Genomic DNA, 72,089 nt, shown 5'->3' on the forward strand with positions numbered 1-72,089 from the left:
GCCCGTCACTACGAATGGGCTCTAAAACATAAGAAATCGTCTGGAGGTAGCAAGAAAGATGACATCCACGAGCGGAAGGGGTTAATTTGGGTCAGAGAACTTGAATGGCATGACCTGAGAAGTATGTCCCTGTAGACGGTCTGTGTGGCAAAATCTGGGTCACTTAAACTGGGTGGACTGGTCGGGCTGACACACTTGGATGATGTGGTGTAAATTAATCTGGACGTGAGAGGCAGGTGGTCGGGGTAGATCTCTAGAACATAAAAGATTATCATGGCCTCTTGGTCCACACCTTCAGTGGACGTGTGCTCGAGGGCTTAGGAGGCTCAGTACCGCCTCTTCCTTACCAGTATACATCCGCATAAGGCACGTTACCCTACTCTTGTATATGCTAGTTATGTCCATCGTAACTCTTCTTCATTGTTCTTTACGATAACTTTTGACTTATTTCACTACGATGGCGATTTTATTTCTCGTTAAGTCTGTCCAGACATATTTATCATTTTACTTTGCGCTGGGGAGAGACGTACTCGTGCTGAACGAATTTAAACTATCTCCACTGACCATTATTGATTAAAGTTTTAATTTCATTTTGTTCGCCTATAGACAAGTTTACCCGGGTATGGAGAGACGTGCCGGATTGAAGGGGTGAAAAAGATATCTAACACAGACTAAAAACAATATATGATGCAACAGGGAAAATAAACCACCAAGGCAGAGGTGCTTGTATGTTTTCTAAGCTTCACACGAGACTACTGTCATATGAGAAGTTATTCTCAGCAGAGCCCGAGGTGTGCCCCCCCTCCCCTCCTTTTCCCGCACACCCCTTACTCCCTCTCCAACCACCCACCCCAGCCATCCTCCCACCCTTCCCCGCCATCCTCTTTCTCCCCTTCTCACGTCGCCCCCTTTGTTCCCTCCTCTAATGCATTCCATACGTCCCCCTCTTCACCACATTTCTCTCCCCTCTTTCCCTGTCTCTCCCTGTCCTGCCGCGCTCCTCCCGTCACCCCTATCCTCTTCACCTCCATGCCTTTCTTTCCCCTTATCCCTCACCTCTTCTCGCCCCCCTTTCCTGTTTCCCTCCCCCTTGCCCTCCGCTCCATCGCCTCCTATCCCCTCCCCCCCCAGGCTATCCCCATGTCCTCCCGATCTCCTCCTAGCGCCTCTTTCCTTCTTCTCTCCCTCTGTCATACCATCTATTCTCATACTCTACCTCTTCTTCCCTCTCCCTTCTCCCCCCCCCCCGGTCCGTTTCCCCTGCCCGCTGACCCCCATTTTCCCCTGCCTTCTCTTCCCTCCTCCCTCGTGCCCAATCACCCCTTTCTTTTCTCCTGCCCTCTCTTCTTCTTTGCTCTCCTTCTCCTATTTGAAAGATGTAGTCAAACTCTTGTACAAGTTTCTAACACGGTCTAACTGATCTGCTGCAGTTAGCCTCTCTTCTTATGTTCGTTTGTATGTTTTCACTCTCTCACCTCTCTCCTCACCCCGATCCATCTTCCTCCACTCCCCCCCTCCGCCTCGAGTCAGTGGGGAGGTGGGGAGGAGGAAATGAGGTGATCAGTCCCAAGGCCATCGTTATTATTACCCCACCACTTTTTATCCGTCTGCAGAATCAATGTTCGTTTCAATCCGGCTTCTGTTCTGCCTGATATGCTTATTCTACTGATGGTGAACATGAATTATCTGAACTCTGGGTATCATATGTTACAAGTCTGAGGCGGCTGTTACAAAGATTTCTAATATCTTACATGGCATTCTGTACCTCAAAATAGCTTAAAATCTGAGCTACAAGGCAGGTCATTCAACACAGTACGACATTACTCCTCCCTCCCCACCAGCCACTCTCTCTAAAACAATTACACCCCCTGAGACTGACCCCTGTGGTGAGTCTTCTCCATCCTTATCTTTCCCTCCCTCTGTTACCTATCTCTTTTTCCTTCCTATATTTCTCCCTTCCTCCATGTTACCTATCTCTCCCTCAATCTGTCTCTATCTTGCGTCCCATCTCCCTCCCCTCTTCTAGCCCATCTTTCCTCTCTCTCACTTCCCACTTCAGTCTTTCCTTCCTTCCATTTCCTCTCGTATTTCCTTCTCTCCCCTCTCCTCCCCACTTTCTTCCTCCCTATATTACACCCCATCTCTCTCTTCTTTCCTCTCTCCTCCTCAGTCTCTCGCTCCCTCCGTTACCTCTCCCCCAACTATCAAAAACAATAATATACCCTGAGCTCACCCCGCGGCATTTCTCTCTCTCTCTCTCTCTCTCTCTCTCTCTCTCTCTCTCTCTCTCAAAACAATAACACCCCCTGACCCTCCCCCCCTGTCCAACCAGGGGGCACAAAGGGTGTAACCGCAACGATGAGAGTCATCGCCTTCCCTCCACTTCGTAATGACCGTGACTGGCCAATTGGGTGGTTAGATGGATGGTTGGGTAGGCTGAAGGATGGATGGCAAGATAAAATAGATGGACAGATGCATGGCTTGGGTAAGGCAGTTTGCTGAATGGAAAGAGAGAGAGAAAATGGATGTACGGATGGATGGCTAGTTGAATTTATCGATGGCCTGGTGGATGGGTGTTAGAAAGGAAGGATGGATGGATGGATGGTCTCCCCTATCTTTCATTCCACAACCCCCGTTCCCCTTCAGCTTTTTTTTCCCCATCTACTCTTTTCTTCTCTTCCCCACCACCATCAGACCATCTCTCTCTCTCTCTCTCTCTCTCTCTCTCTCTCTCTCTCTCAATAACCCCCAGCCCTATGTCCCTCTTAATTTCCCTCTTTCCTTCCTCGTTCTTTCTCTTGGTTTCTCCTATTCCTCTTCCTTTCTTTTTCTTGCTTTATCGCCTTCTTCCTCTTGGTTTCTCTCTTACCTCACTTAATTCCTCTTCGTTTCCCTCCTTTATCCCTCTTTCTCCCCTTAGGTTATGCTTTTCCTTCATTCCTTCTTCATTTCTTCCTTTCCTTCATTCTCCTCATCCTCGACAGTATATCTTCCTTCCTTTGTCTCTCCACTTCTGTATTAAAGCTTTTTTTTTTCATACAATTACCTATCATTCTCTTAATCTTATCCTCTCCTTTCAACTCCTTCATTTACTCCCTCTCCTTGCCCTCATTTCACCCCCACACCCGAAACTCTCCACCCTCTCATCTCCTCACATCTCCCCCCCCCCCATCCAATTACTCTCCCTTCTCCTATATGCAATCTTCTCCCTCTCTAATCTTCTCTTTCTTAAAAATCAATTTACTTCCTAAGTCATTTCCTTTCACCCATTTCATACCCCTCTCCCCTCTCTCACATTCGGTCCCCCCACTCCAAACTCCCCCCCCCCCCTTTCTCAAATCTCCCCACCTTCTTCCTGCTTCCTTTTTCCCTCTTCTACGCAATCATTTTTTTCCTCCTCTCACCCCCTTTACTACCCCAATCTCTACACTCTGATTCCATCCCAACCTCTCCCTGTCTCCTTCAAACCTCTTTACCCTCATTCTTCTCCTACTCTACACCTCCTTCATCTTCCTGTATTTGTTCCCCTGCCCTTCTCTGCTTTCATCGCCTTAATCCTCCCTCTCTCTTTGCCCTCATTCCATCCACAAAGCGTCCACTCTTTCCCTTCACCACCTCCCTCGAATCTTCCCCACCCTCCTCCGCCCCACCCTACATTCCCTCCCGTTCCCCAGCCCCGCCTTCGTTATCATCACTGTAATAACTCACGCTTGCTCCGGGGGGCGTACAGGTGAGTTATATCCCGTCCACCTGCTCTCTGCTCGCTCCGGGGCTTCTTGCTGCTTTCCTTGTCACTCCATCAACAGCAGTGTGAAGATGTCTGAGTTCCACGGTTTTTGTCATCCACGTTAAACTATTATTATCTTCTATGAGTATTTATTCACTGATCAACCAACCCTCCATCATCTTCCCCATCCTTGGTCCCGTATCTACAACACAATCTCAGACGTTACCATTATTATTTAAGTGTGTAGGTCCATGCAGGGGTAATTGTACCGCTTTTACTCAACTTGCCCTAAAATTGCCATCTCCCCAGTTTGAGCACTGACCTGCAACGCTAATATAACACTATAATACGAGGCTTGTTACGAAAAGGTGCTAAGGATAGACTATGGATCCATACCACTGTCTTTTGCCGTCAATGACCTACGTGACACAAGCAACAAATGGATGAAAACTGGGTCAAGTTAAAGTGAAATAACTATAGTATATGTTCTGACTTACATTTACTTTTTATATTTTTTACCTGCCTGCTCTGTAATTTAATGCCATACATTTCGGAAGTCTGTAGCAGTTGGACTTAATAGCAAACATACTTGGAGACTTGTATGTGGCACGTAACCGTAAGTGTACAATTAATGGCATTGATGGGGATTTGTATTGTGGAACTATACAGGCTCTAAAATCACGGAAAATGTGCCAGAAATCCTCCTACGGCACAAGAATGAACTTGAATGTCTCCAAAACACGCCAATTATGTGCTACAAATTCTCGCAATCTTTGAAAATCTGCCACAAGTCCTTCAAAGACAAAATAATAAACAAGAAACCTCCTAAGCCAATAAAAATGGGCTGTATATATCATTCTAAATCTATGGAATCGTGTTCGAAATTCTAGGCCAAAAGAATGTTACTAAAAATCCTCCTAAGCCAGTGAAAATACTCTTAAATACTTTCTAAGCCTAAGAGAGTGTGCTAGAAATCCTAGGCCAAATGAATGCACTAGAACCCCTTCGTAACTTCATAAAAAAGTGCTAAAAATACGTTATACGCTAACTAACCCACGAGAAAGCACTAGACAGTCTCCTAATACCATGAGACTCCATCCTCTTGTTGCAATAAACTGTGTGATTAATGTGCTTTTTATTACACTATTACCTGTGCTTAGGTGTACTTTATGTACTAATTACAAGGGTAGTTTATTTGAGTTCCCTCGATGTATTTTGATAAGATAAGATTCCTCTCTCTCTCTCTCTCTCTCTCTCTCTCTCTCCCGTTCCTTTGAAATCGGGCTTTGTAATACGCCATCTGTTGACTCAGTTGTTGAAAGTCACTGCTGTTTTTTTTTTTACTGGTTTCTTTTGCAGTGTGTGTGTGTGTGTGTGTGTGTGTGTGTGTGTGTGTGTGTGTGTGTGTGTGTGTGTGTGTGTGTGTTTCAATTACTATCAATCGATTATATTCAACATTTTTAATCAATTGCACTAGGGAAGGGATTACAAATGGCTAAATCTAACCCCTTCAGCTTAAAAAAGAAAATCCTCTTCCCTATGCTGAATAAAATCGTCTAGAGACAAGAAGAAACTAGATAAGACGTCACCATACCGAAGAGGTTAAGAAATATCCAACGCTTTCTCACACTCCATCTCACTCCAGACACTTAAGCCATTATCACCGAATAATCCCAGCTCTTATCCTGAAGGCAGACCGGTTTTCAGGGCGAATATTTTATACTGTGAGTTTGTCGCTAACTGAGACGCACGCGACGTCACTGTAGTAGGACTCGCGTAGATTTGCGGCTGTGGTGTGGCCCGCACCTGTGTACAATGGTGCCACGTTTCCCCAACTTGCGATGTGAAACGGAAGCTATTTATGTACAAGGCATCACAAATACGATAAATTCAGATGAATAAAACTTACACTTGTGTATTTAGATGGATGAATCAACAGTAATCTTATTTTTTTTTTTTTTTTTTTTATGTGTCCGACTCAGGGCATAGGCTCCACAGCCTGCTCTCAAGGCCCAGTAGTCCTCCTACATACCATACTCCTCTCTACATGTCACCACTTCGGCGCTAACACCCACCGTCCATATTGACTACATGCTAGGGCTGTCTCATACAGGACTGGTGTATTGGTCTTAGCGGGGGTACTTTTATGACATGTCGGCGGGTCATCTGGTAGATCAGGAAAGTCTGCTTTCATGAAATTCAAATCCTTAAACTGTTCCCTGCCCCAGCCGGGATTCGAACCTGGGTCCATATTATGCATAAAATATTTATACAGTAACACAGAAACATGGCATACATATTGTACAGTGCTGCTAAAAGAAATTGTAGTCACTTTTAATGGTTTTTAGCGTAGTTTTAGGGTGGGTAATAATATCACAGTTATGGATATAAGATAATGAGCCTGAAAAAAGAAGAAATATGCCAATATCCAAAGTAAAAGAAATAATTCATATAATTCTTATGAGTGGCAACACTGACACACCCAGTCTGGCCTAAGGTAAAGTACGTACCCCTCCATAGACCCAAGCATAGCTTGTACAGGTGTTGCTAGGGAAAAATGCTCACATTTACTGGCTTTTACCGTAATTTTAAGGCCGAGGAATAATCACATTTATAATCATAAGCTAATATATAGGACAAAATAGTAGGCATATGCCAATACCGAAGTAAAAAAAAAAAAAAACATTATTCACTCGCGAGCGGCAACACTTCCACACCCAGTCGGTGGCCTTGATCTCAGGGGTGGTGTGGAAATGATGTCAAATTTACAATATATACAATATTATGTAAAAGAAAATATCCAAAATGTAACTTGCAATAAAAGAGAGAGAGAGAGAGAGAGAGAGAGAGAGAGAGAGAGAGAGAGAGAGAGAGAGGCAGGCAGGAGAGGGGCAAGGTTGAATGCATTGTCGGCATGACGGGGGGTGGTGGTGGTGGAGGCATTGTCAGGCTGAGAGAGAGATGCAGGAAGGGGAAAGAGAATGAATGAATGAAAATCAATCATGGTACTGCAATAACGGGTCATCTGTTGCCGTATACAAAAAAATGATAAATATTACTAAATATAACTAAACCAAATTAACAAATGAAAGCACAATTATAAACAACTTATAAAAGAATCAAAAGTACTCAGGGTGGCTCACATCTCCCGCCAGGAGAGAGAGAGAGAGAGAGAGAGAGAGAGAGAGAGAGAGAGAGAGAGAGAACGGTATAGAAAACGTGGCAACACTGTACACAGGTGCAGGCCACACCACAGGCGCAAATTTACGCGAGTCCTACTATAAGTACCAATCCATGTTAAGAATTTTGGGTGAATTTTGAGAAATATTCAAGGCCTTCCCAAATTCCAGCTTATGGTATTCTGTCTATTGCCTGACGCCGCAACCTGTGAGAGTTGACTGACTACAAGACCTTCGGCTGCTTCTGTCCGTACTCAGCAACGATCCCTTTTCCCACAACACGCTATCGCTAATCCTACACAAGCACCGAGCTCGAGGATAAGTCAGCTCATAATGTCAGTCCCGAGTTTAGTGAAATCTGGCCTACATCGACGCCTTTCCAAATTTCCAGCTAATCAGGGATATAAACACATCCATATATTTTGCTTCAAGGTAAGAGTTAACAGAATTGGTGCCTCGACATCTGAGAACCTACGCGACTATAACCGGTTCGATTGGCAGATTCAGTTTCTTTCCACCTCGTCTCTGCTCACCCAGAAGTATAACTGGGGACCTGGATATAAGACGACTTCTACAGGTCGTCCTCGAAATTGACTGTCTGCCTAAATGACCCTTGTAGAGTTAATAAGCATAAGTATAAGCTTTCTCCTTCTCTTCCTCCTCCTCCTCTTCCTCTTCCTCATCATCATCATCATCATCATCAACAACAACATACCATCATCTTTTTCTTCTTCAACCATACTATGAGTTTGGTGAATTCGGGAATAGCACATACGCGTAGCTTCCCAAACTGGACCTTACATCATCCATCCTAATTATTATCACCGTAGAATCTCATCTCTTTTCCCGGGGGAAACTGGATTCATACTTCACTGATTTCGATTAAGTACGGGCTTCGCTATTTTAAGACTTCCTCGATTTTAACGAGACAGCAAGTTCAAATGCTATTATATGAGTGGGTGATTTCAATGCTGAGTTAGTACCTATCCAACGGTAGCAAAGATCGGTATTAGCACATCTACAAGAAGCCGTCTCATTTGTGGTGCACTGCAAGCAAGACGTATTAGCGATTAAAATACGATGGTTTTATGCATTTCCGAATATTTATTGCAGTTCAATAGGATTTCTTGGTGAAAACTCTGACCAATATTACTTTAATCCATTCACAGCGATATTATGTTCTAGTTTATTTCTGCTACCGTCAGTCCTTTCTTTTTTTTTTTTTTTTTTTTTTTTTTAGGAGAGCCCCCTTACAGTAAATGAGTTACTGAATTCCATAGTTAATCTTCCCGTTCGTAAAATCTCCCAAAAGCTGAATGAAATATAATAGTGATAGCAAGAATAAACAAAATAAGGCGTAGTCGCGATGGAGTTAAACAATATATACATATGTAGTTTGCGATCATCACTGAGCCTTATATATATATATATATATATATATATATATATATATATATATATATATATATATATATATATATATATATATATATATATATATGTGATAATAATGCCTAAGTGAATTATTACTCAGTACATAAGGTTTTGTGTGTGTGTGTGTGTGTGTGTGTGTGTGTGTGTGTGTGTGTGTGTGTGTGTGTGTGTGTGTGAGAGAGAGAGAGAGAGAGAGAGAGAGAGAGAGAGAGAGAGAGAGTACAAAGTACAAAGGATGTACAAAGGGAAACAAACAGCAAATGACCCAATGGTCCTTTCGAGGCTGTTTGTTACAGAGAAGGCTATCACTATGCTATCTAATACAAGTTAAAGGAAAGGATATTAAAGAAGGCTGCCCCCCACCCACCAAACCATCCAGTCGGAAGCTGGCAGGAAGAGAGTGAGAAGGACCACCATACAACATGGAAAAGCTGACATGGAAATTTCATAGGAAAGACTAAAAAGTGGTAAATTATATGGTGTCCTATATTTTTACTCTACAAGTGTCAATAAGCTACAGTATCAAAGAGAGAGAGAGAGAGAGAGAGAGAGAGAGAGAGAGAGAGAGAGAGCATTCGCCAAAGAGCACTGACTGAGAGGAGATTGAGAGGGTGTATTAAAAAAAAAAAAATTATGGCAGTCTCAAAGAGAGAGGAGGGGGTTGAGATGTCTCAGACTGGAGAAGAGAGGAAGGGGTTGAGATGTCTCAGACTGGAGAAGAGAGGAGACCTGAATTGAGGTGAGGAGAGGGAAGAGGAAGGGAGGGAGAGGGACGCCATTGTTTCGTGTGGGGTGGGGTGGGGTTGAGAAAGACAGAGAGGGGAAAGGCAGAGGGGTCAGCGTTTGAGAGGGGATTAATGACACCTGTGAAAGGGGTCCTAATAGGATTATCCGGCTCAAGGTGGTGGGCTATGTGGATGAGGGTGTGGTGTGAGGGGAGAGAGGTGTGGAGCTGATAGATTTGGATTTGTGGGAGGGTGATAGATGTGTAATTGTGAGGTGATAGGTGTGGAACTGCAAGGGTGAGAGATGTGGCTGTGAAGTGGAAAGTAAAACAGGTGTTGAGTTATGGGGATGGCAGGTGTAGAGATGAGAAGGAGATATGTATGAAACTGAGAAGGTGGCAGGCATAGAATTAAGGAGGGGACAGGCGTGCAGCTGTGGGGTGACGTGGAAATGTAGTGAGTGGGAAAACAGTGTGGAATTGTGTCAGCTGTGGTGATGAAAGTGGAGCTGAAGAGTGGAGACAGTTGTGGAGCTAAGGGAACAGGTGTGAAGCTCACGAAGGTAAAGGTGTGAAGCTTAAGTTAATGGTACGGAGCTGAGGAACATGTGTGGAATGAGAATTAGTGTATGGAAAAGCGTGGAATGGTAGGTGTGCAGATGACAGATGTGGAATTGATACACCTGGGAGTGACAGGTGCAGAGACGACTGGTATGGATATAACAGGTGTGTGGGTGACAGACTTTGAGAGTTTTTTGTGACAGTGATGAACTGTGAAGTATGGTGTGAACAGGGTAGATCTGGGAGTGTGCTCCTCTCTCTCTCTCTCTCTCTCTCTCTCTCTCTCTCTCTCTCTCTCTCTCAGGCTGAATAGTGCTCTCAGAGAGGGCATCATTAAAGTACCAAATACCTTATGGGACTGGAGGCCTTAAGCTCAAGAAAGTCAGTAAATATGAAACCTGGTGCTGGAGCTGATAAGATTTGTGGCAGGTGATAAGACAGGTGATAAAGCAGGTGATAAGACAGGTGGGTCCGTCATTACACCTTGCAGCATCCCCTACACGGCCAAGCACACCCACCGACCTAATACAGTTTCTGCTCGGCTGTGTACTACTTCAGGGGCGGAAATTATATACTTTTGTGTCAATCATACGGCTTAAGGGATCATGTGGACTTAAGAGGAAACTGGTCTGGGCCACGAGAATTTCAGTAAGACAGGAAACAGCCATAAACCTGACATTCATCCACCTGTGTAACTGTGCTGGCTTTGTTTATGATGAGAAATTCCCTGTATCACTGTCTGTTTATAAAGGGAGCACGAGGTGGGCTGACTGGCTTCTTCGCATATCCCTGGTTCTTCCTACAACTTTTATTTTTAGATACGAGAAGGTAATTGTTGTGATGCCCACTGAAAAATTATATTATTTTTCCTGAATCATGTAGGTTAGAAGATCATGTGGAATTTAGAACAGATTGGCATAGCTGTAAATATTTACTGTGCAAGGTTTCTACGATAATAATTTGCATGAGTAATCAGTTCCTTACAGTATTTATGGTTAGTATCAGAAGAAAGGACAATGGAAAAAAAAGTGCAGAATCATCTCAGACCTCTTTTCTTCCACCAACAATTCATCTTAACTTCGAAATAAAAAGTATCTCGTTTTATTATCCTTAAACCTTGGGATACGAAATGTGACGTTTGTATTTCTCTATTTTCTTTCGTGTAAGGTTATAAGATTTTATTCACCTTAGAGAAACCAATCATAGCAAAAAGATTAAAAAAAAAAATCATAGCAAAATGGAAAAAATAAATACAGTAACGTTTCAGTCAAGAATTTCGAAGCTTGTATTATATTCCAACGAAGATCAGACATTTTCTCTCTGTTAAAAAAAAAAAAAAAAAAGGCAGCCAAAGGGTTAAGCTCAAGGGGTGACCATATATATATTCCTGAATCATGTAGCTTGAAGGATCAGGAGGACTTGAGAAGTAACTGGTCTGAGTCCAAGGAAATTCACTGTAGCAAAAATCCAAGATATCAAATTACTAACCAACTTACCATCAATTTCCAGTCGTAACTAAGAATTGGCAGAAGGGATAATAATAATAAAGCTGAGTGCACAATCCTTCCATGAATCCTGCTCTTTCTGCAAAATTTATCTTAATTACGAGAGGCTAACTATCGAAAATCATATGAGTGAATCCCTACTGAGAAAACTATATACTGTACATTGTCCGAAATCATACAGCTTGTGAGAGGCGATTAAAAGAAGAATGGGATAAAAGTCTGGCTATGTGGTAGATCGAGAAATACGATGGTTTGAAGAACTGGTGTTTTATTATGGCCCATTTAAATAGAAACCTTGATTATAGTTTAAATATTGTGCTTTTTTACTATTATTCTGGATTATACCAAACTCATTTACTTGCAAGAAAATGGTTTTATGATAATGATAACGATGAAGATAATGGTGATGCTGATGCTGATGAAGGTGATGATAATGATAACATATATGAAAATGATAAGATGATGATGATGATGATAAATTTAATAATGATAAGATGATGATGATGATGATAACAATGATACAGCTCACACAATAGCACTAACCTCAGAAAACAAACTCGTAAAGGGATTCAAGAAATACACCACTGAGAGTCATCAGGAGATAAAAATTAAAATCCCTCTGGAGAGATAAAGATGAACTGGAGCAGGGAGCAGACATAGACAGATGAAGAGGGGAGGGGGACGTTTTCATATCACCACACACTGCCACAACACACCACACACCACCACAAAAGCACCATAATGCTGAAAGGAGAATGCATACACTTAGGTTTTATGACGAGGGAGGTGGTGTGTGTGTGTGTGTGTGTGTGTGTGTGTGTGTGTGTGTGTGTGTGTGTGTGTGTGTGTGTGTGTGTGTGTGTGTGTGTGAGAGAGAGAGAGAGAGAGAGAGAGAGAGAGAGAGAGAGAGAGAGAGATGGATTTAGGGACTGTGGAGGATGTTACAGTGTGGAGTGTGGGAGAATGTAAGCTTTGTAATGCTATGGAATGTGAAGAATGTGGAGTTAGTACGATGTGGAGAGTGGAGTGCTTTGGATTTGATGATGGTGTGGAGTATGAGAGATGTGGAGTAAGGAAGAATGTCAAGTGTGTGAGGTTATGGATACTACAATGTGAAAGGAGAGTGTGAGGGATGTGGAGTGTGTCAGTGGGGGATGTGGATGTGGAATACAGTGATGAACTGTGAAGTATGTCGAATAATGAAGGCTGTGGTTTTTTTTTTTTTTTTTTTTTTTTTTTTTTGATGAAGAGTACCCTCCCCATTTATGACAGTGGGAAATAGGATTTGATGATAATGATGACGACGATGATGAAAACGCAAATGATACCAATGCTGAAAACGACGATTATGACGATTTTATGATGATGATGATGATGATTGATAACGATGATGATGATACAACGACGAACGCGAAAACGATAAAAACGACGCAGACGACGATTATGATATGCCGTTTATGCTGCAATGAAGTACAAAGTACGTGCAAGATGCAACACTGTGGACTATGAAAAAGTGTAAGAGAAGAACATCAAACTTAATACCTCTCTCGTCTTCCTCCTGTTATGATCCCCCAGCCGTTTAAGATAATTGGCTCCATCACCATACCGGGTAGTGATGGAGAGAGAGAGAGAGACGAAATTCTCCCCCCCCCCCGCTCTCTCTCTCTCTCTCTCTCTCTCTCTCTCTCTCTCTCTCTCTCTTACGAGCTCAACACACTTAGCACTTTACGCCACGAAAGAGCTCAAGAAAGTGTTAATGGTGTTACTCCTCCTAAGGGCTCACCACGCCCCCTTCCCTTTCTCTCTCTCTCTCTCTCTCTCTCTCTCTCTCTCTCTCTCTCTTTCTCCGCTAAATTTATGGAGTGCGGAAAATAACGAAACAGTTCACAGGAAAACATTTTACGACGCGAAGAATGGTCAGCAAGATTTCAGCCTGTCTTTTTTTAAATTATTCTATTTTTTATCCGTATCTGAGCGAAAGCCACGTATCTCGCGCAACGTTTCGAATCCCCTAGAGGCGTCTTGGGGATTTTGTATCGTAAAATGCCAGGGAAGACAGCCAAATCGCTCGCTTAAATGATGTTAACTACGGCAGCCTACCTTGTGACCCCTTGCGTGTTGTTTTTTAATATCTTGATCGAGCTGGATTCCCAGGTTGGTTTTACAATTTTCTGTAAGTCATTGTTTATTTATTAATTAATTTATTTATCAGAGTTTCAGGCACTGTCGTATTGCCAGACTGCTTCTAAAATTTCTTTTTTCTCCCAATTTAAATCTTTAGGTGTAAATTACTGTCCGATTTCGCGCTGCTTTCTAGATGTCCTGTTTCTCGGAGGAGAGTTTAAGTGTTTAGGACTTGTAACGTGTCTTCGTCTGAAATTTTTCCTCTTCCTTGATGTGTGTGTGTGTGTGTGTGTGTGTGTGTGTGTGTGTGTGTGTGTGTGTGTGTGTGTTTAGGTATTCAGGTGTAAACTGATGTCGGTTTTTCGCACTCTTTCCAAAATTTCCTTCTTCTTTGTTGCCTTCATATCTGTTCATCTATTCTATTGTTCGATTTTGACACTGGTTGAAAAATTCTCATGTCCTTTTCTGTTTATTCTTACTGTCTCGAGATTGGAATATTTTGATATTTAAGAAAAACTCTAGAAGTAAGTGAATTAAAAACAATCTCGGCACCCTCCCTCTCTGTTTATCTACCTTATATGGTAGGTGGGGGCGCTCACCATCCACTCACTCAATGTAGTGCTGCTCTCAGGTGTCTGCCCTTCCTCTTCTCCATCCCTGTTTCCTTCCATCCTCTTCTGTCTTTCCTTCATTCATTCCTCTTCCTTCTGCCTGTGGGTGACTTTACACTCCCTCTTCTGTTTTTCTTTCCTTCATTCTTTCCTCTTCCTTCTGCCTGTGGGTGACTCTACACTGAGTGACAAGCCAAATGGTTTCCTGTACACCAGGAAACCATTTACTACGCTGGGTGGTAACCATATAACCAAATTTTGGCGCCTGGTGGTTTTAGTGGGTAATTACGGCGCTCCAATCGGATTGAGCCGGTGTAGGTTTATATCCAAGGGATGGTTTGGGTTTATTGCTCATGTAATGCCACTCAGGGATGAGTGAGGCTGGTCACTCTCATCTTAAATGTTGTCACGAGTCGGCTCGTGACATTAAATTTATTGGGAAACCGCGAACTCTAGTAGAATCCCAATGTTTATCGTTCAGTTAACCGCTCACCCGGTCGGGAGTGTTTTTAAGGCAATTTTTCAATGTCATAAATGATCGTCTTTGTGCAAGACATTAGTGCTTCCGCTGAGTGATTTGTTGTGGGCATGTTTCGCTCTGTCTAGCCGTTGGTAATGCGGCCACAACACTTCCCTCTTTCCCATGCTTTGATCAGTCAAGATTTGTGCGCTGTGGAAGCAGGTTGTGTGTGGCAGTGTCCTTCCTCAGCAACGACACCCAGTTCCCGCCGCCGCCGTTGAATTCCATAGGCTCAGCGTGTGCAGTGTCCTTCCTCAGTAACGACACCCAGTCATCCGCTTTGTCCACTTTTCTGACCAGTATTTCTTTTCGTTTTCCTAGGCTTAAGAGTTAGCTTTTGAGTGAGTGCAATCTTATTTTGAATTCATTTTGAAATGTAACGTAAATTTATTTCTTTGTAATCAATAAATTTAACAGTTCTTTTTCTCGAGCTTAATGTAATGTAAACTCGTGTTTTATTTTCCATGTTAAACTTATTTCACTTATAGCTCCTATAGTAGGACTCGCGTAAATTTGCGGCTGTGGTGTGGCCCGCACCTGTGTAAAATGGTGCCACGTTTCCCCAACTTGCGATGTGAAACGGAAGCTATTTATGTACAAGGCATCACAAATACGATAAATTCAGATGAATAAAACTTACACTTGTGTATTTTGATGGATGAATCAACAGTAATCTTATTATGCATAAAATATTGATACAGTAACACAGAAACATGGCATACATATTGTACAGTGTTGCTAATGGGAATTGTAGTCACTTTTAATGGTTTTTAGCGTAGTTTTAGGGTGGGTAATAATATCACAGTTATGGATATAAGATTATGAGCCTGAAAAAAGAAGAAATATGTCAATATCCACAGTAAAAGAAATAATTCATATAATTCTTGTGAGTGGCAACACTGACACACCCAGTCTGGCCTAAGGTAAAGTACGTACTCCTCCATAGACCCAAGCATAGCTTGTACAGGTGTTGCTAGGGTTAAATGCTCACATTTACTGGCTTTTACCGTAATTTTAAGGGCGAGGAATAATCACATTTATAATCATAAGCTAATATGTAGGACAAAATAGTAAGCATATGCCAATACCGAAGTAAAAAAAAAAAAAACATCATTCACTCGCGAGCGGCAACACTTCCACACCCAGTCGGTGGCCTTGACCTCAAGGGTGGTGTGGAAATGATGTCAAATTTACAATATATACAATATGATGTAAAAGAAAATATCCAAAATGTCTCTTGCAATGAAAGAGAGAGAGAGAGAGAGAGAGAGAGAGAGAGAGAGAGAGAGAGAGAGAATGGTATAGAAAACCTAGCAACACTGTACACAGGTGCGGGCCACACCACAGCCGCAAATTTACGCGAGTCCTACTATAGTTTGTATGAACGCTTTACTATTCATAACTGGTATTTAGGCCAGTCCTTTCGTATTAAGCTTAAAATCCGTTGTGCCATCTAGGAGTTAAATCATCAGCAAGAATCGGTTATCATTAATAGCATTAGTTATTGATTGTCAGGGGTGGAGTCACTTTCTCCAGAGGCCAACAGTACTAATAAACAGCATTTGTGAGTAATTAGTCTCTGCTGTGTACTGTTGAGAAAGTTTATAAATTCTCGTTCTTAGAGAATCGGCGAAGCAAGCCAAAATAAAGTAATCATTGCTTGATTTTTAGCAAGACAATTCATTATCCTGCTATCAGTATTATTGAATAATTATCCTTTAATATTGCATTTATCTGAAAAACCCCATGACAATTGGCGACCTCATTCCAGGATATTAAATCTTAGCTCTAAAGTTATTCACGAGATAATACTCACTCGTTCATACTTAGGTATTTATCATTAAAGTCTATAGGCACTACCTTACTGGTGATTATTGATTCATTTTTATTAATTTACATAATAGTTTTGACAGTTGTTTGTTTAATTTTCTTTCTTTACCAGTTTAATTAGATAAAACTGGTCACCACTAACCTGTGCCTATATTCTTTATTCTCGATTATTGACATCTTTCTCTGAAAAAAATCGCAGTCAGTACTGAGTCGCTACTTATTTAGATTGAGTTAGCATCATGTCCACCAGCGGCTATGTATAGGAAGCCAAAGATATGGGTCTTACGGACCGAACTGAAATTAAGGAGTTTGTCCTCTCTCGGTTTAATTACGACAGCAGTGCGAGAATGATGCTCGTGAAGAGCATCAAATTCAGCGTGAGGAACGTGAAAAGGAGCGAGAATAATGGCGAGAACAGCGCGAACACGAGCGGAAACAACACGAACTCGAGTTAGAACAAGAGCGACAACAACGCAAATACGAGCAAAAACAACGCGAACTCGGAGTTAGAACAAGAGCGACAACAACGTCAACACGAGTTAGAACAACGCGAGAGAGAACGTCAACACGAGTTAGAACAACGTGAGAGAGAACGTGAATACGAGCGTGAACAACGAGAACATGACGTGCCGAGTGAGAAGCACGCGAAAAACACGATTTTGAAATGTTGAAGCTCAAGCAAGATTCCTTGGCTTCAGACACGTCTGGTGCAGCTGGTCCAAGCTCCACGAGCGTTCTCCCTGCACATGTTATGGCAACCCCACACATCAAGCTTCCCCCATACAAAGATGGCGAGCGAATCGAGCCATACATAGCTCGTTTTGAAGACATGGCTCAACTTTACCAGCTGGATGATACAGCTAAGCGGCTTCAGTTTCTCAGCCTGTTTGAGGGTCCTGCCCTCGATATTCTCCATAGAATTCGTGAAGACAGTCTCACGTATGAGTTGATGAAGGCCGCACTCGTCAAAGCGTACAGTCTCACAGTTGACGACGCCAAGAGTCAGTTCATGAGGGCGCGTTTACAGGATAAAGAGACTGCCGTTCAGTTTCTTGACCGGCTTACTGCTTACTTAGATGAGTGGATGGGGAAAGATGAAACTCCTTCCACACGTGAGGGGATAATTACTCCCCCACAGTTCTCTAGTCCCACAGCGACAGTGAACCCCCCTCTGCAGATGGCCAATGCTCCATCTCCCCAGGCAGTGAGTACGACCTCTCAAGTTTCTAGTTCTCAGGGCACAATGTTTGCTGCATCATTTATTCAGCAGCCTAATCAGTGGCTAGCTGCTTCCTCCACAGACCCTCCCACAGGCAACAGTGCCTTCCTTGTTCAGCCAGGGTTTGTGGGAGGCGTTCCTGTGAAGGTCCTGAGAGACAACAGGTCCTCAGGTTGCTCTGTCAAGCAGAGTTTAGTTCGGCCTGAGCAGTACACAGGTCGACAGATCCAAGCTAACCTTATTGATGGATTAGTGAGATTGTTCCCTGAGGCACGTATCCAAGTGGCATCTCCGTTTTACACTGGTACGACACTCGCAGTTGTCATGCCAGAACCTTTATTTGACCTAATCATAGGCAATATTCCTGGTGCCAAGTAGTAGCTGCACTGACGATGATGCTACTCAGACTTCGGCTTCAGTAACACGAGCCATGGCTGAGGCTGCTGACTGTGTCACCCCAGTGACCATTGAATCGCCACAAGATCTGATGTGTAGCCAAGTTGTTGTTCAAGAACAACATTCTGACCCGACACTTGCTGCCGTGCGAAAGAACAAAAGGGTAGAGTGATAAAGTATTTACGGGGAGGTCAAGCCAAGTTCCTTCGCAAACAAGGACGGCTCTACCGTGAGTCACGAACACCCGAGGGCGAGGATCGACTGCAGTTTGTCGTTCCCACCAAGTACAGCCAAGCAGTGTTAGAATGGGGTCATTGTTCAGCCGCAGGAGGTCACATGGGCAAAAGGAAGACCCGGGGCTGTATCCGAGCTGACTTTTTCTGGCCAGGGATGGGACGAGACATAGATAGTTTTGTGCGTTCCTGCAATGTGTGTCCACGTACCACTAATCAGGGACATGTCCTTCCTGTGCCGTTTGAAACCACACCCGTAATCTCTGAGTCAGTTGAGAGACAGGGCAGTGAAGTAGGTGTAGACCTGATGTCTCGGCTGCCAACTGCTAACTAACACGGGCAACTGTTGTATGCTGGGTTCCATAAGATAGGCGTTCTCAGAGATTTGAGTAATCCAAGGACCAGCCTGGTTCCCAGTTAAAAGTGTAGACCTGACGTCTCACCCGTTGGTCCCACAGGAAACAGTATGTCCAGGGCCAGTACATACATATGTACTGTAAGTTACGGGGGAAGTTTGAGAAGCCCGCAGAGACAGTCTGAGGCTGTGTATGAATTACCTTGTGGAACGTCTCGAGCTGTGGGCCTCTCTGAGGATTCCTGGAGAATGCACAATATCCACATGAGTGTTCACACCCACGGTGGGTGTTAAAACGTGACCTGCCCGAGATTGCGTAGCGATTCTCAGCTTCCTGTTATTAGTCGTAAGTGTAGAGTTAGGTTAACCAGTAAACTGCCCGTTCTAAGAGATTTGAGCAATTCAAGAATTGGCACCTTTCCTGGTTAATAATTTTAGGTTAACTAGTAAACTGCCCATTCTAAGAGATTTGAGCAATTCAAGAACTGGCACGTTTCCTAATTAATAAGCATTAACCAGTAAACTATAAGGGTTCTAAGCAATTTGTGAATTCAAGAATTACGTTTCCTGGTTAATAATGACATAAGTACTGATTGCTAGGCAGAGAGAGAGAGAAATAATATTTTTGATGTTCCACCTTAATTCCTTTCGCAGGTGCAGCTGGTTGGTGCAGCATTGCCGTGCAGATCAGCTGGTCATCCCTGTTACATGCTGCCGCCCCTTCTCTTTTGCCCCGTCATCATTATTTACTATAAATTTGTATTACATGATTTTACACGTAGGTACAGTTACACCACAACTGTCACACCTACACCGTGTATTACATACATTACGCTACATAACAATTAGTTGTTAATGTAAATGTAGCAAACTTTTCACTCAGTTTGACCTGAGTACAGGATTTTTCACCGTCGTCATGGAGTTTTTCCCTCAAGCTTGCTTCCATTAACGTAAATATGATGTTTTTTCGCTCACTGGCGACTGTGACTTTCTCCTGTAGCAGGATAGCACACACACATCACAGTGTGAATCTTGTGTGACTGAGTTAGGATTTATATGTATGTATATTAAAAATTTTTTCCTGGAAAAAAATTTCAACTTTTGATGGGGCGTAATGTCACGAGTCTGCTCGTGACATTAAATTTAGTGGGAAACTGCGAACTCTAGTAGAATCCCAGTGTTTATCGTTCAGTTAACCGCTCACCCAGTCGGGAGTGTTTTTAAGGCAATTTTTCAATGTCATAAATGATCGTCTTTGTGCAAGACATTAGTGCTTCCGCTGAGTGATTTGTTGTGGGCATGTTTCGCTCTTTCTAAATGCGGCCAACCTCTTCCCTCTTTCCCACGCTTTGGTCAGTCAAGATTTGTGTGCTGTGGAAGCAGGTTGTGTGTGGCAGTGTCCTTCCTCAGCAACGACACCCAGTTCCCGCCGCCGCCGTTGAATTCCATAGGCTCAGCGTGTGCAGTGTCCTTCCTCAGTAACGACACCCAATCATCCGCTTTGTCCACTTTTCTGACCAGTATTTCTTTTCATTTTCCTAGGCTTAAGAGTTAGCTTTTGAATGAGTGCGATCTTATTTTGAATTCATTTTGAAATGTAACGTAAATTTATTTCTTTGTAATCAATAAAAATAACAGTTCTTTTTCTCAAGCTTAATGTAATGTAAACTCGTGTTTTATTTTCCATATTAAACTTATTTCACTTATAGCTCCTAGTTTGCATAAACGCTTTACTATTCGTAACTGGTATTTAGGCCAGTCCTTTCAGATTAAGCTTAAAATCCGTTGTGCCATCTAGGAGTTAATGCATCAGCAAGAATCGGTTATCATTAATAGCATTAGTTATTGATTGTCAGGGGTTTGGAGTCACTTTCTCCAGAGGCCAACAGTACTAATAAACAGCATTTGTGAGTAATTAGTCTCTGCTGTGTACTGTTGAAAAAGTTTATAAATTCTCGTTCTTAGAGAATCGGCGAAGCAAGCTAGCATAAAGTAATCATTGCTTGATTTTTAGCAAGACAATTCATTGTCCCTGCTCTCTGCATTATTAATAAGTATCCTTTAATATTGTAACATTTTAAAAACCACGTGACAAATGTCAGGACCAACTTGCCTAGCCCCGGGCTCCTACGCTCCTCATGGGGCAACGTAGGATTGGATAATGAATGAATGAATGAATGAACTGTCTATCTATCTATCTATCTATCTATCTATCTATCTTCGAAACGGAGAATGGGGCGCTGTGGAGATCAATAAATCAGTGATTACAAGGACGATAGAAAAAAACAACATCACCATTCCAAGACATTTTTCTTCTTTGCTGTAATAATGTTCCCCTTTTAACCACTTCAACACAAGGACACCCATTTCTATTTCTGCCACCACAACTCACACTTACGATATTTTACTCTGTCAGACGCACCGTATAATAAAGACATTATTAACAATATCCAGTACCACTGTTACTCCTACCACCAGATAATGTTATATAGTTTTAGGGGAAGACGGGGAGACCTCTCGTAGTTAGGTGTGTGTTCCAAAATACCATTGCTTTATTTTTCCATTCATCTAGTACTATTACTTAGAGAAAATTGGAAAAATCAGCTTTAAAAGTATCAACGGAACTTTACTACACAGTTTTAAGAACCAGTCCCACACCATCCGATTAGTGCAGGAAGGCTCGAGGCTGGGGTACAGTAAACCAGATCATTTTAGCCACTGGAGATCACCGTTTGACCCTGGCAGCGGTTTGCACTATAGAGTAAAAAATGAGTCTTCAGGTGGATTACAACAAGGACTTCCCATATTTACAACAGCTCTATAATTTACACCCAGGGCTCTACGAAACATTACGGCTCCCAGGATGCTGTATTTACGTCTACCGTGGCCAGGGTGAACTACAAAAAGTGATGTAAAAATGCATAGTAATTTAGAGCAGCGTTTAGAAATTCAGGTTTTATGTTCGTGGTGCCTACCGCTGTTACGTCCTGATTTTTTTCCTCCTCTTCTTCCGTCTCTTTGCTGCTGTTCTTCTTCCTCCTCCACCTTTAATGATTCCGATTCCTTCGCTTGCTCCTCCTTTTCCTCTTTCCTTGTTTCTCCCATTCCCATTCCTTGCTTCCTCTGCTTCTTCTTCCCTGTTCACCTTCTCTCTTCGTTAATTTCTTCTGCTCTTAATCTTTTATTCCACTTCTCTCCTCATTCTCCTTCTTCTCCCGCATTTATTCCCCCTCTCCTTCTCCTCCTCCCCCACTTCCTTCCCCTCCTCCTCTTCTTTTATTCCCAACCCTCTTCCACCTCTTTCACAATTACCAATCCATCAAAATACATAACATTTCCCAGCCTCAATATATGCGGCTAGCAAGTAGTACCTGAGCGGTGGCTTGAAGTGGTGAGCAATAACTCAATTTATCGGCATATCGTGAACAGAAGAGTTAATGGACCTCAGGGATAGGAGAAGCTAGTCTACGCCCACAATAACATGAAAAAGGAAACACTCTTCATCCTTTTGCTTTCCTTCATCTTTTACTATTTCATTATACGATGCTGATTTATTCTTTTATTTTTTATTTATTTATTTTTTATAGGGTGAGAGGGTTAAAAATGCGATCTAATCTTGATGGGTGGGTGGGCGACGGGGTAAGATAGGTGCTTCTTCTTGTGCTCTCTCTCTCTCTCTCTCTCTCTCTCTCTCTCTCTCTCTCTCTCTCTCTCTCTCTTTCTCAATGCACCACAGAACGAGTCAAAAGCACCCGACTTGCTCCCACGTTCACTTCCGCAGGATTTATTATTCTTACAAATCTATAAACGCTGCCCGCCATGAGTCAGCATTAGTGACGTGTTTATTTTCTTGTCTTTACTTTTGTTCCTAGGATTTTGGGTCGCTGTCATTGTTTTTCGTGTTTTTTTTTTTTTCTTGTTGGGTCCTGGAGATTGTCGTTTTTTTTTGGGGGGGGGGTTTTCGTGTTTTTCTTTTTCTTCGGTCTGATTAACGGTTCATTGTGTGTGTGTGTGTGTGTGTGTGTGTGTGTGTGTGTGTGTGTGTGTGTGTGTGTGTGTGTGTGTGTGTGTGTGTAATTTCTTTTATCCTGACTTAAGATTCTTCAATGAGGTTATGTTTCTCTCTCTCTCTCTCTCTCTCTCTCTCTCTCTCTCTCTCTCTCTCTCTCTCTCTCTCTCCCCAGCATTAAGAAAAGGAAAACTGGATGAAACTGCACTAAATTTTGCATAAAGTCTGAGGACCACAAGAGGAACAGATCATTACACTGTGGGAGAAAAAGGTCACATATAAATTTCCAAAGGGGGAGGGGTGCTACCATGGCGGAGGTATCACTCTCTGTGTGCTCTAGTGTATCCCTGTTCTCTTTTTAGGCTAGTGGTGGAGCTTTTGTGCTTACTATTTTTTATTGTCTGGAGCTGGTTCAGGGTACGCCGCCTGGCCAGGGTGTTTTGTGCATGTTAAGGTCTGTTGATGATACTCCTCTGCATGTTCAATGGCCTTTTTAATTTCCCCGCATTGTGTTTAAGGTCTACTGATAATATTCCCCATTATATTCACTAGCGTTTTTAATTTCCCGGTATTGTGTTATCTCGTATGTAAATCGTCAGACGCACATATATGATTCGCGTATACATGTCCGACCATTATCAGTGCCTGTGAGTGAAGTGTAGGACTGGAGCAGATATATCCTTACTTCATTATATGCGCGTGTTATATAATTCGGGGATATACTACTGTCTATTGTAAGTCTATTTCGAGTATATATTATCCTGGTTTCTTTAAGAGAGTGCTCACATTCTTTTGGGATGTACGGCTGCCTTTATGAGCGTCCGTGTTTATATTTCAGGGATATATGCTTGTCCTTTAATATTTCCCTTGTGCGTGGTGAGTGAAGAGCTTGGAAATTAAGGTGACCCCTCTCTTTACCGTGTTCTGTTCTCCATCCGTCTTGCTTTCCTGTGTGTTGACCTGTGTACCTCATTCTTGGTTTAATTCGAAGGTGTGAATGTGCAGGTATGAGTTTACCTTTATTTCCCGTACCTGGCCTGATGAAGATTGTATCGCTTGAGTTTAATTCTTCTCTCTCTCTCTCTCTCTCTCTCTCTCTCTCTCTCTCTCTCTCTCTCTCTCTCTCTCTCTCTTTCTCAAGTACTACTGCATCTTTCACACTATGACATTCCATTCTGACATTACACTCCCGTCTGGCATTCCACTGACTGTTCATTCAAAAATTTACCTCTGACACATACCACTCAACTCTCACAGCCCATTCTTGACACTGACACCCTAATATGACATCCCACTCTGACACATCTCTCCACTTTGACAGATATCTTTGCCAGTACCTTTGCCTGAAACTCTACCATAGACGATACCAGCCAGAATGTCCCAGTACTGGAACTTGATTCTCCCGAAATTGCCCCACTTAAAATACAGACAAGATACGTAAAATCCATCCTAGACAATTTACCTACCAACAAAGCTCCAGGCCCAGATGGAATTCCGCCAAATGTTTTGAAAAAGTGTTCCCCTGAACTTGCCTCTGTCCTAGCTAAATTATTTAGACTATGCATACGTACTTCTTTATTCCCAAATTCATGGAAAGAAGCCAATATCCACCCAATTCCGAAGAAAGGAAGTTCGTCTGACCCCTCCGATTACAGACCAATAGCTGTCATATCTTCTCTTGGTAAGGTATTTGAAACTTTATTAATAAGCACATTGTTAAACATCTTGAATCCAACAACTTAATTAGTGATAGACAATATGGTTTTCGCCTCGAAAGATCCACCATTGACATACTCAATCTCTTAACTCATACCATCCATCAATCAATTGATCTTTTTTGGAGAAACTCATGCTGTAGCTCTTGATATCTCTAAAGCTTTCGATAGAGTATGGCACCTTTCCCTGCTGTCCAAACTCCCTTGCTATGGACTAACGTCTTTTGTTCCTTTGATTTCTTCATATCTTAGTGACAGGAAAATAAGAGTAAAAGTAGATGATGTATATTCCCATTTCCACTCAATTAACGCCAGCGTGCCGCAGGGATCAGTTCTGGCGCCAACCCTATTTCTGGTTCATATGAATGATCTCTTATCTGTCACCCACAATCCCATTCACTCATATGCAGATGACTCAACATTACATAGTTCATTCACACTCAGACACCCATTTACAAAGTCTAATATCTCTACTTCTCAACTCAGTACAGCCATCTCCATAAATCAAGATCTATCTACGATCTGTGAATGGGGACAAAACAACCTTGTCTCTTTTAATGCTAGTAAAACTAAATATATACAGTTTACTAATAGACAGATATTGCCAGATTCTTACATTACCTTCAGTGCTACTAATATTCCCATCTCCAAAAGTATTGAAATTCTTGGTGTCTCACTTTACAGTGCCCTCAGTTGGACCTCTCATGTCAGATCACTTGCTAAAACCGCCTCAAAGAAACTTGGGTTATTGTACAGAGTCCGTAACTTCTTCGCCGATGAGCAGTTAGCTATAATTTATAAGAGTCATGTGCACTCTCAGCTTGAATATTGCTCAACCTTGTGGAATGGTTGTGGAGAGGTTGCATTAAGACAACTATGGTCTGTCTATTTTATGAAGAGCGTTTGAGCGTTGTCCTTCTTGAGGAGTCCCCGTCCCACAGCGTTGCCATACTTTGTACTGGGCAACTTAATTGGATTAGAATAAAGGCGCTAATGACAACTGTCCCTCCCAGCACACTTTTCTCCTCTCTCTCTCTCTCTCTCTCTGCATATAGAAATTGCATTTTTTATAGATTTATTTCTATCAGAAGTCTATACACTTTTATGAATTTTTAGAATTTGAGGAAAAGCCTCCGGACTGACTGCCTTGTTGCGCTCTTATTCATTCCCTTTCTCCCTACTCTCTGTTTCAGTATGTCTGTCTGTCTGTCTGTCTAACATTATTTTTTATTATGGCTGATATTCTCCGTAAAGTGTGATGTTTATTTGTAGTTTATAATAGCTTTTGAGGGAACAATTATAGGTACTCTGTTTGCCTTCTCTTCTAAAAAATACTTATTTACGTTGTAAATAAGTTCTTTTTCTCTATTGTGGAGCACACGAGAGCGCGTAGCAGGAGTAAGAGCATCCATCTCAGGTGGCGGCCAGAGTGGAAATGACCTGGATTTACACGGTCACTCTACCCTTACAATCCTGGCAACGTTGGAAAGCAACGTTGCCAAGTGTTATGGTATTTATAAAAAGTAATTATTAAAAGAAAAAAAAGAGTCATTTATAACACTATATAGCCTTATCAAAGAATTACATATATATATATATATATATATATATATATATATATATATATATATATATATATATATATATATATATATATATATATACTGTAAATAAACTTCATTTAGAAGTAGTAAATAGCTGACATGAGACAGAAAGGTGTACACGTTTGGCGGAGAGGCGGCCTAGGAAATTCCCAAGAGGAACAACGCCCAAACGCTCTTCATAAAATAGACGGACCATAGACAAAATTCAGAACAAAGCTGTTAGAATCATTAACAACCCTGTCATTACATATAAACTACCTCCCCTGCATGTAAGAAGGAATGTTGCCTCCCTTGCATTATTTTACAGGTATTTTTTTGGCAAATGCTCAGGCGAAGTTGCGTCCATGGTGCCACCTCTCCATGCCTTCCCTCATGCTACACAGGCATCTGGTAGCGCTCATGACTGGAATGTCACTCAGCCATATTGCAGAACTTCTGCCTGTCAGAATTCTTTCATTCCCAGAACTCCATCTCTCTGGAATTCGCTTCCTCAGAGTTGTTTCCCTCCAAATTTCAACCAACAGCTGTTCAAGTCTAACTGTTACAGACATTTTATGAATGGAGGACGCCAGTAATCTGGTGTATGGATTGCTTTTTTTTTTTTTTTTTTTTTACTCATTTGTTTTTCCTTCCTGCGTTCTGTTATTTATATATATATATATATATATATATATATATATATATATATATATATATATATATATATATATATATATATATATATATATATATATATATATATATAAAGTAATTTGACACAGCACTCAGATCTGACACCTCTTTCAGACACCCGACTCCATTCACCCACCTCTCAATCGTAACACCTCACTCCAAGCACCCCCACTACACTCAAACATTCCTCCTCTTTTCTGACGCCCCCATGTGACACCCCCACTTTAATTCTGACACCACACCCCCCACTCTGACCCCCTCCATCCTCCACCTCAGTCGCCCGTGCATGACGAAAGACTCCCCCCTCAGCTCGCCCCCTCTGAACAACTCGCCTCCTGGCGCTGATGCCCTCGTCGCTACCTTATCTGTTCATTATCTCAGTATTATAGCAGCCATTTTACGAGGCCGTCTCGGGGCAGGCTTTCGGGTGTTCGGTATTTATAAACTTTCTGGCGTCTTACCAATTGGCCTCAAATGACCTACATCTGTATTTTAATTCCTCTGCGCCTTACGATTTTAGCCTTGTATGCTCACGTGTAACTTAGGGACACAGAATATCTAGAAAAAACTATAAACCTTTTTCGTAATTTGTTTGAACTTCTAACTGAAGGTTTTAATCACCTCAATGACACTCATCGCCAGAACGCGTGCCTAACAAGGAAAACACCCAGCAAACAGTCCTCCACACTCCGATACGCAACCGTCACTTTAGAAATCCGGGTTCCTATATTGGTTTTAGGTAAGAAATACTGGAAAAAAAATGTCTAAACGTTTCATGGTCGGCGCAGAAACAGAAGCCGGGTTTTCTGAGTTGCGGGCAGAAAGAAAATTCCCCCCAAACTACGATACACAACCGTCAATTTGCAGTTCCAGGTCCCTGTTTCAGTTCAAGATGCAAGAGGGTTACGAGCCTTTATACAATCCCTGAGGTTCTCCGGCTGGTAGGCTGAGGGTGCTGCTGCCAGCGTCATAAACCCGGCTTTACTCCACTTACTAGCCGCTTCACTGCCGGATAAGGGGGTCGTTGGTGGGGCGTCTATGTCAAAATATAGCCTGATTTATCCCAGAGTGAGGACAATACAGCACCTTTTTTTTTTTTTTTTTTTTTTCTTACGACGTGGATGGCTGGTTTCAAGGAGGCTCTTCAAGATGGCTCCAATATTTCATTCCTGGACAATGGACATATTCTTTTTTTTTTTTTTTACTTGTCATAATACAAGTAAGGCCGCGTTTCATTCCTGGACACATCCAAACTTTTATCTATTTCTTTTTTTTCTTTTTTTACTTGTAACAGGACCTCATTCTCGTTGGTTTAGGAGGATCTGTAGCATCTTCTCCTTACCAATTTGTTTTTTTTATATTACGCTTTGATATTCTCTTTTAAAATAATTACATCTTCTTAACTTCCACGTGCTTGGCCTATGTAAAATGCAGAATAAAAAGAAGCCATATCATAGGTATATAATCTGGTTGAAGGGAGAGGTGAAATATGATTTTTTTTTCTGTTTTAACTTTCACATTGCCACCTCCAAACGATGTAATTTTTCTCAAGAAGGACTCCTGTGACTAAAGGGATTAAAGAGAATACAGTAAGGCAGGAAGAGCGTTTTCTTAGGTATGAGCGGAGGAGCTGAAGGAGGGTTGTCAAGTGGCCTGCCAAGTATCTTAATCTTGGGTCATATTCAAGGGTTTCATTTGTCTTGGGAGAGTGTACAGTGTGAAGCAATTAAAAAAAAAGAACAACCATTCAAAACATGTCTTTTTTTTTTTCTTTTTTTTTCTTTATTCTTCCATGTTTGATTCTTTCTCCCAAGTGTTTTATTCCTGGACAAAGTCAAAGGTGTTACTCCTCATACTATAAATACTGAGGGGAGAATCGCTGCAGACTAACTTCGACATCATCACTCCTCTCCACAAAGCATGGAGACCGAGTAAGCACTGCGTATTATCGTCACTGATTAATTTTCCGATCCTTAGCCCAACACAATAACTTAAAAAAATCATCAGTAACATGGCTTCGAAACTGGAAGACTCAGTAAGCATAAGTCTGATTGTAGTCTTAGTCCAACATCCTCTAAGCATGAAGACTAATGAAGCACTCAGTATCATCAGGTTAATCTTAGCATCATTATCTAACAACACTAAAGGCAAAGGATAAATATAGTCCATTCCCTATTAAACTACATTGTCCCAAAACACGAAGACTAAAGACTGAGTATTATGGCCACAGATTAACTTCGTGATCATTAACCCAACACAGAAATTAAGAAGATATTAATTGCCCCTAAACAGGAAGACTGCTTAAGCACTCAGTATATAGACATAGATTAGCTTCGGCATCATAGTCTAACAAAGTGCCCCCAAACTAAGAAAACTGGGTACTGTCGCCATAGATTAAGTTCAATAATATAACCGACAACAAAATAAATAATATTTAAACACCATCACCACACACACACACACACACACACACACACACACACACACACACACACACACTGATTAACTTAGCCCGGGGACGTCATTTGCACTTTACTTTTGCGTCCTCCTGACTATTTTATTCGGCTTAAGATGGAGGTTTTCAAATATGGGTTAGATATATCTTTAATAAACTCCTAAGCACAACACACCTCTCTTAAGATGAATAAAACCGTTTCGTAGCAGCTAAAATAAACATTAAGGAGGCTGCCCGAAATCAAGGAGTTGTTTCATCCCAATATCATAATCCAGCAACACACAAGTCGGAAGTTATCATGCCATCAATCCCCTTTTAACATCATCAACCCAAAAGACGAAGATTAAGTAAACCTACAGTACTGTCGATCCAGATTAAGTCCAATAAAGTCAGCCAAAAACAAAAACGTCTGAAGTTAGAATTACCATCAACCCCCCTTTACCTTCATTGCCCTAAAACACGATGTTGAAATTAAAACTGAGTATTATCGATCCAGAGTAACTTCGACATCAGAAGCCACCACAGAAATGAAGACGATATGCTAACTACTGGCCACGAACTCCGCTTAAGCAAGAGTTTGATCATAATCTTAACCTAACTCCACAAAACAAGATGACTGAGCAGGCATTTAAGTATAAGCGCTGCAATTTAACCCTGATATCTTTAGCCAGCATAGAAGTCAGATGATATAAGGAGTCTAGTTCCCCTCCTTCATTGCCCCACTCCTTTTTTCTGCAACTGCCCCAAGACACGCAGATTGAGTCAGTATTAAGTATTACCGCTGCTGATTAAGTTTAGCATCATGACCCCAAAAACACAGGAATCAAACGAAAAAAATACGATCGCCCCAAACGGTGGAGACTGATAAAGCACGAATTTGATCGCAATCTTACTCTAACCCCCCCTTACCACGAAGACCGATTAGGCATTTATCTTCACCACGAATTAACCTCATCACATCATCAAAAATTAACCTGGACAAAATTATCAAACACAGAAATTAATATGTTAGTGTGATAGCTTCAAACGATTAAGTAACTATGAATCTGATCTCAACCCCTAAACACAAACACCAATTAAACATTATCATCAGCACAAATTACCCTCAACCTCATTATACAGCAAAGATAATTATGAAGATAAGAGGATTAAGTAAGTATTTAGTGTTATCCTCATTAACTCCGATGTCACTAACCCAACACAGAAGTCAGAAGGTATAAACAGACTCATCCCGAAAGAGGAAGACTGAGTAAGCACTGTGAATTATCGATGGAGATTATTAGATTATCTTCGCCATAACCCCCTCGCCCCAAACACGAAGACTGATTAAGAGGCACATAATCGACATGAGATAACCTCGCCGTCATGAACCAACACAGACGTCAAAAGTTATCAACAGCATCAATCCCTCTTTATCATCAACACGTAGTTTAAGATCAAACAGAGGGGAGGGGATGCCGAAATTTGTGTGCGCTGAGAAATTAAGATCGAATCCTCTCAACCCAGATAATCTACTAGGGATGATTAGCTTCTTATCAGTAGTAGATTGGGGTAGATATATTTTCCTGTTTCCGCGGCGGTAGTTTAATGATCAACTACTGGGGAATAAGTCTTCAAATAGCTCGCTCGTCCCTACTAAGAAGTCGGATGGTTGCCCTCTTCAGTGTCATAAGATGCTGCCAAGAGATAAGGAAGATGAGGTTGAAGATGCTGGGGATGGTAATAAATAAATGTGGGAGATGAGAGAACATAGTTGTGAGATGAGAAGAAGTATGTGAGATGAGAGAGAGAGAGAGAGAGAGAGAGAGAGAGAGAGAGAGAGAGAGAGAGGTGAGGGGGGGGGAATCTTTCTCATCTCAGCCCAACACCACAAACGAGCGAGCCAGAAGCCAGGGACGACCACTACTTATACAGGTACGACCACAGCCTCTGTCGTTACCCAGCCTCCAATCACCATCATCGCTACTACCATACCATAAACGTCATCACCATCACCTACAGTACACGCACCATAGCCATCACCACAACTATCATCATCAATCACCACTCAATCATCATAAACAGAACTATTAATATTACAAGTACCACCACGACTGTTACCGATATCCATGCGCTACCACAACTACCATCACCAAAACCATCGTCATCAGTCAACTATTATCACCACCGTCTATAGCACCAATACCACAACTACCAACACCACTATCACCAGACCCGTCATCTCCTATAGCAATCAACTATACTGATTCAAACGCAACCAACTTCCATTACTTTTCTTTTTTTTTTTTTTATGTGAGGAAGAAGGAACTGAGGTTGCTCCTATCATCGCCAACACTACCATCAATACCACAACTACCATCACAGCCACTACCATTACTGTCAGCATCCTCAAGCACTACCACAGCCCACACCATAACCAATACCATCAACAACACTAATACCAATACCACAACTACCACCACAACCATTACTACGACTATCATCACCAGTGCTCAGCGCTACCACAACCAGTACCATCAAAAACACTGCTACCAACACCACAACTACCACCTCAACCACAAACACAGTTCTTATCGTCAATCACACACCTGAATCACAATCAATACCACAAAATCACTCGCACAGCTCACCATTACAGATTTATTAGGAAAGGTCTTTATTTATTTCTCTTCTCTGCGATGACTTTATTTTCTTCTAACTTTCGATGATTCTATTCAGTAGAGAATCATAATTAACCCAGTCACCTTAAATCACCTGTCCTAAACTGAATGATATCCTCTAACCGTTAATAAAAAAGTAGAACGAAAAAGAAAATAAAAAGAAAGTGAGCCAGAAGGAAAAGACAAAGAAAGAGAGACAGAAAGAAAAGACAATGAAACAGAGACAGAAAGAAAAGACGTCATTCTACTAAAGAGATCATGACAAGCCTTAATAAAGATATCATGTTTCGCTCTATTGAACTTTTTCACGTCAGAGTTCGGTGGAGCAAAACGCTGTCTCCTAGCCCTTCCATCCAAGTTCGTCCTTTACTGTATATATTAGTCTTGGTATCCCCGTAAGATTTCATTCAGCTTAGGGGAAGCTTCTCGAACTGGAGAGGTTGAATAAAGCTTTCATTAACGTCCTTATTACTAGGGTGAGACGGTGAAAGAAAAATCGTCAGGTGGCAGAAAGAGATTTGCTTAGAAGAACTGTCGGACTTGAGAGATCCTTCCTGAGCTTAAGAAAATCGTCTGACAGTAGTACAAATAAAAAACAAGTCACAGGGATTGGTGGGGCTATTTTTTTTTTTTTTTTTTGCCATTCCAGCTCGAGGCCATTCTAAATCCCCTAACCAGTGCGACGTCTCTTTCCCTCTCTTTCACCCTCCAGACGCTTTTATTTAGCTTAGAGGCGACATTTGGAACTGCAGGGGTTAGATCTAGTCTCAGTAACTTTATAATCCTTTCCCTGCCAATTATCTATCTTTCATATTATTTAGGCTAATGACGGACGATTTTGCTATATTCAAGACGACCTCAGGGCACCAAAAATATTAAACCAATCAAAATTAACATTCAGCCAAAAATAAAAAATAAAATGCTATATTCCAGCTAGCACAGGACGATTTTATCCAGCGAATAGGAACTCACAGCAGACAGAGGGTTAAGCAACAGAGATTCTTCTAAAGGTGAATAAAATCGTCTGGAAGAGGAAAGAATAAAAGAGTAAGCCAAGACAGTTGCCCCAGGGCTGACTGAGTTAAGCTGAACTTTTCATCTCCATTACTGTCAAGAGAAACACGACGCTAACACCTTCACCACCACCACCACAATCACCTCTGACACCTTCACCACAACCATAACTACCACTACTAACACCTTCAGCACTACCACAACTATTATACTACTTCTGACACCTCCACCACCACCACCACAACTACCACTTCTGACACTTCAACCACCACCACAACTACCACTACTGACACCACCGCATCACAACTCCTTTCACCACACCCACTTGCACCACTGCTATGGCTTCCTCCACCTCCTCAGCTACAAAATCTACTATCACGACCACACCAACCACGACAACCACTCTACAAACTACCAGCATCATCACCACTACAATCTCCATCCTCACCATCAAACCTCCAGCTCCTCTACCACAACTACCACACCTACCACTGCAACACTCGATCTTCACCACAACCACCACTCGTTACCACCGTCTCACATCTCCAATCACCTCACCTCTCTTACCACTACACCACCACAACTCCCCATCACCACTACTACCACCCACACCACTTTAACCTCCACCACCTCAAATCCTAAGTCAGCCGCCGCAACCACCACCAACTCCTAAATTGCGGGCACCTTACCGTGAGATCCAGCCTTCCAAGATTACGCTTATCAGGAACTCAGGGCGATCCTTATCTCCCATGAAGAGACCTTAAAGATAGGAGGGAGATAACAGATTGGCTCATCCCGGCTCTCTACAGCTGCTGGATTCATAAAGCCTGATTGGTCTCGTCTTCGGAAATTAGAGGCGATCAGAAGGGCGTGTCAGATTATAAAGTTGCTTGTCTAAAAATTTCTGGATCTTAAGTTTCGGTCTTCTGAGTTAGCGTGTCTCAGCTGCTGTCAGAGAATGAAAACCAGGCAAGAGGAATGGTATTACATGAAACTCCATATTCAAGAACTTTGAGGGGCTCTCGAAGTGGGACATCTTGCCCCCTAAGCTGAACGACCAAAACTGCAGCACAGGACGCGTAGGTGGCAGCACTACACTTCAGGAGACCACATTCTGATACTGACAGCCACCTGTACCAACTGCTTTCTAATATAATCAACATCATGACCAGGGTGCCTATCTGGGTCATCTGATGAAGGAAATTATAGCTTGTGTGTGTGTGTGTGTGTGTGTGTGTGTGTGTGTGTGTGTGTGTGTGTGTGTGTGTGTGTGTGTGTGTGTGTGTGTGTGTGTGTGAAAGTTTTTCAGTTACACAAGTACTTGGCATGAAAACTTTTTTTTTTTTTTGCCATTAGACGGCAAATGTCCAGCATTATATATTTTTTCCTTTGCTTTCCTTTAGCTTTTAGGAGTTACCTTGATAAATGAGACTTTTAAAGTGATCAAAGGCGGATACTCTCTTAAAACCGCTGCTGCAGATGAGGAACTGGAAGAGAGAGAAAGAGAGAAAGGAGAGGAAAGAGGGGGAGTAGCTAGAACCTCACGAAGCCCTAGATCATGTCAACTCCTTATTTACCTTGGAGCTCCCAGGCGGTGGACCCTAGTCGAAGGTAATTGCTATATTCTTCACAGTCATTAATGGGGTGTAATTATTATTCTGCTCTGAGGCCCCGATTATCAGGCTGCTTAAGGTGGGTAATTGCCGGGTGGACATCCCTGCCGTATATAATCCTTCCTTTATAACCGATGCGATCATTAATTAAATGTAAGTATATATAGATGAGCGGTATCTCCTTCTGATTATCAATATTTGGCTTAAATGCTCGTCAGGATTAAAGAGTGTTAGGGAGCTAAGACTCCGCGCACGCACACACACACACACACCTTCAACCAAGCAGACCCCAAAGTATTCTAGTTGATATTTACCCAGAGATCCTCTTGCCTCGATTTCTGTATATATACTTTACACACACCGTACTTCCCCCTTTCCCTCCCACAAAACAAGTAATTTAGCTTCGATACTTTGCACATACACCTCTATACCTTTTCCACACTAATTTTTGACCGCATTATGATTTTAAACGTATGAGATTTAGAGTGTTTTATCATATTTTCCTTCCTTTTTTTTTTCTTTCTTTCTTTTTCAACAGGTGACTTTACAGGTATAGGTAAAGGCTGATTTCCCTTGCAAAGCTAAGGTAAGGAGACTAGAGGCATGCAGGGTGGGAGTGGGGGGTAGGGGGAAAAGGTAGGGAAGGAGAGAGGTGGATGGGACGAAAGGACCGGGTAGGAAGAGGTGGGGAGAAGGGAAGGAAAGAGGAAGGCTGGGAGGGAGTGGAGGAAGAAGGAAGGAAGGGGAGAGAAGATAGGGTTGGGTAGGCTAAGGAAGGGACCAGACAGGTAAGATTGGTGAAAGGAAGGGAAAGGGAGTGGAGGAATAAAGGAGAAGGGTGAGTGAGAAGATGAGAGGAAGAGCAGGGATTGTGTTAAAAGGGGGAGGGGGGAATGGAGAGACGGGAAGGGTAGGGGAGGGAGGAAGAGTAAGGTAGGGTAGAGATGAAAGAAGGAAAGGGGTGAAGAAGACAGGTAGGTACAGATAGGTATGGGAGAGAGGAAGAGTGGCGGGAGAGGTGGGGAGACAGTGGGAAGCCTACACCTGTATTGTAAGGATGTCAGAAGGGACCTCCAGGTGTTCCACTGTGATGCCTATACACCTGAACGTGGGAATATTGTCTCAACGTAACATCGTCATATACCTGGTCCTTTCTCCTCCCTCGCCGCCACTTCTCACCATTACATTCCTCGGACATCTTTCTCGTTTTACTCTTCCCACCACCTGACAGATTTAACTGGCTCTGGGGAGATATCACAGTGCAGGAGAGGAATGGAGATCGTCGCTAACCCCTCCACCGCAAGGGCTTTATCCTAAGGTTAAATACCATCGACTTGAGGTGAATACAGGGAATAATATACGTCACAAGGCCATCAGTCACTTGATTATTTCTCTATGTCGGATTTTTCTGTTTTCTTTCTTGCTACCTCCAGACGATTTTTACTCAGCTTATAAACATCTCTAGCAGTGGAAGGGTTAGTGAAAGTTTAATCTAACTCCCAATTTAAAGTCTCCCTTAATCCTAAAAAAATTAGTCTTAGTAAAACCGTATTTATCATCGTGGGTAAGATGTTAATGTTTTGTTTCTTATCCTCATCCCCTCCTATCTTTCTCCAACCTGCATTTCTTCACACATAACCACACTTTCCTCCCTTCTTCCATTACTCTGTCCATCAACCCATCACTTTGTAGACAATGTTTCTCTTCAAACATTCTCTCTCTCTCTCTCTCTCTCTCTCTCTCTCTCTCTCTCTCTCTCTCTCTCTCTCTCATCTCAGCTTCCTTTTCTTACTTAACTCCACCCCTAACAACCTATCCATTAGACTATTTCCTCCCCCTCTGTCCCAATCTCATCACCCCCTCCCCCTCCACTCCCCCTTCTCCTTCCCCTCTGGAGATGACAGCCTTCACCCCATCATTCATCACAGTCGTCATCTCCCCAACATCTCCATTACCGCTTTCCATAACCCTTTCATCTCACTTCATCTCTGCCCCCGAAATATAAGAAAATGACAAAGATTTTTATGATACTGGTTATTTCGCTACATTTTCCCAGCACACATTCACGCACATATGCACTTACACACACTCGCAAACACACAAGCACGCACACGCTCTCATGTTCGATCACTCACACAAACGTTTACGCATTATTTATCTACCTGTCTATCTGTCTCTCTGTATGCCTGTCTGTCTCTATTTATGTTTGTGTCTGTCTACTATTTAAGTACTTTCGTCTACAGAAGAGTAGATTTTATATTGAACTTTGTTTTTTATGAGCTGGGCAGTAGTGATAAAAGCGATCTCCTCTATCAGTTTCAAACCTGCTCTTAAAATGTTTATAGATGGGAGTTTTGGTTTTTAATAAGTGTTACCTACCATTTAACCAGTTTAGATTTGGGTACCATAAAGCCGTTACAAAGATACTGCACATCAGTAACCGGGAAAGTAATCACTGAGCTTGAAAAATGTAATTGCAGAGACTGAAATAATATGTTTATAGATAGGAGTACAAAGGAAAGCAAATAACAGGAGTCCAACTGGTTTTCTGAAGGCCGTTAGTTATATAGTACAGAAGATAATAACTACACTATAGGTAGATTAAAACTAACTATATTACGTGTCAGAGAAAGGATGATACTACCAAGCTGATGTACAATTATCGAATTTTTTTACCTTCGTGCATATGATATTGCAAGACATACCCGATCTTTCGTTCACTGCCTCTTGACGACACTGATGTTTGAGTTAAGATACTGGGTGTTCAGAATTGTGGGCCGAAGTTATGGTAAAAATTCTTTGCACATATTTGAGTCATAAAAAAAAAAAAAAAAAAAAAAAGCTTAAATTGAAAAACGCTTTATGAAGGACAATTTTCTCTCTCTCTCTCTCTCTCTCTCTCTCTCTCTCTCTACGTCTGACATTAATATCTCTCTTATCTCTCAGCCGCATCGTGGAAAAGCCGTAACTCTGTACCCAGCTCTTACCCTCGTGTCATCAAGTGCTAGTCGTGGAAGATTTAAAAGCCGTATTCTAGGAGACACAGGAAGCTTCGTAACACTTCTTTCGTACCGACTAGTTCTTCATAGTGCACGTTATAACTTTCTTGTATCCTATAAATCGTCTTAGTATCGACAGTTTGCACTAATACAGTAAAAGAGGCTTCGGAGATGTAATGTGAAGAAGAAATCGGCAAGAAACAGGTATAACGAAATCTTCAAAGCTCTATATGAAAAAGGTCTAGAATTTAGTGAGGTGAAGAGATCAAGTGGCTGAAAAATTATCCATTTTTTCTTTACTATGAAATAAAACACTTAAAAGCCAAACTGGGTCCCCCTTTAAGTATAAATATTGTGTCTTCAAAATAATAGCAATTTCAATATATATCTAAACTTTTTCATCTGGGTATAAGACTCATCCTAGACATTAAAACATCCAAGGCAGAATAATTACTTCTTTCACGTACCAGTATGTGTTTTCCTTTCGTTCTTTCTCATAAAATTTCCATGTTTTTTTTTAATGCATTTTTTTTTTTTTTTTTTTTTACTTTTTCCTACAAATGTCGGCTGGAGGGTTTGGTGAGAGGTAGGGGACTTTCTTTTTTTCCTATTTTTTTCCTACCCTTATCTTATTCCCGTTATGTAGTCGTTCCCTTAAACAGGATTTGCCTTGTATGGCCCAAGCGACATGCTGCAGTAATCCTCTTTACCTATGATCTTGCGTTCCCTCTCTCTCTCTCTCTCTCTCTCTCTCCGAACATAGAAATTTCTACTTCCCTTCCATCCCTCCCCCAATTTCTTCTCCCCGTCCCCATATTCGACTTAAATGAGCATGCTTCTCTCCTCGCCCTCTCTCCCTCCCCCCTTTTCTCCCTCATTCTCTATTCTCCCCTTTTTCTCCCGCATTCACTATTTAGCTTCCTTCTCCTCTTCCTCTCTCCTCTCCCCCTTTTCCTCTCTCTTTCTAGCTTCCATCTTTCCATCCTTTCCCTTTTTCCTCTCGCTTTCCCTCCCAAGCTTCCTTTTTTCTCCCCTCCTTCCTCCCGCTCCTCTTCCATTTCCCTGCCTCTGCTCAACCATTTATTTCTTTCACACCTGACTCCATACCTCAGCCCTCGTCACCTTCCACTCCGCTAATCACCATCATTTTCTCACTTAACAATACCCTGAAGCTTTTCGCTTCTTCCATCTGCCTACTTATTTCTTTCTTTCAGCTGTTTTATTTCTCTTTCCACTTCTGTTTCTCCATATCATTTTTTTCTTTTGACTATTCATCCCTTCCTGCCTGTCCTTTCACCAAGCCACATTTTATCTATCTTTCCCAATTCATACTTCTATGTTTATTTTTGTTTCACTTCCGTTTGTCTTTTTTCTTTTTTTTTTTTAGTCCACTGTCCACCCCATGTTTTCTTTCCTCTTTTTTTTTTTTTAATCTACGTTTACTCGTACTTTTTCCCTTTCATTTGTCCATCACTCTCTCTTCTATTCTTTTACCAACCTACTTTATTTTTTTTTAATTTCCTTATTCGACTTTGTCTTTACACTCCTTGCTTGTTCCTCCACCTTCTCACTTTTCTCTTTCCGAGTTTGTACCAAGTCACGCCTTTCTTCACGTCTTCAAATCATCTCCTTTCCTTTCCATCTCATTCCCCTTCTGTCTCTTCTCATGTCACCCCTTTCTTCATTCCTTCGAATCATCTCATTTCCTTTCCATCTCATTGCCCTTCTGCCTCTTCCTCTCAAACCATTCCACCTCTTTCTTCACTTTCCCCAATCATCTCATTTCTTTTCCACCCCATCACCCCTTTTCCTCTTCCTCTCACACCATCCCATCCTTCATTTTCCTCCATCTCATCACTATTTTACTTCTTTCTCACACAATTCCATCCCCTTCTCTCCCTCTTTAATCATTCAGTGTCTTGTGCCAACCACGCATCTGCATCCCTGTCACTCCTTTTTCCCCTGACCTCACAGTTATAGTCCTTATATTCCTCCGCCTCACAACCTGGGTGGAGTTTATGTTTTCGCCCCTGCCTGTCTGTCTGTCTATTCACATGGTTACAGAAAAATCAATGGGAGGATCATGATGAAAACTTATGAGGGCGTTCTTACCTACTGATCCATGAAAATTTGAAAAAAATACGAGGGAAAGTGGATAAGTACACAGTGGTATTTTGACCTGACTAAAGACACACAATGTTTCTCTTCTTTTCCATTCCGTTACCAATCCACCTCTTTCTTTCCTTCTATAACCACCCATCTTTAACAACCCCATTCCCTTCGTTTCAATTCCTATCTCAGTTTACTTGCTACCCATCCATCCCCACTCCAGCCTCCTGTTTCTCCTCGTCAATATAATTTTCCTTTCATCCTTCCTTTTACCAGAACATTCCCTTTTTCCCTGCCTAACCACTTGATTCCCCCTCTTCACCTGAGCCCACATTTTTTTTTTTTTTTCATCAAAACCCATCTCTTTCTCATCTTAATCACTATCATTCTCCATTTTCTTCCATTTCTTTATCAACCACCACCCTTTTATTTCTCAGCCTAACTACCCAGTATCCTCGACCCCACCCATCCCCACATCCCCCTTCGTGCTCACACCAGTCGGGCGAGTACTCACAGCTGACGAAAATGTACTGCCGTTTGCCCCAGCCCCTCGATGCTCACACTTAACCCAACCTAACCTAAAATAACCTAATCTAACTTACACCATAACTCTAACTTGCGCTAACAAAAACCAAAACCTATAACTCACCATAATCTAACCAGGCACAAACAAAATCTAAAATATTAACTTAATCTCCCACCAGCGGGGCGAGTATTGACTGCTGATGAAGACGTATCACCACTCTCCCCAGCCCAGCGACACGCACATCCGAGCCGTGAGGTCGAGGCCGGGGGAGGCTGACCTTTGACCCAGGGCTGGCGAGGGGTCATGGCTGGGGCCTTCCCTCACTCAGCACAGGTGTGACGGGTTTTGGTGTGCGGGGTGACAGGCTGGGGGGGGGGGATGACGGGTGAAGCTGTGTGTGGTTGGTTGGTGTGCGCACAAAGGTTTGAAGATGGTGTGTCTTGGCTGGTGTGTTGGTGTTACGGGTTTGGGTGTTTGTGTGATGCGTTTGGGTGTTGGTGTGTACTGACTGGGATGTTGGTGTGATGCGTTTGGGTGATGTTTTGGTGTTTGGGTGTGCTGGTGTGACATGTCTGGGTGTGCGGGGTGATAGGCTGGTGGGTGATGGGTGAAGGGGTGTGTGGTTGATTTGTGCACTAAGGTTTGGAGGTGTGTGGGTTGGTGTGTTGCTATTGTGTGAAGGGACAGGTTGGGGGTGATGGCTGATGCTCTGTATGAATAATGTGTGCATACAGATCTGTGGATGTTGTGTGGGGCTAAGGACTGCTTGTCTGAGACTGCTGGTGTGTGTGTGTGTGTGTGTGTTACAGATGTGGGGGTGTTGGTATAGGCTATTACAGGTGAAGGGGTGTGTATGCTTGGTGGGACAGGTGTAAGAAAGATGGGTGCGACCTGTATGTACACACGTAAGGGTATAGATCAAATTTCTGACTGTCACGATTTAGTTCTAAAGCTTACTTATCTCTCCAACAAAATTATAACTTAATTACGACTGCGAAATGCTTATGGGAAAATTCTGTATACCCCATATAAGTATTCATTCTTTTTTAATGCGCCCAACTCTGGCCCAGCTCCCGAGGTTCAGCATTCATCTAACAACACGGAAGTAGCCGACCGACGTACTTATCTTAAGAGTTTGTGACACCTGGAAATTACTTAGGAAATGAGTTGTTTGGTAGTCGACCGTATGTGGGACAGGGAAATGATGGTAAGTTCATAGATTTCAGAAAGGACTTACGAAAGAGCTTGCTGGGTACTCGGTTTTATATGACAACGGGAAAATTATTATGTTTGCAGAATTGATCACGGGAAGATTAATAGTAAGATTGTTTGTGAATCTGAGCAGGGTAAGATTCTACATTTTCCTTTCCTTGTCCTTGCTGCAGATAAAGTCTTAGTTACGACAGGAAAATTGTCTTAAGTCTGTAGGTAAAGGGAAAATCCTACGCTTTTCGTCCAGTGCCCTTCCCTCAAAACCAACTCTTACTTAAAAACAAATCATACTTACGAAAGGGGAAAGATCTTAAGTTTATCTCTGTACTTAGGGAAGGTCTTGCTGTGTCGACGATCGCATACGCTTTGTGGGAATAGGTGTGGAAAGGAGAATGTGGCAAGATTTATTGTCCATCAGCCTATTGTTTCCTCGTCGTTTATCGAGCTATACGTATACAAGGAGTCCCGGGAAATACATCGTGGGTTTATCTGCATACGTGGCATACAGAACGACTGCCTTTTTGTGTATGAAACTCTACCTTTTTGTGTGTGAAACTTGTTTACACTGAGGGAAGAGTGAGGGATGAACTGCACACCAGGTCCCTCGTCTCTCTCTCTCTCTCTCTCACACACACACACATACACACACCACCTGCCCCTCAAACACAAAACAAAATAGCCCCGTCACTCGCCACACCAATAACCGTAATTTTGCTTTCTAAGTAACCTCCCTCTCACCTTTTCCCTAATTTATTTTTACATGTAGTACGTTAATATCCTCTTGGCGGTTCCTCATCCAAGCTGAGTCACCATCAAACCATCACAGGGCAGTGAGTAACTTTGGTTTTTTATTCTGGATACCGGGAAATGATTTACTAGGTCGAGTCTTGTCTATTACCATCTCAAGAGTTCCACGTAAAATTAATCGCACAGGAGAAGGAACCTGGAAGACTCATTTATTGAAGAGAACATGGCCATAAAGCACTCTAAGCACCATTATTATAAACGTTTTTTTTTTTTTTTTACTTCAGTTTGTAAAGAAGACTGATTATTTACACCTTTATTTTCAACCTTTGTCTTAATACAATACCTTTTAGAGTAGCTACTTGAGCTATGAAGGGTTAAAGTGAAAAACAAAATAAAAAAGCCCTCTCTGTAAATAATTAACTGCTATGGAGACTTGTTTATCGGGAAAAAAAAAAAAAGGCTAATATCCTTCTATAAACTCTTCCCCAACACTTCATGAATACCCCCTCCCAGCACTTCATGGAGACTTCCCTCCCTCAACACTTTACTAAACACTTACACCAGCTGAGTTCGCCTCCTGTCTACACCTGGATGGGCACAAACATGGCACACACACACTTTCTCTCGCTATCTACTCGTACACGCCACATGCACGCACTCACTTTTTCACTTACCACCAATCACCACAAGACTCGCACGCACACAGTCACTCCGTCTCACCAACTCTAGCTACAGCACTCATCAAAAACTTTACATTTCTCTCTCTCTCTCTCTCTCTCTCTCTCTCTCTCTCTCTCTCTCTCTCTCACACACACACACACACACACACACACACACACACTCTTCCTCAATTTACAGTTTGCATCACGAGTCGTTTGGTGGTTCCTTCATGATGACAATTCGGCAAAATTATTGGCAATAATAGGCGATTTAGGAGAAAAATCTTTCCCCAAGGATGTCTATTTCTTTTCTCCTCTTCATCAAGTAACTTTGGGGGCCTTTTCACTATAATGGAGTATTTTTTGGGTGTATTTTCTTTAACTTCAGACGATTTTATTCAGCTGACGAGAGACTTTTCAATCTAACATGCCTAGATTTGTCCAATACCCCTGGGTTTCAAAGGACCTTTGCTAAGATTTATAAAAGTCTTGAGATAGCACCAAGAAGCGTAAAAACTCGTCATAAAAGTGAAGTGATTAATGATTTTTTTTTTTTTAGTCCCTCTGTTACGAAGTCTATCGCATGTAAAAAAAATATATATATCTTGAGAGTGACAGTCGTAAAAGAGCAATTTCATCATGGCAATAAAGGGGTTAATTGTTGCAGGTGTGATCCAAGGTGTTACAGGTGGGTTGTGGTGGAAGTGGCAAAGCAAACTCCATTCACTCCTTCAATGGAACACCGACTATTTCTGTTTTATTCCTTTCACCCCTTCAATACAGTACCGTCTATTTCTGTTTTATGCCTTCCACTCCTTCACAACAGTCCCGTCTATTTCTGTTTTTTTCTTGCTACCGCCGGATTGCCACTGTTCAGCTTTAGGAAGACCTTTCGTGATGGTGATATTAAGCAGTCAGAGGAAAAGTATACCCAGTTTGCAAATATTGTTCTTTCTGATGGTAAATAACTTCAGGTAAAGTTCACACCTGTACACGAACAACGAACTTTTCCATTTTATACCTGACGAAGCCAGACGATTTTCTTTCCACAGTGAAGGAGTAAAATAATTAAGATTCATGATGAAAGGCTTTGCTTGAGAGATAATATATGACTTTCGAACTACATTTTGACACATTGACTAAATTTCTGACACATTAACATCCTTTTAGCTTTGTTGTTGCTACTGAGGGACCATTTTCTCGGCCAAAAATAAAATATCTTGTAGTGGAGGGGGTTAAAAATTCACTTAAGGACAAAGGATAGTTCTTGAGGTAAACAGATGCAACTTTTATTTATCTCATGTTTTCTTTGTTACCACCAGACGATTTTTTTCAAGCTAAAGGAAATCTCTCGTAGTGTAAGAGAGAGAGAGAGAGAGAGAGTTCTATCTATTTAATGTACTGCATTCTTGTATGCACCAGACGATTTTACTACGCTTGGTGGGGGAAGACCTCCCGTAACGATCAGAAATACAGTTACTAGAAAATATCCAATAGAAATACAGTTAATACAAAAGGAACTGGCTTGATCGGTAGACAGAGATAGCTTTCAAATTAATTACAGTTGGTCTATTTATAGCTGCGCTTTTGCCAGCACCAGACGATTTAATTCAACTTGGTGAAAATCTCTCGGGATTTACGCAAAAAACAAGAAACAGAGACAAAATAAATGGAAAAAAAGGAGTGAACTTAGAGGTAAAAATGTATAGGTCAGTAAGTTTCCTCTCTTGTTGCTACCACCAGACGATTTCAGCAGGCTTGGTGCTGGAAGACGTATCGTAAGGCTAAAAATAGAGTTAAAATTGAAGGATCTTATCTAGGGGTGAAACAGACAGGGGGGACCGAATTAATTTCTGATACGCTGATGTGCATTATCATACGAGTGACGTTAATCGGGTTGTATCTGTCACGGAGGATGTGTTTATCATCGGTGGAATTATCGAATTATTCTGACAGGGAGGGTCCTGCAGCTCTATGCACATCATCCGCCAGACCTCTGCTTGACTCTTGGCTCCACCCATATCCTGACTGACCCTACTTTTATTTATCTACTTATTTATTCATTTATTTTTTACCCTACTACTGTTACTACTACTACTACTACTACTTCCTTTACTCCTTCTCCTTCTACTCCTCAGTACAGCTCTCTTAATAAATGATCCCACCCATTCCCCTACTATCCCACTTTTATTACATGCAATCCTCCCCTCCGCCAACATTTCCCCACCCACCACTGCCACTCCTCGTAACGCCTCTTCATTTTTTACCCCACCACTCTCTCCATTACCTAACTGCATTTCTGACCCCATCTCATTGACATTCTGATCCCAACCCTACTTCTTTCTTGACCCATTACTAATACTTCCTCGACACACACCCATCCTATTTTCTTCTCTCAGGACAACACCTTAATTATTTCTCACCACTCCCCCCTCAACTAATTGCATTTCTCACCCCACCTTCTCACTACCTTTAACTCGTACTTTCTGTTTGAGTCCACCTTTTTTTTTTTTCCCCTCCATCACAGCCATCACTCACAACACTTGATCTAATTTTCTACCTGGCATCATTCACCCTCATCCGTCCAGTGCCACTCACATTTCTTCTTAACCTCGCCAAGCTGACTCATCTTCCCCCTCCTCATTTCACTGTCTGACCCCACCTCCTCCCCACCACCTCACAGTCTTACCCCACCTCGTCTCCACCATCTTTCCGTATTACTCACCTTTCCCCCACCACCTCCCTGTCTGACCCCACCTCTTTTCCTCTTCTTTTCCTCCCTCATCTCCTTATTTATCCACGGTCCCGTCACATATTCCTTGATCTCTTTTCTATTCTTCCACTTTTCCTGACCCTTCATCACCGACCTTCTGACCTCGCCTCTGTCCAATGCTCTCCACTCCAACTTCGCACCTTACTCTCCTACCACCTCCCACGCCACCTCACGCTCCTACCCCACCTCCCACGCCACCTTCCCCTCCTATCCACCTCCCACTCCACCTTGCCCTTCTATCCACCTCCCATTCCATCTTACCCTCCAACCCATCTCCCACTCCATCTTCCCCTCCTACCCACCTCCCACTCCACGCGACCCTCCCATTCCATCTCACCCTACCCATCCCTCACCCCTCCACCCTCCTGTCTCCGTCTCCCCACCACCCCGACCCCACCTCTTAAACACCTTGACCTCAGCTTGACCCCATCTTTCCCCAAACCACTCACACTCTGACCTCATCATTCCCCACCCAAACCCACCTCTTGCTCACCTGGTCCAACCCTTTTCGTCTCAAACCCACCTTTCCCAACTCCTCCCTATGTTAAATTCTAAAAGATTACGTAGTGTGCAGTGACTATTTACTATTCTCAATCTACTCCGCCACACCTTGCCATCCCACTACCACTACTCTACTTTTCTCTCCCCTGTCTCCCCCCCTCCTCCTCACCATTATACATCCTCTTCCATACCCTGTTTCCACCTTCCTCTAGCCCTCTCCCTGTTTAATCCCGCGCTCCCCCATCATTCCAAGTATCTATCTAATCTTATCCTTCACTTCCTCCGTCCCCATCCTCCCCTCCACGTTTCTCAGTTCCCCCCCTACTTCCCCACCCCCCCTCCCAAACCCTAACATCCCCACCCTAACCTCACCAACAAACCACAATTACCCCACCCGTGCACACCTTTCCCTGACGCGAACTCCGCATATTCACCTCATAATTCCCACACCCTTGCCCTCACCCTCCACCACTTTCCCCAACCACACCAACCCCAACCCCACCATGCCACAACCTTTACCTCACTTTCCCCCCATCTCCCACCCCACCCAACCCCCACCCTGACCCCACCCTCACCTCACAAGCCTCTCATCATGATCCGTCTCCTCTCCCTACGTTCTTAACTCTCATGATCTTGTTTTTATCTCGACTAACATAACCTGGCTCCTCGGCTGTGTGGGGTGGTCTGTGTGTGTGTGTGTGTGTGTGTGTGTGTGTGTGTGTGTGTGTGTGTGTGTGTGAGAGAGAGAGAGAGAGAGAGAGAGAGAGAGAGAGAGAGGCAGGGTTATTGTAGCTTTTACTGACGCGTATATTTTTGTTTACAACCGTATAACGCAATTTTTAATCAATATATGTAAAATTATCTATAAATTTCCTTGAGTGTGACGTACAAGTGTATGTTTATGTCGTGTGTGTGTGTGTGTGTGTGTGTGTGTGTGTGTGTGTGAGAGAGAGAGAGAGAGAGAGAGAGAGAGAGAGAGAGAGAGAGAGAGGGTTATTGTAGCTTTTACTGACGCGTATATTTTTGTTTACAACCGTATGACGCAATTTTTAATCAATATATGTAAAACTATGTGTATATTTCCATGAGTGTGACGTACAAGTGTATGTTTATGTCGTGTGTGTGTGTGTGTGTGTGTGTGTGTGTGTGTGTGTGTGTGTGTGTGTGTGTGTGTGTGTGTGTGTGTGTGTGTGTGTGTGTGTGTGTGTGTGTGTTTAGCTCATGTGCATTACTCGCCCAAAATCCAAACAACACTGCAGTGAACAAGGGTCGGTAACTGTATTAAAGAGGGCAGAAGGGGATGGGCAGGGTGTGGGTGTCGGGGAAGGGCGAGAAGGGTGGAAGGGAATCAGAGGGAAGATGTGGGAGAGGAGGAGGGAATAAGGAGGAGTGAAGAGAGAAACCTGTTTTGTACACAGGAAAAATCATCCAATATATTACCAATATGCCGGGAATCGAACCCGGGACTCTCAGGTGAGAGCCAGGCAGCATACCACTACACCACGACCAGGTAAAAGTTATCTCACATTGTCACAATCTTGTAACCAATGTCCCTCTGCCCCCAGCTGTGGGCCTGAAGAGGATGAGATAACCCCCTGGCACTTGGGCAAGTAGATGCTTTTAATCTATCCCAAGCACTTGCGGCAAGTCAGAATGAAGAGAGAAACCTGTTTTGTGCACAGGATAGACCATCCAATATATTACCAATATGCCGAGAGAGAGAGAGAGAGAGAGAGAGAGAGAGAGAGTGGTTTAAGGATTAGGAGTGAGGGAAACTGTAGGAGAAGGTGGAGAAAAAGTGGGAAGGATGAGATGAAAAAGCAATGACAAAAGATAAACTGTGGAAGATGGGACTGGCATGCACTGATAGATCTGTCTTGTGATTTTTTGAAAGATGGGGTGGACACTATGGAAGAGAGTAAGGAGAGTAAAGAGGGTTAGAAAGAGAGTATAGAAGAGAGTAAAGAAGAAGAGAGTAAAGAAATAGTGAGATAGAGTGGGAGAGCCCCGGGGAGATAGGAGGGGAGGCGTGTGAAGGGTGAAGGGGAGGGGTGAGGACGAGGAAGGTTGTGTTAGGCAAGAAAAGAGGGCAGGCAAAGACATGTGTGCCGGGAAAGCAGAGATTTTGGTGGGCATAGGCAGGGTCTGGCAGTAAAAGGAGCATAAAAAGAAAAAAGGTTTGGGAAAGAGAAATGATAGGGGGAGGGAGGGAGGAAGAGAGGGAGAGAAAAAGAAATGTTTAGGAGAGAGAGAGAGAGAGAGAGAGAGAGAGAGAGAGAGAATGGTTGGGTAGGGATAAGGACTGAGGACTGGAAATTAAAATGGATAGGCAGGGGAGGAAGCGATAAGGGATAAAGGATAGGAACAGACAACAGGCACTGATAACTATAAGTAATTCCTCCACGAAATACTTATGTCTGTAAAGCTGAAGAAAACCCACTGAAGTAAGCAGTAATGACATGAAAATTACACCACTGTCCTGAAAAAAGAAAATGGAGAATGGTTCTGCACTTCCTACCGCGGACCATAAATTTCTCCTATAACCCATTCAGTTACACAGACTAGTTGGTGTCTTATTCTATGATTTTTTTTTCTTTCTGGCTGTCTGGACTCAGCTTTAAACACTTTTACCCCTTCCATCGATCTAGTACTCTTACACTCAACTTTCCCGTTATGCAAGACCATTTATATACAGCTTAGAAGAAATACCACTTAACTAGAAAGGTTAGAAACAATATTATTAACACTCTCCTTTAGAAACAATCTTAGATATAATAAACAATGTCCATTATAGATTTACTAACAATTATTAGTACCAACAATCACCATTAAAAACAATCGCTAATATAATAAACAATGTCCATTATTTTGTTTATTGATTAGTCTCCCGAGGCTTCGAGAGAGTGACGTAAATTATCTGACATCCTGCCATGCAAAGAGAGACCGCCAGCCGGAGAGGAAGGGGGAGGGATATGGGAAGGGGGAGAAGAGAGGAGGGGAGGGGAAGGGGGAGGGAGAGGGGAAGGGGGAGAAGAGGGAAGGGGAGAGAAAATATATGAACTGCGAAGGAAAGGAAAGGAACGACAGGGATGTGGGAAAAATTGAAAAGGACGAAGGGATGGGAAGGGAAGAGAATGAAGGAGGAAGGAAGGGAAAGAAAAGTAAAAAAAAAAAAAAAAGAAAAAGAAGAGATGAAGAGAATAGAGATAAGAAAGAGGAATAAAGGGAAAAAGAGAAGGAACGAGGGTAAGGGGGTGAAATGGAATTTTAGGAAAAAGAGGAGAGGAAAATGGAGAGGGGACAGAAAAAATGGGGAAACATGAACGCAAAAAGACAGTACAAAATAAATACCAGGAAGAAGTGAGGCTATCAAGGGAATGCCACGAAGATGAAACAGTGATCGGGGAAGCAATATCAACAAGAGAAAAGGTGTGCAATGAAAGACGAGGGAAGGGAGATGTGAGAGGGGCGCATGAAGAGAAAACGACGTGGAATGAAAGGGGAAGAAGAGAATGTGGTGGGAGAGACGCTTTAAAAGGGAAAAGAGAGGAGAAAAAAGAATAAAGACGAGGCGAGAATGAGAGAGGCGAGGAGAATGGGAGAATGATCTGGGGAGGAAGTTTCTTACGATCTGAAGGTGAGAGAGGGTGGAGGAGATGAAGGGAGAGAAGAGGGAGGTATGTAATGACAGCTGAAAACGAAAGGGATGAAGAAAAAAAAAATAGGCAAAAAAGGTTGAGGGAAGAGAAAAACCGAGGAAAGAGAGGAAGCTGTCGTTCGCATGACGAGAAGTTGACCTCAGAGATGGAGATCGAAGAAGAGGAGAGAGATACAAAGGAGACAAAAATGTGGAGATGAAAGGGAGAAATAGTTGCCTGGAGAGTTACAAGAAAGAAAAGAAGTGGAGAGAAGAGAAGAACGAATTGGAGGAAAGAGAAGAAAAATGAGGGAAAGAGGAGAAGTAGCTGTCCAGAGAGGAGAAAAGTAGAGAAAAGAGGAAACCGTGCTGGATTTGTGGAATGGGACTGGGAGAGGGATAGATAGATAGGTATGTAGATAGATAGATAGATAAATAGATAGATTAGTAAGAGAGAGAGAGAGAGAGAGAGAGAGAGAGAGAGAAAATCAAGAAACATAAAAAATAAGATAAGACCAAGGAAAATAGTGGGACAATAAAAGATAAAAAAGGAGGAAAATTGCGAGGGGAGACGAGGATAATGGGTCGTGGAAGAGGAGGGTCAGGGGAGAGGAAGGGAAGGAGACAGAAAGGCGGAGAGGAGAAGAGAAGAGAAGGTAAAAGAAGAAATTAAATGAAATGTGAAGAGATGAGGGAATGAATGAAAAGCGCAGGGAAAGGTAAAGGAAGATGGAGAAGAGAAAAGAGAAGAGAATGGAAGGGACCAGAACAGAAGGGAAGAAAAGGGAAGGGAAAGGAAGGGGAGAGGAGATAAGAGAAAAGAAGAAAAGAGAAGAGAAAGAGAGAAGAGGAGTAAAAAGAGGAGAAGAGCTCGTAAGAAACCCTATCAGACTGCACAAGGACCAGACACAACGCTTGCCCATCTAAACAATGACAATATGGAAGAAAGATGAATAGCAAGGACACTACACACGGGAAAGCAGGAGAAGACAAGAGCAGATATGGGTAAGGAATGTGTAAGAGATGTTAAGAATATGCAACGAACCACGTGTGAACTGCATATGTACGAAGAAGAAAAAAGAAGACAAAGATAGGCAATGAAACGCAGAAGCAATACAAGAGAAGATAACAGATGACATGGCAAGTGATAATAAGAGCAAATAACAAAAGAGAAGGGAAAGGATTGCACACTAAAAGTGCTGAACACCCAATCTAAAAATAACATGAGAATAAAGACGGCATGAGGAGACAAAAAAAGGGAATAATAGGGATGTTGAGTGAAAAATAAGAGAAGAGAGGAGAGAAAGGAAGAGTTAGAAGGAGGGAAATGAGAGTAATAGGGGTTGACGTGGCTCCATAATGACAGTAAAAATTGAACAGGAAAAGAGAGGAAAAGAAGAGGAGATAAGAGAATAAAATGTGGCTCGAATAGACAATGCAAGAGAAGACAAGAGGAGACAGGTGAAGAGGGGACAAAAAAGAAAAGACCAACGGCAATAAGAGATGGGACAAGATACCCAATGTAGGATGAATTTTTTTAAGGGAAGGACACGGGTACTAAACAGTAAGGCACGACTGACTGCCACCCAACCCTGATCCTGAGGTCGGGGCGGCGTGGGATAAATCGGAAGAGAGAGTCGGGTCGCGTGGGGGTCAAGCCAGTGTGGGGGTCAGAGGGTCACGGTGGAGGAGGGGTAGGGGAGAGTGGGGACTGGTGAAGGATGGAGAGATGACGAAGAGAATGGGAAGAAAGAGGAAAAGAGGAGAGGGAGAAGAAAAGGGAGATGAGGAAGAGGGAAATGGGAGAGGGGGTGGAAGGGGAAGAAGTTGAAGAAGAGAGAGAAAAGGGAGTGGAAAAGGGGAGATAAGAGAGGGAGAGGAGAATGGTAGAGCATTGAGGAAAGAAGGGAAGAGGAAAGGGGGATGGAAAAGAGGGGAGAGTAGAGTGGGGGAAGGGCAGGGGGGTGTCAACTGGGACAGGAAGCGATGGTGAGGGAAGAAGTATGGGGGATGAGAGGGAGGCGAGGAGAGGAAAGAGAGGGATGAAATGGGGGAGGGGTCAGAGGAAGGGCAAAGGAGAAGCAGGGTTGGGATGGGGATAGGGTGAGAAGAGAGTAAGGGATTGAGTAAGAGGTTGAGGAGAGGGAAGGGTAGAGGAGGCTGGGGGAAGGAGGAGAGGGAGGGGGTGGAGGACACTTGAGGAGGGGGTTGGGAGAGGAGGATGAATAAATTACCTCAGGTCGTTATCTCCCCCAGCCTTTACCGGGTGGGGGAAAAATGGCGCGGGGAAAGTACGAGTAATATCGAACACCGTCTTTGGAGAGGAACGGTGGACACAAAAATAATCACCACTCTCTCCTATGCTGTACAGTCTGGGACAAAAGATCGCGTACAGTTCCAATGTATCCTCTTCACATTTAAGGCATATCAGTCACTTTCCTCCCTGAAGTATCATATATAAAGACAGAAAAACACACCAAGCCTTTCTTAGTTTATGGAAATTAATAAGTAAAGAAATCTGGATACAAGAGGTGATATATTTGACGAACTTTTGTTTCTGACTCTACCTCCCGAACACAGGACGAAAATTCTGAAATACCAAGTTGGTCTATTCTCATCGGGTAAGGAGGCTCCTATGCAACTCTTCCTTAGCGATTTATTTTCCAAACTCCCCATTAACATCCTATTTTTTGCTCCTTATATCTTCTTGATGTCGACACAGATTGCATGAACAACACGCAAGAATATAGCAACGGAGCAGAATAAATAAACCGGTAGGGAAGAGGTGTTTGCACGAGAATACCGCCCAATGAACTGGTCTATATTAAGTACCTTTCTACAAACTTTTCTTATGTCGATCACTGAAGTCAGATAACGTGGCACGAGTTTGAGTTTTTAATTAACGTGCTTAAAATTACCAGATCCAATGAAACATATGGAAACACAACACCCATGTCCAGTTATCACAGAGCCTATATGGGTAATAGCACTTTATTATTTTATTATTATCATTATTATTATTAACTACTTCGAGCTGGTGAATGTAAATTATATGAAAATAATTTTTAGAAAGTCATATACCGTATAAGGGAAAAATCACTAAGGACCAGAAAAACAAAACCAGTATGAGTGAAAGTCCTATTTATTATTATTATCATTATTATTATTATTATTATTATTATTATTATTATTATTATTATTATGTGGTAGGTGGGGGCGCTCACCATCCACTCACTTGATGTAGTGCTGCTCTCTGGTGAATGCCTTTTCCTTTCTCTCTTCCTTCATTCCTTTTCTGTCTTTATTTCCTTCATTCGCTTCTCTTCCTTCTGCCTACGGGTGACTTTACACCCCCTATTCTGTTTTTCCTTACTTCATTCTTTCCTCTTCCTTCTGTCTATGGGTGACTCTACACTGAGTGACAAGCCAAATGCTTTCCTGTACACCAGGAGACCATTTACTAAGCCGGGTGGTAACCATATAACCAAAATATGGCACCTGGTGGTTTAGTGGGTAATTAAGGTGCTCCAATCAGATTGAGCCTCTGAAGGTTTATATCCAAGGGGTGGTTGGGGTTTATTGCTCACATAATGCCACTCAGGGATGAGCCAGGCTGGTCACTCTCATCTTAAATGTCAGGACAAACTTGCTTAGCCCCGGGCCCTAACACTTCTCGTCATGATGATGAAGATGATGATGATGACTATTACTGCAACAACAACAACAACAACAACTACTACTACTACTACTGCTACTACTACTACTACTACTATTAATATTATATTATTATTATTATTATTATTATTATTATTATCATTATTATTATTATTGGTAGTATCCAAATTTGCCTAATATCAGTTAAAGCAAATATAGGTTACCAAGAGGGAAAATTTAATAATCATACATTGGAAACCATCATTATAAAAAAATTTGGCAACGACTCTTAATTATATTGATCATTTATGCCTAGTGTTAGTGAATATCCATCATAGCAAGCACTAATTATCTAAGAGAGACGAAACTATTAAACACAAATTATAAACAAAAGGAATAAAATTGTAAAAACCCAGTCAAAAATTATCCACATCTCTCAGGGCAATTAAGACGATCATTAGGCAAATATTTTGATCTCCGTCAAAAACGATAAGGCATATAATTTGGACATCGCTTATTCGGACAGCACTTACTCGGACACCCTGTATCTGGACATCATTTATTTGGACATCGTTTATTACATCGCTTATTTGGACATCGCTTATTTGGACATCGTTTATTTGGACATCGTTTATTTGGACATCGTTTATTTGGACATCGCATATTTGGATAGCGCTTATTTCGACACCGTTTATTTGGACATCGTTAATTTGGACATCGTTTATTTGGTCATCATTTATTTGGACATCGCTTATTTGGACATTGTTTATTTGGATATTATTTATTCTGACATCGTTTATTTGGACATCGTTTACTTGGACAACGTTTATTTGGACATCGTTTATTCAGATATCGTTTATTTGGACATCGTTTATTCGGACATCGTTTAGTTGGACGTCATTGATTTGGACATCGTTTATTAGGACACTGCTTATTCGGACATCGTTTAGTTGGACATCATTTATTCGGACATTGTTTAGTTGGACATCATTTATTCGGACATGGTTTAGTTGGATATCATTTATTTGGACCGCTTATTCAGACATCATTTCTTTGGACATCGCTTAGGACATCGTTTATTTGGACACAGCTTAGGACATCGTTTTTTTGGACATCATTTATTTGGACATCATTTATTTGGACATCGTTCATTTGGACATCGTTTATTCGGACATCGTTTCTTCGGCAACAAGCAGCCTCGCCATCGGGAAAGCAAGCGGCAGACATTAATCAGCATTATGCGGATGTGCAATTGCGTTTCCATGAATAATATATCTTCTTGAAGGCGGGGAGCAGAGGGGAGGGGAGAATGGATGAGGGGAGAGGGAGAGAGAGGGGAGGGGAGAATGCGTGAGGGGAGAGGGAGAGAGAGAGAGGGGAAGGGAGAATGAAGAGAGGAAGAGGGAGAGGGAGAAAGAGAGGGAGACAAGCTGTGTGTGAGGAAGGGAAATGGCAGTGTTGTGTCGTGTGTGTGTGTGTGTGTGTGTGTGTGTGTGTGTGTGTGTGTGTGTGTGTGTGTGTGTGAGAGAGAGAGAGAGAGAGAGAGAGAAAGAGAGAGAGAGAGAGACCATAAGCCACCATCAGCAACCATACACCCTCTTCAGCGCAATGACACCTTATTTAATTTTATTCCTGATGACGTCAGACGATTTTACTCAGACTAGGGGGAGACTCCCGTAAAAAATCGTCTGGAAAGAAACCGTATGTATGTAGGTAAAAGCAATATTAGCCTCAGGTCACAAGTACTCCTCCACACATGACAACACTTCCATTTTCCTGTGCACTCCTCTCACTACACCCACTCCATTTTAGTTCGTACTTGGCCGATTGGCATGGGTTAATTCTGGCAATTTTCCTCCCTCAGTGGAAAGGTCCGGAACTCCAAAGAATCTCACATTAGGACTGATACAGATACAGACACATAAACAGATGCAATATAGATCAATATATAAAAACGATGCAGGTGCTAAACGAATTCATTACAGCACATAGAGACTGTAACTTCAGTAAGTAACATGAGGGACATATAAATTGAAGGCAGGTGGTAGGATCAGTAGACCTCTAAACACGATGACATCTTTTAATAACACATCATTGTTACAAAAAAGGCAATTCCATTATACTTAAGATAAGTTGATTTGACGGGGTTAGAATTTATCTGTATTAACTCCTTGACTATGACTTTATGTGTCCGACTCTGGGCATCTTTCACAGTTCGTTCCAAGGCCCAGTAGCCTTCCTACTTACTACACACCTCCACATGTCACCACTTCGGCGCTAACACCCACCGTCCAAACTGAATGCATGTCAGGGTTCTCATACCTGACTGGCGCATTGCTATTAGCGGAGATATTTCTACAACATGTCGGTGGGTCTTCTGGTAGATCAGTAAAGTCTGCTTTAATGAAATTCAAATCCTAGAACTATTCCCTGCCCCAGCAGGGATTCGAACCTGGGTGTATTAGGACAGCAGGCCACACGTCTACCGATTCGACTGTTTTCTGTATCATTCTTCCTCCTACCAGACAATGTTATTCAGCTAATGGAAGAACTCCCAAACTGAACTGATTATGGCCTGAGAAACAGAATGGTGGAGGCTTGGATAACACAATGGGCTGCAGTTCGATAGGACGCTAAAGCGTTTCTATGCTGACCAAAAAAAAAAAAAAAAAACTATCATTTTATCAACCTTAAGACAGCCAAAACATGTATTCAGTATGAAAAGTGGGTATCGGTGCTTTAGAAACGATATGTGAAGGTGTATGACAAGTTGGAGGACTGCTGGGCCTCAAGGAGCGAATTATCTAGTCTGAGCACAGAGCATCAATCTTACATAATTACCTTCTCTTAATCACCTGGCTAATCTGCTGCCCTATCTCTACTCTCATTAACCCGCTGACAAGGTATCTTCATCGCACCACAGCTCTAGATTACCACACATTAATACTCTGATTAAGACAGATTAACAACCCTACTGAGACCTTCATTACACGAATGAGCACGCATATTAGTGCCATGAGAGGACAGAGATTGCAACACATTCATATATCATTAAGCACACTAATGCTGTAATTGGATATCATCAAGGCACATATTAATGCCCCGCTTAGGGCGGATTAACATTAGTACTTATACCTTCAACACACGGATTAGCACCAATACTGATATTACCAGTTATCAGATTACCATACACACAGAATGTACACTCTGATGAACGAAATGTGTGATGTGGTAGTACAGATTTGGCAGTGTGTGATATGGTAGTGCAAGGTGTAACAATGTGAAGTATATATGAGGTATGACAGCGAGTAATACGGTACTGTGAGGTGTGTGTGAAGTGTGGCAGTGTGTGACGCAGCACCGTGAGATGTGCATGAGGAGTGCCAGCATAGAGTCTGAGGTTTGACAGTATGTGGTGTGATTGTGTGAGATGTGAGTGAGGTATGGCAGTGTAAGGTGTGTCAGGTGTGGTCGTGTGTGGTTACAGTGTGTGTTGCTGTAGTGTGAAGTGCATGTGTGTGTTGTGGCAGTGTGAAATGTGTCAGGATCTGCTACAACACAGCGACTTTTTCTGACTTTATCTGCCACCCTGCACAATCACTGACCTAGAAAATAAGCTTATCTTTCTTCAGAACTGTAATGTTCAGTCCAACACAAACATATATTCCTGTGTCAGCCTACGTCAGATAGGGATTACCAGACAAGCCAGTCATGTAACAGGAACACTGCAATGGTTGGCCTCCCAGGTGTCTGCAGAGATGTTATTCAGACATGGCATTTTCTTAGACTACTGTTTCCAGATGCCATGGGGCTGTGTTGTCTTAGATGGTTCAGATCAGGTAGTTTAATTTAGTTTCTCCTTCATCGACATTTCAGTGAATGTCAGACCACTACAACCATCAGCACCACCACCACCACCAACAACAACAACAACACTACTACCACCATCATCATCATCATAACTCTGCTTATTATTACATGTAGTAGGAAAATTGAAAAAAAAAAGTTCCCATATCTTTTTCATAACCTGGATCCATCTCCCCTCTCTGGTGGTGTGGAGGTCACGAGACACTTCATGCCACTGCAGCAATAGGTCAGGGAAGCTTCCAGTCCTCAGCTCCAGCTCATTTTAGGCTGGCTTCATAAGTGGAAAAAAAAAAATAAAGAAGAAGAAGCCAAAAGAATAGACTTTTTTTTTTTTTTTTACTGGGTACTTTGATAGTTTTCCCAGCCTCTGTGTTCATCTTTTCTTGTTTTCTAACCATGTCATTTATAAGAGGATAAAGTTTGACAGAAGACGATGACGACAACGATAAGGACGATGATGATGACTACAGCGATAACGAAGCTGTTGATGACGATGACGATTACAAAGCACATTCCTCTCTCAAGCCCATCAGTCATCACAATTCCCTCCTCTCTCTCTCTCTCTCTCTCTCTCTCTCTCTCTCTCTCTCTCTCTCTGCATGTTATATATTAGCTACAACCTTTCCGATCTTAGAAAGTATGTTAACATCGTAAGAATTTCAGTCATTCTCTCATGGTGTCATTGCACAACGAAAGGTCATTTAATGCTGAATGAAATCGTCTTGTGATGGCAATAATAAAAAATGTAACATAAATGTACTAAGTGGGTTTCTAAGCTGAATAAAAATCGTCTTGTAGTAGCACCTTCTTAATAAAACAGCCAGAAGAAATGAACAAGTAGAAATTAAACAGTCATTTTGGGGGAGGGGGGTAAAGCCGATTGTCGAAAGGCTAGGCCACTCAAAGCCATATTAGGAGAACTCTGGGAAGATATTGTCATTTACGCTTTGTGCCCAGTCATCCACATAATAATCTTTTTAAAGTCGTCAGACCATATTAAGACTCGCAATGACGCAGTTTCGAGCCCCCGTAAGGAAGAAGTATTAATGGAGATAAAATGTTGTACATAGTGTTAAAAATTCCCATAAGCCTACCAATAATCCAAAAAACCATCCTTACCATTGTCAGCATATTGGACTGAACGAGACTCCTCCACGTCCCGCACACGTCTCTCTCTCTCTCTCTCTCTCTCTCTCTCTCTCTCTCTCTCTCTCTCTCTCTCTCTCGGGCAAGCAGGACAGGCTGAGACAGGACAAGGTTAAGAAAAGAGTAGGGCAAGACAGGGCAAAAAAAGGCCGCAAAAGCTGAAGCAGGACGGTGAGGTAAGACTGGATGAAGCAGGACAGGGTGAGACAAGGCAGGGTACATATGGCAGGGTGAGACAGGGGACAGGGTAAGACAGGATAGGGCAGGCTAGGACATGGTAAGGCCGAAAAGGGTGAAGCATGAGAATGTAAGGAAGGGAAGGGGTGAGATAGAAAGGACAGAGTATGGCAGTAGTAATACTGGGGAAGGCAAGACAGGGCGAGGCAGGATAGGGTGGGGCATGACAGGGAGAGACAGGACTGAGCGAGCAGGACAGGGTAAGGCAGGTGTATGATGGGCCATGGAGAGCGAGTAAGATGTCCAGGCAGAAGAAAAATTTTTATAGGCTATAAATCGAGGGTTTATCTGTGTACATGTCTGACGGCTTTTGTTCATCTGCGTCCCTCCCTTCCCCCCTCCCTTATCACACACACCCTTGACATCCCTCTTATCACCTCCTCGTTACCCCTTCCCTCTTATCACCTCCTTGTTACCCCCTCCCTCTAATCACCCCTCCCCCCGTTCCCCCACATTTGCCATCCCACCCACGCCCTATCAGTCTTAAGTCATTCTGTCTAATTAGCCACCTCACACTTTCTCTAATCATTTCAATGTTGTGTTCTTTCCCTTCCCCTTCCCCTCCCTCCCTCATAGCCCCTACCCATCCCCCCCTTTTCACTCCCTTCTCCCCCTTACTGTCTCACCTCCTTGCCATAGTTGGGTCCAATTTGTCACCCCACATTTCATTTGATCATTATACGTTTGTTACTCCTCTTTCCTCCTCACTCATAACCCCCGAACTCCCTTCCCCCTTCTTGTTACCCTTCAACCCCTCACATTTGTCAGACTTGCTCGTCACACTTCAGTCAAATTTGTCATCCACACTTGATCTGACTGCTACATACGTATTTTTTATTCAGCCCCATTCCCTTTCCCCCATCCTCTCTGTCTCACCCGCCCCTACACACATGCTATTTGTCACCCCTTCCCCTACCACACTCTCTTGGCACATTTCCGTCCAGTCTGTCACGTCACACTTCTGTCCCTTTCCTCTCCTTCCCCTTCCCCCTTCCTCGCTGCCTTATTTTTCCCCTCACCCTCACCCCTACCTCCGTCATATAGTTGTCTGTCCACTTCCCGTCCCACATCTGTCCGATTTATCGCCTGATCGTCTTCATGTATATCAGATCAATACAAATCCTCACCTCCTCTCTCCTAATTTGCCTCCCTAACATAACAGCTCATATACTACCTCAAACACCTGCCACCACAATTCATCACTGTCCTTAATTTACCTATCTCCTCAGAACATCCTTACATACCTTAGCACATCTTCAGACCACACCCCATAATCTCACAACCTTTACGCCACGTCACACGCCTCCCATCACAGCACATCCTCTGCACATCATCATATCTTTCTCCCCCATCACATTAATACCCCACCAAATCCTTCCACTTCTCAAATCACCCCAAAAACCCATTTGCCACTTCACACCTTCCAATCACGCATCACACTTAAATAGTCACACCTTACACCCATCACCTTAACGTACGTCCATCACACCTTCCCGTAATACACCCCCACTTCCATCTTCCACTCCTCACAGCCCACATCTCTCCTCTCACAAATCACATCTAACACTTTCCTAGTCACACCCCAGCTCATCTTTATCACCTCAGAATCTTCTACGCACCCTCTCCCACCCCTTCCACTCCATCACTGCACATTACCCCAATCGCAACTCATAAATACATCATCTAAACACATTTTCATCACAGCTTCCACAACTCATCCTCTCCCCACCTACCCTCTCCCACATCCCACTTCACCTTCTCAGCCACACTTCAATCAGCAATCACCTAACCTCTGTCCCTTCACATCTCATTCTTATCACCTTTATACTACACCTGTTCCATGCCATCTCACCCTCTCACATTTCCCCTTCCACAAATTTAACCTTACACTTCTCTATTCACACCTCAGCTCAATTTCATCACAACGCTATCACCTTTGGACCTAACACCCTCTCCAACTCTCACCTCTCTCACACCTCACACCTCCCCGCCTCTCAGTCAGGTCTGTATTTGTGTGTGTGCTTGTAAGGTCTGGCAGTTTGTTTTGCCGATTGTCTCAAGACATACCGACAGACTGGGAAGCATGACATCATTCTTTTTCCTTCCTTCTCTTTTCTTTTGATGTTTATAAAAGTCTTCCCTGATGTTTTTTCTTTCCTAGGGTCTTCTCTGTTGTTTATTTGCTGTGTCTCGTGTTTCATTTTTTCTTTCACATTTTTTCGTCCCTTGTTCTTGCTCACAGTATCATTTCTTGGGTGTTCTTTACTACTGTATGTCTGTTTTGTGTGAATATTAAGTGATCTCTCTCTCTCTCTCTCTCTCTCTCTCTCTCCTATAAACCTGTCATTTCTGAGATTTTTTTTATTTCCCCGTATTGAGTGAGTGCCGCAAGCCCCCCCCCCTCTCTCTCTCTCTCAACTATAAATTCGTCTCTCTCAAAACGCCGTACACTTTGTCACATATCCACACACACACACACACACACACACACACACACACACACACACACACACACACACACACACACACACACTGACAATTCTGACATGAACGGCTGCTCAGATAAGCCCTACCACACACACACACACACACACACACACACACACACACACACACACACACACACACAATATGAGGAGAGAGAGAGAGAGAGAGAGAGAGAGAGTCCATAAGGGGTGACTAATAAGAGAGGCACTGAGTTCTCTTTTGTATATGTAATGGGGTGAGGTGTGACTTGCCCATCCCTAGTGGTGAGATCCGGTTCCTCATTACACTACAACACAAAATCTCTCTCCCTTTCTCTCTCTCTCTCTCTCTCTCTCTCTCTCTCTCTCTCTCTCACACACACACACACACACACACACACACACACACACACACACACACACACTCAAAGCCAAGGCACACACTCAAACACACAGCTCCAGTTAATCGAACCTGACACACACACACACACACACACACACACACACACACACACACACACGACAATGGAATGAAATACAAGCACACCAAGGCAAATACCCCCACCTTCACCCCTTCTCCCTCTCTCCACCTCTGACTATCCCCACACTTCCTTTCCCTCTTCCCCAGCCCCACCACCCCTCCCCTCATATCACAAGATTTATGGTCGTAATCTTAACCTCTTAAATCTGCAAGAGGCCTCTTCTAAGCTGATATAAATGTCTTCGGCAGCAAAAATAAGAAATAAAAGATGTTGTACTGAGAGGGTCAACTTCTTCAGCTTAAGGACGTCAGCTTATTTTTATGGGTAACGTTAGACGATTGACTTTAATATACGGAGATATTTCACAAGATTATGGGATAAGAAAATGGTAAGTATTTTTTCTAAAGTATTCATAGTGGAGAGGAAGCTATGGCCTCAAAATTTAGCCACAATTTTCTGAACACTCAAGGAAAATATTTTGTGATTAGCCTGTACTCAGCGTCACATATCACAATGGCGGTGAAGGAGCTGAGTACGTGGTTCTACAAATTTATCAATTCCAGACTCTCCCTGGGACTCGCTGGAGAAAGGGGAATACTTTACGTGAATAACCACACACTTGTAAATCGTCTGGCACCAAATATTGAAAGTGCATTTTCTTCAGAACTATTTTCCCTCACTATGTGTTCCATCAACGAACTAATAATCCCAGGGTCTTCCTTTCCCAACCACACCTCACTTAGAAGACCCGAGGAAGAGATTTTGACCCTAATATTCGGAACACTTATTGAAACTGAAACTGTATGAACTGGCAGATCTACTCTCTGCATTACATTTTAAAAACAGTATCAAAGTAGTGGAGACAAACATTTTTTCTCTCAGGCCTTGCGTTCCACCAATGACCCATAATCTCAGGGTCTTCCTTTATTACCCACATTCTCACTTTCAAGACCCCCGGTGTTTTTAGGCCTCACGCAGCCCCATCCCCACCCCTGGCGATGATCCACTGCGCCTCACCCACACAATGAGCCTCACGGTGTCAGTCTGTCTGTGTACATGCGTCTCGCCATTCTTCTGACCCCCCTATTGTTTCGCACCTACCGCCCGCCCTCTCCCTCCCCACTTCCCTTCCCCCCCCTACCCAACCCCCTCATGCCCCCGACCCCCTTTTCTCTCCTCCCTTTCCTGCGACCCCTTCTCTCTCTTTCTTCCCTCCTACTAAATTCCCTTTCTCTCTCATCCCTCTTTTCTATCAGTTCCCTTTACAGTGCCAACATCCTTTCATCTGCCCATCCTCCTCCTCCTACTTTACCCTTTTTACTCTCTCTTCCCTCCTCCTCCCCCAACCCCATTTCTCTCTCCTCCCTTCTCTGCCTTTTCATTACCTCGTCCCTCCATTTCTTCTTTTTCATCTGCCACACGTCTCTCAATTTCTTCCTCAAGCATCTCTTTTTTTTCTGTCTTCGTTTTCATGATCCACGCGTATCCCACTTTCTTCTCTTTCATCTTTCACACATTTCTAGATTTATTTATTTTTATCTGCCAAGTTTCTAATTATACCTTTTTACCTACCACACCTACCTCGATTTTTTGCCTTAAATACCTCTTGAATATTTTCCTTTTCTTCTTCCGCACGTTCCTTTATTCTGCCTTTTCATCCTCCACATACCGACTCACCTCCGCCCTTTCATCTGTCTTTTCTTGTACCAGGATTCCTTTCGCTTGACATTTTTTTTTTCTGTCATTTCCTCGTGTTAATGCCTCCCTCATCTATCTTCATTTCTCACGTGCTTTCTTCTTCGCTACGTAACTTCCCTGTTATACGGTATAATGATTTCTGGAGTTTCCTTCATTGTTTCAGTATTATGTGTGTGCTTCGTGGGTCTTTTCATTTCTCTCTCTCTCTCTCTCTCTCTCTCTCTCTCTCTCTCTCTCTCTCTCTGTGTCTTCCCTTCCTCCGCATCATACCTTCGCTCTAAAGATCATACCTACTGTATATCTAAAAACTAGAGGATATAATTTTTTCCATCTAAATTATCCACTGTTAAAGAAAAAGTCACATACCCTCTCTCTCCAGTCATTTCTTCCTCCTCCCATCCTGTCACAAGCCTCGGAGGGTTTGGAGGGTGGGGGAGAGCCGTAGTGCTGTTCTGCCTTCTTTTACACCTGTGAATAGAATGAGAGTGTCTATTAATATTAAACTCCTTCAGGCTGGTGACGTGTTTTATTAAGACGTTTTTACTCCCTCCAGACAATTTTATCAAGCTTTTGGGAGACCACTTGTAAATTATTATTATTATTATTATTATTTGTAATAGTAGTAGTAGTAGTAGTAGTGGTAGTAGCGGTAGTATTGGTAGGGCCGTATTCTACATGGCTTAAGCTTCGTATGACCTCTCTTTCAGTGATATATTTTGCACCTTACACACTCCATAATTTTTTTTCATGTTATTTATATCGACACAGTTTGCTTCACGACCACGACCTTTTCCTAATGACCGTATAGCTTGTGTGGTCTGTGTAACTGTGTAACTCCCCCCCCCCTCTCTCTCTCTCTCTCTCTCTCTCTCTCTCAGCCTCTCGATCTTTCACCCGGCTTTCATTGTAATCATCTTTTTTATTTATTTATTTTTTTTTACTTCCAACTTTTATTATTGTCTTTTATTCCTGCCCCGGGCTCTTGTCGATCAACTTCTTCCTCTCTTCATCGTCTTCTCTATTTTTTCTTTTCTTTTTTTCCTGCCGTCCGCCTGACAAATATAGCATACTTCATCCTTCCTCATACCCCATAAATCCTTCTTTCCTTTTTCTTGATTCCTATTCTCTCTCACCTCGTCACCCCTTCTTCTTGATCCTCTCTCTCTCTCTCTCTCTCTCTCTCTCTCTCTCTCTCTCTCTCTCTCTCTCTCTCTCTCTCTGACCTCGCTCGTGCCTCTCTCACATATATCAAGCAACATCTTCGTTTTTTTCCCACCTGAATCACGTATATAGCCTCCTTCCACTATGAGTAATGCAAATGCTCTTTTATTCACTGCAAAAATACTGAATATACATCTAATACTTCACTGCAAAAATACAGTATGATTTGGAGCTTCCTGTTTCAGTGCGATTTATATATTCGTAGACTTTCTTCTACGATTTTCTCCTCTTTTATTTTTACCAAAGAATACAAAAAAGCAGTTCTTGTCCCCCCAAAAAGAAACTTGACCAAAAAGGAAGATAATATTAAGACTGTTGATTCTGAGACGCCTGAAAAGAATTAAGGTCACGTGCAGTGGCAAGACAAATTAAGGAAGACAATGCTGATCAAGACAGATTAAGAAAAAGCTTGCCAAGTTGCCCAGCTGTATAAATCCTACACACATATTAGTGAGAAACAGGAATATGATGGCTGTGGTGGTGATGGTGGTGGTGGTGATGATGATGATGATTTTTCTTATTATTTTTATTCATTCGAAAGAGCAGTAGCACACACCACTACTGTCATCATCATCATCATCATCATCATCATCATCACCATCATCTTAACTAAGGGGTAAAAAAAATAAAGGAGGTAAGAAAGTACCAATTATCATTGGCATGTTGGAGAATTTTTCCAATATCTATTTTTCCTCAATTCCTCAAAATTACTTGTTTTAATTTTACTGAGTGTGTGTGTGTGTGTGTGTGTGTGTGTGTGTGTGTGTGTGTGTGTGTGTGTGTGTGTGTGTGTGTGTGTGTGTGTGTGTGTGTGTGTGTGTGTGTGTGTTTTGTCGCTTCCTAGGAATGACTGTCTCTAGGGGCACGCTTTCTCCCCTGACCCCTGTCAGCTTTCCCTCTATCCCTTCTTCCTTGTTTCAGATCTTCCTCCCTCCCTCTCATGTCAGCCCTTCCTTCCTCCCTGTCTTCCTTCCCTCAGTCCCTACCTTCGCTCCCTCCTTCCTCCTCATGTCAGACGTCCCTCCCTTCCTTCCCTTCCTCTGCGTCTAGTGTCAGTCTTCTCTCCTATCCTCCCTCCCTCCCTCCCTCCCTCCCTCCCTTGTCAGTCCTAAACATCCACTCTGTGCATTGCACATCCACACTGTGCACTGTGCAGTCCCCTTTTATCTAAGACACCCGTCCTATATACTTTTCAATCTCCCCAGCGCAAAGAAAGCAATATAAGCACAGATTAGGATCTGCACAGATAACCCTGAGTTAACGGTCACTACTCTTACTTGCGACCTGTGATGGGCTGTGGATCACTGAGGGTCCCTGTCAGTCAAGTGACCACCATCGGGATTTTTTTAATGTACCAGGGGTCACTGCTTCAGGATGAAACTTGTGTACTTGTCCCACATGGGAGAGTTCCTTGCCTCAGTGGAGCAAACGGAGCTAGGGCCTGATTGACTGCTGCCTACCTTAAAAGCGCCAGGCAAGGCTGCTGTACCACCCCTAAACATCCACACTGTGCAGTGTGTAGCTTCCACGTTTTGTCCACAGACTTCCCATTAACTCAATGTAACTGGTTTATAATGTCATGCCGTAACTATTATTTTATTTGTTTACTTTCTCTTTCAGGTTACTCTATCGGGTAGCTTATAGATAAAGTATTATAGAATGTGACTTTTCCTTTCCAGTGTTTCCTATAAAATTTCCATGTCAGTTTTTCCATGCTGCATGGTGTTTTTTTTCTCACTTTTTCCTGGAGGGTTTGGTGGTGGGGGGAGCCTTCTTGCTTTGCTATCCTTATCCTTCAACATGTAGAGTTAGATCTTGTAGTCATAGTTTTCTCTAACAAGCAGCCTCGAAAGGACCATAAGGTCTGTTGCTGTTTGCTTTCCTGTGTATTCCTGTGTATTCCTCCCTCCGTACCTCCTGCCCTCCCTCTGCGTCGGGTGTCAGTCTTCTCTCTCTCTCTCTCTCTCTCTCTCTCTCTCTCTCTCTCTCTCTCTCTCTCTCTCTCTCTCTCTCTCTCTCTCTCTCTCTCTCTCTCTCACGGAATGACAGCTGATCAAAGCCAAGTGAGTATAATTTAACGATTATTACCTGATAGCGCAATAAACATGTAAATGAGGAGGTTTATATTAACAGAGTAATTAACAGCCTATGAGTCACTGTCCTGTTTTCGTCCGCCTGTTGTTGGTGATGGACGCAAAGCCGACATTTAAGAAGTAAAATATATATATATATATATATATATATATATATATATATATATATATATATATATATATATATATATATATATATATATATATATATATATATATATATAAAACTCACACTTCAAATAATCTTCTCCCACTCATTCTACAATGCTTACTTGAGAATGTTTTTTTTTCTGTCTCTCCCACAAAAATTTCCACGTGATTTCTTCCATTTAGTTTTTTCTCTCAGATTTTTCCTCAGGCGGTGATGAGAGGAGGGTAGGAGAGGGAGGGAATACTGTTTCTCTCAGCTCTCTCATTCAGACAGTTAGCGTCACACCCTTACCTTCACTGACAGGAGCTACCAAGTGTGGGACAACAAACCTAAGTAGCTGTCCTCCTTTCTAATGTTCTTGTGTGTCAGCTTCTTCCCTTCTCCCGTGTCATCCGCCATCTTTCCCCTTTTTCTCTCCCGCCTTCTCTCTATTATACTCTCTTTTCTCCCTCCTTCCCCTGCACATTTCTTGCTTTTTACCATCTGTCTCTCTCCCGTTTTCCCCCCTCCCTACCGTCCTTCTCCCAATTTCTCTTTCCAATTTCCAGCTATGTCTCCCTTTCTCCCTGTCCACCATCTGTCTTTCTCAGTATGATGTGTCAGTCTTCTCTCTTTCTTGTGACACCGCCTCCCCTCAATAATATTTTGTCAGTCCCCTTCCATCCTCTCCCTCTCTCTTGTTCATCCACTTTCCCCTCTCCAGCATCTCTCCTTTCTCCCTCCCTCCCTCTCCAGTTTCCTCCTCCTTTAGCTGAACTTTTTAACTTATCACTTAAGAGCAGTAAGGTGCCACATGAATGGAAGCTTGCTAACGTAACCCCAGTATTCAAAAAGGGCAACAGAGCCCAACCAGAAAACTACCGCCCAATTAGTTTAACATCTGTGGTTTGCAAATTGCTTGAAACTATTATCAGAGACAAGTTTGTGAAACACTTAGAAACAAACAATCTCATAAAAGATTCGCAATATAGTTTTCATAATAATCGCTCTTGCCTCACGAATCTGCTGGACTTTTTCAATGACATACTGAACATGTATGACGAGACCAAATCTGTTGATGTGGTCTACCTCGATTTTCAAAAGGCTTTTGACAAAGTTCCACACAAAAGACTACTTCAGAAGCTAAAGGCACATGGTTTCAGCGGCAGTGTTCTCGGGTGGGTAGAAGATTGGCTCACCGGACGAAAGCAAAGAGTTGTAATAAATGGTAAAGAGTCAGACTGGATAAACGTTACAAGTGGAGTGCCGCAGGGTTCAGTGTTAGGTCCTATTCTTTTCTTAATATATGTAAATGATATTGACGAAGGATTGTGTTGTAAGATTTCAAAATTTGCTGATGATACTAAAACAGGTAACAGAACAGATACAGCACTGCAAAGAAAGGCAATTCAGAGAGACCTTGATCAATTGTTTAACTGGGCCCAAGTCTGGCAAATGGATTTCAATATTAATAAATGCAAAGTGTAAAACAATGGCAGTAAAAATGTAAGAGTAAGTTATAGGATGAATAATGTCCAATTTGATAGGGTAAACCATGAAAAAGACTTAGGAGTTATAATAACAAATGATTTGAAACCAAGCAAACAATGTACAGAAGCTGTGAAAAAAGCCAAAAATTTGATTGGATTCATGGGCAGAGCATTTGAATATAAATCACATAATATCGTCCTCACTCTGTATAATTCCCTAGTACGCCTGCACTTGGAGTATTGCGTTCAGTTTTGGTCACCGTATTATAAAAAGGATATGGAAAAGCTTGAAAGGGTGCAGCGAAGGATGACAAAGATGATACCCAGATTGAGAAATAAACCGTACGAGGAACGTTTAGAAGCCTTGAATCTCTTAACCCTAACAAAACGGAGGATACGAGGAGATTTAATTCAAGTTTTCAAAGGACACGATAACATGGCTGTCGATAAATACTTCACAGTTGATCACTCGAATTACACAAGAGGCAATGGGCATAAAATAATTGGCAAACGATTCAAGTCGCATGAAGCTAAGCATTTCTTCTTCAATGGAATTGTAAATATATGGAATAAATTGCCTTCCAAAGTAATAAATTGTAATACAGTACAAACCTTTAAAGGTCGCCTGGATAAGTATTTGACATCCAACACCCAGCTTAATATGTTTATTCCTGAATAAAACACTTGTGTATGTATAATTTTCTATTTTATTTTAGTTTAGTTTTTTAGAGCCTGGATCAATTTATTAAATGCAAATATAGTATATGCACAGACTAGGATATGCACAGATAGCCTTGAGTTAACGGTTACTATTTATAATTTCGACCTGTAATGGGCTGTGGATCACTGAGGGTCCCTGTTAGTTACGTGGCCACGATCGGGATTGTTTTAATGTACCAGGGGTCACTGCTTCAGGAGGTGACTTGTTTGCTTGTCCCGCATGGGAAAGTTCTTAGTCTCAGTGGAATGATGGAGCTGGGGCCTGATTGACTGTTGCCTACCTTAATAACGCCAGGCAAGGCTGTCGCACCACTCCTGAGTATCCACACTGTGCACTGTGCAATTTCCACACTGTGTCCGCAGACGCCCCGTCAACTTAACGTACCCGTACAGAGTGACATGCATTAGTTATTTATTTATTCGATTATTCATTGTACTTCATTACTTTCTCTTTCAGGTTATTCATACTGGTAGCTTATAGATACTGTATTATAGAATGTAGCTTTTCCTTTTCTGTCTTTCATATGAAATTTCCATGTCAGTTTTTCCATGCTGCATGGTGGTTTTTCTCACTTTTTTCTAGCCAGTTTTAACTGGACGGTTTGGAGGCGGGGGGAGCCTTCTTGCTTTACCATCCTTATCCTTCAGCATGTAGAGTTAGATCTTGTAGTCATAGTCTACTCTGTAACAAACAGCCTCGAAAGGACCAGAAGGTCTGTTGCTGTTTGCTTCCCTTTGTACTCCCTACCACTCCTCTCCCCTTCTTGCCTTACATTTCTCTCCCCCGTATCCCCCACCCCCCCTAAATATCCATCGTCTTTCTGTATCTCTCTCTGGTTTCCTCCTGTCTTCCATCCCTCTTTCTTCTGTTAACAACCCTCATTGTTGTGTGCCAGTCTTTTCTAATGTCACCGCCTCTTACTATACTCTCTCTCTCTCTCTCTCTCTCTCTCTCTCTCTCTCTTCTTTCTGTCTGTCTGTCTGTCTGTCTGTCTCTCTCTCTCTCTCTCTCTTCTTTCCTTTGGTATGGGTCGTAAGAACTTTTGAGGCATTAATAGTCCCTGTAACTCCTTGAAAATACACACTCAACTTTTTTTTTTTTTTTTAATCAGACTCCCTTGAGCAAAAGCTGACTGATTTTCTCAGCCTTTTACAATATAAATGCAACTGATCAACTCTGGAACTGTCTTCTTTTTATCATCTTTCCCACAAATTTTATGGCTTTTACTCTTTTAAAATCTGTGTGTCTGGGCATCTCGATATGAACTGACTTTAGTTTGGTTTCTTTTTTTTTTTTTTTTAGCTCTCCTTGTACGAAATGTTTTGTAGTCTTTCAGGCTTTGATTCTCTCTTATATTTAAAAAAAAAACACACACACGTCAGCCTTTCCTTCCTTTTTCTCTCCCCTCTCCCACGTCTCTATCCCTCCCATCCCTCACTCTGTCTCCTCTCACTCCTCTCTCTCATGTCAACCTCCCCTCCCTCTTTCTGTCCTCCCTGCGCCATTTCCCCATCCCTTCCATTTCCCCCTCTGTCTCCTCTCACTCCTCCCTCTCATGTCAACCTCCCCTCCCTCTTTCTCTCCTCTCTGTGGCATTTCCCCATCCCTTCCATTTCCCCCTCTGTCTCCTCTCACTCCTCCCTCTCATGTCAACCTCCCCTCCCTCTTTCTCTCCTCCCTGTGCCACATCTCCATCCCTCGCATCACTCCCTCTCCTGTCAGCTACCTTCACTGTGTCCTGTCTCCCCCTCTCCCTTTCTTTTGCCATCAGCATCCCTTCCCTCTCCAATATTTTGTCAGCATCTATTTTTCTCTCCTTTCCTCACTCCTATGCCTTCTACACCCCTTCTCTATCCCTCCATTCATCTCTCCCACCCTCTCCATTTCTCACTCCTCTCCCTCCACCTCTCTCTTCCTCTCTCCTCTCTCTCCTGTTAGCAACCCTCATTATTGTGTGTCACTTTGCTCCTTTTCTTGTGTCACTTCCTCCTCTCTCTCTCTCTCTCTCTCTCTCTCTCTCTCTTCAGCAGCCCTAACTATATCCTGTCAACCATTTCTCTTTTTTGTGTCAATTTTCTCCCACCCTCTACAATTCTTTGTCAGCATCTATTTTTCTTCTCTTTCAGCCTTCTTCCATCACTAACTTTCTTCCTCCTTCCTCTCCCTCTCCCCCTTCCACCTAGCTTCCTTTTCTCAGCCTAATTCCCACCATTTTTTCATATCAGTGCCGTCCTCATAGTGGCTTTTGAGATTTCCTAACACAGTTTCCAAAGCGATTTATTTTGCATATAAAAACGATGGAAAAAAAAAAAAAAAAGAGGATTTGCGGTGTAATATGCAAAATAAATCGCTAAGGATAAGATGTTACTATCACTTAAAACGTGGTCCTCTACTCTTTGACTCAGCTCACTCTCCTCTCAATAAGCAAGTCAGCCTCTTTATTGCTCTCTTGTTATCTTCTGTTCCTCTTTCTAGTCACTGTTTTGTCACTGTTCTCCTTTAATCCTTTTTCTCATCACTGCTCTGTCCTTCTATTCCTCTGCTCCTCTTCCTCTTCGCTTTCTTATCGTTATCTTTATTTCTCTCTCTCTCTTTGCTCTTCTACTGTTATTATCTTTCTCTCTTCCTCTTCCTCTTCTTTCTCATACCTCTCATCTCTTCATGTGCTCACACCCTCTACGAGTAAAACAACTCTTGGCAGATATCTTCTCTTTCCGCCTCTCAATTCTTCTACATCCTTTCACATCACCACTCATTCAACAAAGCCCTTCTCATTACTTCTCATTCTCCATCATTATCATCATTATCATCATCATCATCATCACCCTTCCCCTTCCCAAACAGCTCACTCACTCCATTCTGCCAGCACTTTTTTTTTTTTTTTTTTTTTTTATTGTCCTCGATTCTGGGCATAGGCTTCGCAGCCTGCTTCCAAGGCCCGGTAGTCCTCCTACATATCATACACCTCAACTTACACCTACACCTGTCATCATTATCCTCCCCCTCCTCTTCCTAACACCCCCCCTCCCTCTCCTCATCCAACGCATTATCTCACAGTACCTCTCACTTTCCATCATCATCATCATCATCATCATCATCATCCTTCCCTCTCCCTATCAACACACTCATCCCACTCTATCACCACCTCCACCCACCCCTCCCTCAACCTCCCCAACTCTCCCTCCTCACCCCCTTACCTCCTTCAACCCTCCAAAGTGACATGACCTCCAAAAAAGGCAACATATGTGTGACCTACTGACAGACTCATGGGTTGCACTCCGAGTCACACACACACACACACACACACACACACACACCTCGCTTACCTTCCTCCACAACCAGTTGAAAACAAGGACGGTGTGTGTGTGTGTGTGTGTGTGTGTGTGTGTGTGTGTGTGTGTGTGTGTGTGTGTGTGTGTGTACCTTTTTCTATTCGTTTTTCAATTTTTTTCTACTATTTTCTTTTACCTTGATTTTGGTCCAGTTCCATTTATTTATTTATTTTTTTTTTTGCTTTCTTTACGTTCGCTTTCTTGTCTTTCTCTTTTTTCTTAACGTCTGC

This window comes from Coenobita brevimanus, chromosome 24, assembly GCF_032717465.1.
Source record: "Coenobita brevimanus isolate Jiangsu-jjx chromosome 24, ASM3271746v2, whole genome shotgun sequence".
Classification (NCBI taxonomy): Eukaryota; Metazoa; Arthropoda; class Malacostraca; order Decapoda; family Coenobitidae; genus Coenobita; species Coenobita brevimanus.